The 72089-nt window shown below is 41.8% G+C and overlaps 2 protein-coding genes across 3 annotated transcripts in view; one reads left to right on the forward strand and one right to left on the reverse strand.

The window, feature by feature from the left end:
* The window catches only part of c19h1orf109 (c19h1orf109 homolog (H. sapiens)), a 13086-nt gene extending 11050 nt beyond the window's left edge, over positions 1–2036 (reverse strand). The window contains exon 1 of one of the 2 annotated variants that reach the window (XM_052036603.1): positions 1973–2036. The gene's annotated coding sequence lies outside the window, so the exon portion shown is untranslated. Of the gene's footprint in view, positions 1–1884; positions 1906–1972 lie in introns of those variants that run through there. The other variant, XM_052036604.1, reaches the window with a different exon arrangement.
* A 3088-nt stretch (positions 2037–5124) lies between these two features.
* cdca8 (cell division cycle associated 8) lies at positions 5125–32381 on the forward strand. The gene is made up of 11 exons (XM_052036467.1): positions 5125–5200; positions 13764–13869; positions 15645–15773; positions 18609–18649; positions 20857–20944; positions 23919–24001; positions 27920–27993; positions 29999–30085; positions 30314–30431; positions 30587–30673; positions 31456–32381. The coding sequence occupies exons 2-11, from the start codon at positions 13770–13772 to the stop codon at positions 31489–31491; spliced, it is 843 nt and encodes a 280-aa protein (XP_051892427.1). The 5' UTR covers positions 5125–5200; positions 13764–13769; the 3' UTR covers positions 31492–32381.
* Positions 32382–72089: the final 39708 nt, after the last annotated feature.

Consider the following 72089-nt stretch of genomic DNA (forward strand, 5'->3'; position numbering starts at 1 on the left):
ATTTATATAATTAAAAAGGGAGATAAAGATATCCAAGGGACTATAGACTACTTTGCTTAATGTCAGTGAGGATATTTAATGGAAACCTTAATATGCAATAGGAAAACAATTAAATATCTGAAAATGTAACAGTAAGCTTGGATCTCAAATATGAAGATTCTGCTTCATTAAACTTGCTGAATGCTTCCAAGTAATGGAATGAGCAACCAAGAACAAAATGACAGAAATACTGATTAATCAAATTGGCTCAGTATCTACCACAGACTAATAAAGTGGATGTGAATTAGAAGAGATTAAAAAGATACAAACTGTAGTTAAGGTACAAAATTGATGAAAATAACACAAAGTTAGACAGTAAAGCTCCTGCACCAAGTAGAATTTATTTGCATGTAGTAAAATGACTACTGGACAGATTATTACATACATCAAAAAAGTAGTGCTGGGAAATGGAGTACAAGCTTATTAGCTCTAATTTATTGGAAATTTTCATAAAAAATTGCAACAATTTGCTGGTTAGTAAATTTGTGACTAAAGTCAAGTGTGTTTATGAACAGTGCATTAGGATAGCTCGTTAAATGCAGCACAGAAAACAGTAATGGTTAAGTGCAGTTACAGTGACTATCAAGAGGAAAGTTATGTTCAACAAGGAATGATCTGGGATTACTGTCCTTCACAATAATAAAAAATTTCGATCGGAAATTGGAGTGACAACTTCAAATAGTAAATAATGAGGTAGTCCAAAAACAAATGTAAAAGGTACATTTAATTGGTATGTGAATTTCAGTAGAGTTAAATGCAAGATCACATTTGATAGAAATATTAAGGGCAACATAATTCTGCATAAAAAGTTAAAGAGCCAAGGGATCTTGGAGTCCAGATACAGAAATCACCAAGTATTGCAAGAGAATAATAAAGCTACTAAAAGGGCTTCATTGTTACAGCATAGAACTGAAAAGCAGAGACATTATTAAATCTTTGATAGACCATTGGTGTTGCATGGCTCTGGTCTCAAGATTATAGAAAATAAATATGAAAGGGAGGGGAGGTGGGGAGGGGAGAGGGGGGGGGAGGGGGAGAGGGGGGGAGGGGGGGAGAGGGGGGGAGGGGGGGAGAGGGGGAGAGAGGGGGAGAGGGGGGGGAGAGGGGGGAGAGGGGGGGAGAGGGGGGGAGAGGGGGAGAGGGGGGGAGAGGGGGGAGAGGGGGAGAGGGGGGGAGAGGGGGAGAGGGGGAGAGGGGAGAGAGGGGAGAGGGGGGAGGGGGGGAGGGGGGGAGGGGGGGTGAGGGGAGAGAGAGGGGGGGAGAGGGGGGGAGGGGGAGCAGGGGGAGGGGAGAGGGGGGGAGGGGGAGAGGGGGGAGAGGGGGGGAGAGAGGGGGAGGGGGGGGGAGAGGGGGGAGGGGGGGGGGGAGAGGGGGGAGGGGGGGAGAGGGGGGAGAGGGGGATGGGAGGGGGAGAGGGGAGGGGGAGGGGGGAGGGAGGGGAGGAGAGGGGGGAGGAGAGGGGGAGGAGAGGGGGGAGGGAGAGGGGGGGAGGAGAGGGGGGGAGGAGAGGGGGGGAGGAGAGGGGGGGGAGGGAGGGGGGGGAGGGAGGGGGGGAGGGGAGGAGAGGGGGAGAGAGGGGGAGGAGAGGGGGAGGAGGGGGGAGGGGGAGGGGGGGAGGAGGGGGAGGGGGGGAGGAGGGGGAGGGGGAGGGGGGGAGAGGGGGAGGGGGAGGGAGGAGAGGGGGAGGAGGAGAGGGAGGAGAGGGAGAGGGAGAAGAACAGCCAGGATCGGGATTGTCTCCGGCGCCCTGAGGCAGCTGCTCCACCTTCTCCCGGCCTAACAACGTGCTGCACGCCCGCCGCCGACACCCTGCCCGCCCTCGCCGTACCGACAGCGGGCCCTCACCAATAGTCAAGACCTGACTTATGCAGCCAGTAATACAGTGCTGCCGGGACTAAACAACAGCAGACCACTCGGCCCACACCACACGTACCTGCTCCGCATCCCGCTAGCGTCATAGAGACCCAGCTAAACGGCGCCTGCGCAGTACCCACAGCGTGGACTACAACTCCCATCGTGCCTTGCCAGATTAAAAAAGAACTAATTCATTTCCCTCAATTTAAAATTGTAATTCAAACTGAGAATATATATAGCAGTTATATATTCAATCAAATTCATTGTGTTTTAATAAGAACGCTTCAAAATATTTCAGTGTTTGAAAACTTTCATTGGCTCCCGTGGGGTGAAAATGCCGCACTGCGATTGGAGAAAAGGCCGAGAGGTTTGCAGCAGTAACTGTTCTGTGATTGGCTCTTTGACCGCGTAACTGCGCTTGGATTGGCTGTGGTTGGAGAAGACCGTGATCTGATTGGTGCTCCATCCCCTTTAGGTTCTGATTGGCTGATGTGCTGTTTGAACCGTGATGGCGCGGAACCTCAGTCTGGTCTGGTGGCGGCTCCGGGCCGCCCTTTCCCCCCACTGATCGACGTGAGATTCGGTTCCAGATGTAAAGGTCTCGCAAGGACCCGGGTGACAGATTTTTATATAAATCAGAAAACGCTGGGAACGCTCAGCAGGTCGGGCAGCATTTGTGGGGATGAAGCAGTCACTGTAATGTGCGGAGACCCATCAGCAGAATTGGGGAATAGATAAAAGAGGGGCAGTGTTAAGTGGTAGTAAAGGTTTTGGGAGGACAAAGAATGGCCAGGGTGAGGCAAGGTGACACGGTGAGGCTGGTGTTGCCCTGAGGATGAGTTGTGAAGGTTCTCTGGTCAAATGGGTTGTGGGGGTGGGCGATGAGTGATGAAAATGCCGACAAAGGAGTGTTGCTAATAGCAGGGCTGTAAGACAAACCCAGCAGATCAAGCTCTGCTAATGGAGAGGGAAAAGCTGAGGCAATTCCTGAGATGGTTGCCTTTACAACAGAAATGGCTGTTTCTGGGTGCAAACGAGAAAGCAAGTTATCTAAAGTTGGAGAATTCAATACTGAGCCCAGAAGGCCATGAAATACACAGGTATTGTCCTTCAATATCAAAGTTATATGAACTGGGGACATCACTTGCTGGGGCATGTTCCCTCCCCAGTGAGGTAGAAGAGTGGGATTGTGCACAGAAAAGGGGTGTATGCTCACCCTGGGATGAGGCTTGTCCACTTATAATCAAGTCATTGTGTGATACCTTTCATGAATTATCAGAGAGCTCAGGAAAATCCAGAGAGATGCCAGGTATGAAGATTTTTAAATCATGTTGCAAAATGGCATTATAAAATTTAGTGCAGAAAAGTGTGAAGTAGTAGAAAGGACAGTGAGAAACCAGAAGGAATTAAAGGTACTGTTCTGTAGGGTGTCCAGGACCAAAGGGACCTTGATGTACTGTATGTGTGCATTAAGCCTTGAAAGCAATGGGTCAAGTTGAGAGGAGACATAAGAGACTGCAGATGTTGGAATCTTTTCTCTCTCTCTCTTTGTCTGCCTCCATCTATCATTCACTTGCCACTGTCTCCCTACTCCACCCCTGCTCCTCTCCCCTACCTGGCACAACCTGCCTGTCATCTTACACTTTTCCAGTCCATCAATCACCTCAGACTCCTTTCTCACCGCTCCCCTTCTCTTTATACTTGCCATCTCACCTCTCAGCTGATGCAGGGTTTCGACCCGAAACATTGACAATTCCTTTCCTCCCACAGATACTGCCCGACCTGCTGAGTTCCTCCAGCAGATTGTTTGTTGAGAAATCACATGGGATCCTGACATTCCTAAGTAGAAACAAAAGATCACAAAAATAGAAGGTTTATGTTAATCCAGTATAAAACATTGGACAACAGCTACACCATAGTATCCAATTTCTGGTCATCTAACTTCAAGAAGGAGCTAAAGTTCGTATTCAGTGGGGAGAGGAAGGTGGAGAGGACTTTTGTAGGGCTGCAAAAAAAATAAAGCTTTTCTGGAACAGTTCCAGCAACCAGGAATGAGGAATTTCAGCTAGGGTTAGATTGAAGAACTTGGGATTGTTCTCCTTAGAGTAAAGCAGTTTCAGAGGAAATTTGATAAATAATGAAGATTAATTAGAGTAGATAGAAGAGGGTTTTCATTCACGGTGATTCAAGGATGAGTTGTCACAGATTTAAAATTTTGGACAAAGGACACAAGGTGGGTGTGAAGGAAAGATTTCCTCATGCAGAAATTGGTTATGGGAACATTGTTTACAGAAACATAATCAGTATCTACAAAAGTAAATTGAACAGGCATTAAAGAGAGGATAATTTGCAAGGTTATTAGAGTGGGGAAATGGGATTTCCCAACTGGGAGTCAGCATAGGCTCAATGAACTGAATGGCTTCCTTCTGTGCTGCTGTGATTACAATTCTTTTTCAAAAATAAACTTTATCCTAATAAAATATATTTACAAAAAGAAAGAAAAATAGTGCAAAAATTCTGCATTTTTGGTGTCATTTGTCATATTCATTAGTGTTAACACTTTTTTGAAACCATAGCACCATTGCCACTCATGTGACCACTGGGGTGATACACCCTTTCGTTGTTTCAAGGCTTCTGCGCCTGACTCAGCCCCCCCCCCATGTCCAGTAGCGGAGGACACTAGACTGTGGTCCTTCCCGATGGAGTCTTTGCATTGGCTTCACCAAGCTCCAGTGCATCATGCACGCCTGCAGCCAGGAATGTGCCAGTCAGCAGCGTTCCCTTATGGACAGCTCGCTGTGCTGGAAGACCAACAAGTTTCGGGCAGACCAAAGCGCGTTTTTCACCGAGTCGACCATCTTCCAGCAGCATCTGACATCTGTCTGTCTGTGTGTCCCCGGCAACAATCTGTGGATCAGACAGCCATGATTCCAATTTATTTTTTGCACGTTGCCTTCTTGTTTGGCAATCACTTTAGCTGAACAACTTTCCCCTTGTTTGCCTGCCCAGCCAAGCCTGTCATCATTGACTTAGAAGAGTTGCGATTGGCTGTCATCGAGCCAGCCGAACTGTGATTGGACCTCCCTGACAGACAGTTGACATCACTGATTGGCCACTGCTGTGTCAGCCCAGCCCTGATTGGACGTTGTTGAGGCAGCCAATGCTGTGATTGGTCAGCACTCGGGCCGCCTGCAGCTGCGATTGGTTGGAGGGGAGGTGAGTCGTTTGCCGAGCTCTGGTTTGTCCGTTGCGTTTGAAATTCAAACTGCGGCGCGGGCGGCGGCTGCGGAGAGAAGCGGAGTCGGAGGTAATCGGGGGGTTGGCGCCGGGGGGTAATGTTGACGGAGTGCGGCCCGCCTGGGGCTCCCGCCACACGGCGTCCTGCAGGGACCCTCCCCTCGGCCTCACCAACGAGCGGGGGCGGCTTGTAAACCGGACTGAGATCATCTGTCTCCAGCCTCCCCGCCAAGTCGGTGCCCGCTCCCCGCCTCCTGCCGCGGAGACTATCCAAACAGTCGCTCTGCAGCCCTTTCTCTCTCGCTGCAACCTGCCTGGAAAGTGTTCTCCTGCATCGAAGTAGGCGAGGCACAGGTCCTAATGGGAGCAGTGTGCGTGGGTGGGAAAGGTTGGTAGGGACGTGATGGGCTGAAGGGCCGTTTCTGTGCTGTGCCACTCTCGAAGTATTTGCTCTGCAGTCCCTTATGTCTCATTGTATGTACCTCTGCAGCCTGCCTTGAAGTGTTCTACATCAGCCATATCTCGGGGTAGAAACTTTGGCCCACAGCGTTGTGCCGACATAGCTATTCCCTCCTATCTACAGAATGCCCATATCCCTCTCATTCGTGTGCCCATCCAAGCCCCTCTTAAAAGCCCACCAAGAATTTCCCTCCCCCACTCTATCAGGCATCCACCACTCTCTCAGTAAAAAAAAAGTACCCCTCACGTCTGTTCTGAACCTACCCCCTCTCACCTTAAGTGCATGCCCTCTGGTATTGGATAGGGAAGGCATAGAAGGACGTGATCCAACTGCAGGCAAATGGGATTAATGTACATAAGCAAAAAAGTTGGTATGGACATGGTGGGCCATAGGGCCTGTTTCTATTACTCTGATTGTTTTGGGTACAAGGATGCTAGAAATGCTGAGCAGGTCAGCCAGTGTTAGTGGAAGGAGGAAAAGTTAAAGCCCTATGGATATGGGGATCTTTAGTCTGAGCAGAAGATCTTTAATAAAACTGAGTACATTTTGTTTTTGGAGGATGACTTGGTTTTGATAACTAGCAGAATAACTAAAGGGGAAACTAGTGGATGGTATGTATTTGGTCTTTTAGGATGTTGGTTGAGATGTTATCTGATTAAATCTAAAGCAAATTATAGCCCATGAGATTGAGGATAAAACATATTGGCATGGATTGAGGAAAAAATTGGAATAAGTGGTACTCTCTTGGTTTGAGCAGCTGACTAATGGGGTGCCCACGAGTCAGTGGACTCCCCATTGTTGAAGATCTTATTGATTTAATTTGGGTGAGGGGACATTTGCTGATGTTACAAAGCTTGGTGGCAGTGTGGGTTGTGAGGAAGATGCAAGGAAACTTCGGGAAGATGTAGACAGGCTATGTGAGTAGTTCCCAATGGAATATAATGTTGAAAAATCTGAAGTCATCCACTTTGGTTTAAAAAACAGCATTTTAAAAAAAATACAAATTGGACATAGGAGTAAACCACTTCTCCCCTCAAGCTTGTTTCACCGTTTAGTATGATTATGCCTTATCTGATGGTTACCTCAACAGTTCTGACTACCTGTGGTAATCGTTTACCTCCTTGCTGATCAAGAATCTATCTCTCTGCCTTGAAAGTATTTGCACTGTTTCTACTGCCCTTTGAGGAAGACTGTTCCTAAGACGCAACCATCTAAGAAAGAATTTTGTCTTTGTCCTAGTTTTATGTTTTCAGACCAGAGAAAATGTACTCTCCGTGTTAACCCTATCATGACTCTTCCTGAGGGAACTTTTATGATTTTGTCAAATTACCCCTCTTTTTTTTAAATTTAAAGGGATACAAGCCTAGTCTGTCCAACCTTTTGTCATAAGACTAATGTCCATTTTAGGTATTGGTTCCAAAAACCTCTGACCCACATCCTTTAATAAGGAGACCCATATTCTGTACAGTACTGGAAATGTCTTAGCAGTGCCCTGTACAACTGAAGACTGATGAGAGATTGAAAGTTGTTGATACACTCCACTCTGCTTTGGAGCACCTAGACAACCACAAGACATGCATCAGGCTACTGTTTATCGATTACAGCTCGGCATTCAACACCATCATCCGTAGTGGGATGGTCCCTCAGTCCCTCCATTAGAGGGGATTGTCTACGGAGTCTCTGTGGGTGGAGGTTAGGAACAGGAAGGGGTCGATAACGGTGCTGGGTGTTTTTTATAGGCCGTCCGATAGTGACAGGGTTATTGAGAAGCAGATAGGGAAGCAGATCCTAGAAAGGAGTGAGAATAACAGAGTTGTTGTGATGGGGGATTTTAATTTCCCAAACATCGATTGGCATCTCCAGACAGTGAGGGGTTTAGATGGGGTGGAGTTTGTTAGGTGTGTTCAGGAAGGGTTCTTGACACAGTATGTAGATAGACCTGCAAGAGGAGAGGCTGTGCTTGATTTGATATTGGGTAATGAACCTGGTCAGGTGTTAGATCTCTCAGTGGGTGAACATTTTGGTGATAGTGATCATAATTCTATCTCCTTTACATTAACACTGGAGAGGGATAGGAACAGACAGGTTAGAAAGGTGTTCACTTGGAGTAAAGGGAATTATGAGGCTCTCAAGCAGGAAATTGGAAGATTAAATTGGGAACAGATGTTCTCTGGGAAAAGTACGGAAGATATGTGGCAAATATTCAAGGGCTATTTGTGTGGAGCTCTGCATAGACATGCTCCGATAAGACAGGGGAGTCATGATAGGATACAGGAACCGTGGTGTATGAAGGCTATAATAAATCTAGTCAAAAGAAAAGCATACAAAAGGTACAGAGAGCTAGGTAATGTTAGAGGTCTAGAGGAGTACAAGGCTAAAAGGAAGGAATTTAAAAAAGAGATTAGGAGAGCCAGAAGGGGACATGAGAAGGCCTTGGTGGGCAGGATTAAGGAAAACCCCAAGGCATTCTACAAGTATGTGTAGAGTAAGAGGATGAAATGCGAAAGGATAGGGCCTATCAAGTGCAGCAGTGGGAAAGTGTGTATGGATCCGGAAGAAATAGCTGAGGTACTTAATGAATACTTTACGTCAGTATTTACCACGGAAAAAAGATCTGGGGGATTGTAGTGGGGACTTGCAGCGGCCTGAAAAGCTTGAGCATGTAGATATTAGAAAAGATCTGGTGCTGAAACCTTTGGAAAGCATCAAGTTAGATAAGTCGCCGGGACCGGATGAGATGTACCCCAGGTTGCTGTGGGAGGCGAGGGAGGAGATTGCGGAGCCTCTGACGATGATCTTTGTGCCGTCCATGGAGATGGGAGAGGTTCCGGAAAATTGGAGGGTTGCGGATGTTGTTCCCTTATTCAAGAAGGGGAGTAGGGATAGCCCAGGAAATTATAGACCGATGAGTCTTACCTCAGTGGTTGGTAAGCTGATGGAGAAGATCCTGAGAGGCAGGATTGATGAACATTTGGAGAGGTATAATATGATTAGGAATAGTCAGCATGGCTTTGTTAAGGGCAGGTCCTGCCTTATGAGCCTGATTGAATTTTTTGAGGATGTGACTAAGCACATCGATGAAGGGAGAGTAGTAGATGTAGCGTATATGGATTTCTGCAAGGCGTTTGATAAAGTACCCCTTGCAAGGCTTATGGAGAAGGTGAGGAGACATGGGATCCAAGGGGACATTGCAGTGTGGATCCAGAACTGGCTGGCCCACAGAAGGCAAAGAGTGGTTATTGAAGGGTCGTACTCTGAGTGGAGGTCAGTGACCAGTGGTGTCCCTCAGGGATCTGTACTGGGACCCTATTTGTGACTTCGATAAACTACCTGGATGAGGAAGTGGAGGGGTGGGTTGGTAAGTTTGTGGATGACACGAAGGTTGGGGGTGTTGTGGATAATTTGGAGGGCTGTCAGAGGTTACAGAGGGACATAGATAGGAGGCAGTGTTGGGCTGAGAAGTGGCAGATGCAGTTCAACCCAGATAAGTGTGAAGTGGTTCATTTTGGTAGGTCAAATATGTTGGCGGAATATAGTATTAATGGTAGGACTCCTGGCAGTGTGGAGGATCAGAGGGATCTTGGGGTCTGAGTCCATAGGGTGCTCAAAGTGGCTGTGCAGGTTGACTCTGTGGTTAAGAAGGCATATGGTGTATTGTCCTTCATCAATCGGGGAATTGAATTTAGGAGCCGTGAGGTATTGTTGCAGCTATATAGGTCCCTGGTCAGACCCCACTTGGAGTATTGTGCTCAGTTCTGGTAGCCTCACTACAGGAAAGATGTGGAAGCCATAGAGAGGGTGCAGAGGAGATTTACAAGGATGCTGCCTGGAATGCGGAGCATGCCTTATGAAAGCAGGTTGAGGGAACTCGGCCTTTTCTCCTTGGAGAGACGGAGGATGAGGGGGGACCTGATTGAGGTGTATAAGATGATGAGAGGTATTGATAGGGTAGATAGTCAGAGGCTTTTTCCCCAGGGCTGAATTGGTGGCCACAAGAGGACATAGGTTTAAGGTGCTGGGGAGTAGATATAGAGGAGACATCAGGGGTAAGTTTTTTTACTCAGAGTGGTGAGTGCGTGGAATGGGCTGCCAGAAACGGTGGTGGCGGCTGATACGATAGGGTCCTTCAAGAGACTTAGGTACGTGGAGCTGAGTAAAATAGAGGGCTATGGGTAAGCCTAGTAATTTCTAGGGTAGGGACATGTTCGGCACAGCTTTGTGGGCCGAAGGGCCTGAATTGTGCTGTAATTGTTCTATGATTCCATCAGTACTAATAACCAAGCTACAAAACCTGGGCCTCTGTACCTTCCTCTATTTGTAGGGAGACCACAGTTAGTGCGGATCAGTAATAACATCTCCTCACTGAGTATCAATACAGGCGCACCTCAAGTATGTGTGCTCAGCCCACCGCTCTACTCTCTCTACGCTCATGACTGTGTGGCCAAGCATGGCTCAAACACCATCATCTATAAATTTGCCAATGACACCACTGTTGTTGGTAGAATCTCAGATGGTGATGAGGTGTACAGGAGTGAGATAGATCGGCTGGTTGAGTGGTGTTGCAACAACAACCTCACACTCAATGTCATCAAGAAAAAGGAACTGATTGTGAACTTCAGGAAGAGGAATTCGGGAGAACACACACCGGTCCTCATTGAGGGGTCAGCGGTGGAAAGGGTGAGCAGCTTCAAGTTCCTGGGTGTCAATATCTCAATCCTGCACCCAGCACGTTGATGCAATCACAAAGAAGGCATGCCGGCGGCTCTACTTCGTTAGGAGTTTGAGGAGGTTCGGTATGTCACCAAAGACTCTTACAAATTTCTATAGATGTACGGTGGAGAGCATTCTGACTGGTTGCATCACAGCCTGGTGTGGAGCCTCTAATGCACAGAATCGCAAGAGACTGCAGAGGGTTGTAGACTCAGCCAACCCCATCACAGGCACAAACCTCCCCACCATTGAGGTCATCTTCAAGAGGCGCTGCCTCAAGAAGGCGGCATCAATCATTAAGGGCACTCTCCATCTGGGACATGTCTTCATCTTGTTACTGCCATCAGGGAGGAGATACAGGAGCCTGAAGACCCAAACTCAACTATTCAGGGACAGCTTCTTCCCCACCGCCATCAGATTTCTGAATGATCCATGAACACTACCTCATTATTCCCTTTGTTTTGCACTATTTATTTATTTTTGTAATTTATAGACTTTTGCACTGTACTGCTGCTGCAGAACAACAAATTTTACGTCATATGTCAGTGATAATAAATCTGATTCTGATCATATTTAGGGGATTGTTCAACCTCTTGTGCCTACTCCATTATTCAATAAGATCAAGGCTGATATTTACCTCTATCAATTTCCTGCAGTAAAAAGCCTTTCTTCATTGTACTGTTGTAATAATGGTCCACTTTCCAGTTTGCCTTCCTAACTTCTTGCAGTACCTGCTCATTAATTTTCTGGATTCTTGTTCTTGAGAACCTCTTGATGCCTATATTTTTCAATCTCCCTGCTTCTTTAGTTTTTTTGTACCAAAGCCGTTGACCACATTTTTGCACATTATATTCATTTGCCACGTCCTTGTCTATTCACTTGGTGTCTGTGTGTCCAGTTTTGTTTCACTTCAATGACCCTTCATCAAAATTGGAAGCATGAACAAACATTGAGAGGGGGAAGGATGGAGAGTGGTGCTGCGACTCCTTCCTACATCCCAAAGATGTGCTGGTTGGTAGGTTAACTGACTACTGTAAATTACCCCTGAGGCAGCTGGGTAGAAGGAGAATCTGGGGAAGCTAATAGGCATGTGAGGAGAATCCGTGTAATATGTAGGGAAGTAGATCGATGGGATTCCTCTGAGGACCAGCTTTGACTTCACTGCATCTTGGCATATTTGACTTCTGTTGTCCTAGTTCTGATGAAAGTCATCAACTTGAACCTTTAACTTTGTCTCAAATGTTGCTTGATCTGCTGTGTAGTTTCATCATTTTCTGCTGATTTTTCAGATTATTAATCAATCCTTGTTCATTGCTCAATATTAGATTTGAAATACAGTAAAACTCCAATAATCCACTATCCAACTATCTGAGGTGGCCAGTTGCTGCGCTCCCTTTAGGTAGCACTGAAGCTCTCGTTGCCGTGCTCCTTTTAAATGTACCAGGTTCACTGGAAAACTTATTTTTCTACTACGTAATATCATTTTAAAAATGTGAATTATAAGTATATGTTAGAATATTACTAGGGATAACATCCAAAAGCCTGGAATATCTCCTAGTCTGGTGCCACTATAATCAAGAACATGCTGAAATATCAAAATGTTACTGTAGCCTGTTTCTTGTTCATTCATGAATTCAGGTTCCATACTACTACAGCTAACTGGGTTTGCCCTATCTGTATATAAAGGCCCTCATGATTATTGTCTTAAACTTGTTACATTGTCACCATCTTCCTTATTTGTACTATTCTTTAGGTTACCACTATTATTTGTGTGTATATAGACAACTCCCACTGATTTTGGACTTGGACCCTTCGTTTCTTACATTCACGCAAACTGATTTTTCTCCATGATTTCTCTGAGTGAAGATCTTTTCTCACTGCTGCCTTTGTCCCATCCTTCATTCCCCTCCTCTTTTTCCATACTGCCTGTCTCTAAGAAATATCCTTGAATATTTAATTTGTATTCTTGTTGGGTTTACAACCATGCTTCTAGTTCATACCAATATTTCTATTTGTGCTATTGATTTATCTGTATTTTTATGAATACTGCGTGCATTTGATAAAGAGCCCTCAGTTTTGTTTTTTTTTTTAACAAGTTTTCCCTACTCTGACTATTTAGCGGTTATAATCTTTAATTTCTATTCCCCTGTCCCTTCCTAACAGGTGCATCTGTAGCACTCAGCAGGCAGAAAAGCCTTTGAGGATCAGTACTTGCAGCTGCAGAGAATAGTATTATGCCCCTAACTATACTTCCCCCTTTCACCGCCACGTACCTTTTTAATCGGCCAACTAGAGTGGCATCCTGCATCAGTGGTGTGGTCAATTTACTCTGGTGAGTTTGTTCTAATTTCCTGCAGTCTCTGCCCTCATTGTCACAGGCTGCAAAAGAAAACCAGATCTATTGGACAAGTGCAAGGGCTGAGGTTTCTCTAACATTACAATCTGGATCTCCATACCTGTTTCACTTGTGGCCACACTTTCTTGTATCTCTTGATTGCCATAAAGATTTCATGCTATCTGCCATTTGGTTTGTTTTTTTTAAGTGAGTTTAGTGCACTGACCTGAGACAATTGCAATCTTGAACTTGGAAGATGTAAACTGGGGGTTACTGGTTGATCTGAATGTATGTTGGTGGAGAATGTATGTTGGGACTTGTGCTGTGGTATCATGCAGGATCCTCAATGGATTCAGGTTCTGCCTTTGCTGCATTGATGTGAAGTGTAAATGAGCCATTAAGGATAAACATGCAACTAGAATTAGCTTGTAGGGACAAGAGTTGGCCATTTAGCCCTTGAAGTTGTTCTGTCATTCAGAACCATGGCTGATATGTAAACTAATGTCCATTAGGCTATTAGATTATTTTCTGTAGCTGTCTAAGGATGGTTTAATTATTCATGTACATGGACTTCCTGGTTCTAGATTTTCACTTATTTGGAAAGAACTCTGATCTATGCTTTGTCCACTTTACTTCTGAAATGTGATATTTGTGTATATTGAAATCAATTCACTTAATTTATTTAAAAAAAATAATTGCCTGTTATTTTATTTTCTTAATCACGTCAGCATCACATTTACTGACCTCAAAATCTTCATGTTAATGTGTCTCTGGTGGGGTAGAAATAGAGAAGCTTGTATAACTCAGAAGTGTTACTGCCTTAAGTTTGTAACAGTGTGACAAGAAATGTTTCAGAAACTTCTGGTGAAATTAAATTGCATTTAGTGAACTGTAGCAGATATTGACTTTGTCAAGCAAGCACACTGGTGTTAATCTTTCAAAATGTGGGATTAACGTTGACAAGTACTGACTCAAAGCTCGAACATCTGAATTTTAAAGCTGGTAAAAGTAAATCAGAATTTTTATTCTTGTTCTTAGGAAGCTCCATTTTTCAATAATCCTTGAATAAAAGTCAGGACATCAGTTACCATGACTACTGTATCAGGTTATTTTCAATTACTCTTTCAGGAAAGAATGCCTTCGAAACGAAAAGCAGCTGGTCGCAAAAATAATTCACTGGACTTAAAGAAGCATGAAAAGCTTCAGGCTTTTCTGAAAGATTTTGACATTGAAGGTATTATAGTCATATCTGTAAAGTCTGTACGGAGAGTGCCTTTCAATTCACTCTGATTGTCTGTTCTTATGTTTAAACTAGTTAATCCTGTGGCCTCTTCCTGCAATAGTCTTTGTTCATCTGTCACTCATAGCTTTTGTTTCCATGTTTGTTTGACTTTATAGTCACTGTTTCTTTTGGTTTTTTAAAGGGAATGATGACTTTCAGCAAACCAGTGCCAGTTCTGATGCAGGATCATCGACCTGAAATATTAACTCTTTGTTTTTCCACAGATGGCCCTGATCTGTTTGCTTTCAGGGTTTTCTGTTTTATTGCTTCATGAATTTTAACTAGTGCACAATAACTTGGCTTTGTATGTGCTCTTTCAATTAGTGTTATGCACACAGTTTTCAAGTTATTTTGTATATTTTCAGGTCAGACTTCCAGCGTTTTTTTTAACCTCTGTTGACCAGTCTTATCTGATCTTCAACATTCCACCTCTCCCCTTCTGGAGGAAAATTATTGGGACAGGTTCTCCCCAGGTTACGATAGGGTTAGGTTCCTGAGAACTGTTAGTACCCGAACAGTCTGCAAGGCAGAAATGTGGCCACCTGGCAATGTATTTAAGTAAAAACATCAGCCAACCAAGTGCAATTTGAAATTAAACCATTCAGATTTCTTTGCAAGGTGCAATGATATTGCTGCAAGCAGAGTTCCCAAATGGCAAAAGGTGCCTGCAGTTCTGCAGCAGCTGACAATTCTATCCCTCCAAACTCCCGATGTATGTACAGACAGTATGTAAGTCAGGCAAACTGCAACCTGGGGAGATCCTGTATAGTTGCAGTTCTGGCTTTGCAAGTATTGGGGCAAAGGTACATTGCACTTGGCATTTTTCAGTGCTCAGCTTCAACAGTTGCAGTATAACTTTTTTTTAAAAATCTTGCATTAGGACAGGAAATTAATGTCATAGATTAAGGCCTAAGATCAATTTGGATATGGCTATTATTTCCTGGGAGGTAACTCAAACCTTTTTTAAAGAAAATGGTGAATACTGAACAAATTTACAATGTGGTTGATTGAGTTGAATGCCTTTAATTTGCTCTTTGAAATATACCCCCTGTCTTTCTGTTGCTACACAATTCGTTTGAGCCTTGCACTGCAGGTCAATCCTTGGGGCATCCTTGGATAAAGTATCAATTTGCGATTTACTCTGGGTTTCACAAGTCCTTTTTAACATCATCAGAAATTGTATAATCTGAGGCTTGGTATTGTTTTATTGATCATAGCCCAGGATTGTTGATCCATTATTACTTTCATCGATTGAGAAGTGTAACATTTTACCAGACCCTGGTGTAAACCTAGGGATTTCTTGTTGGTAATCCTAACTTTTATGAGGGAAAGAGCAGCTTCAAATTTTCTGACATCCATCTTGAAGTGGTGCCATGGTTGAGTCAAGGACTTGATGTTCTATTTAAGAAGAGCTTAAGGACTTAGTAGGTGGTTAAGTGCAAGTTGATTGGTGGTTAAGTGCAAGTTGATTGGTCTGTAACTTTGGCTGTTCTAAAGAGACTACCCTGGCTTCAAATAAATTTTGTCTGATGACATTGCAGGAATGTTTCTATTTTATAGCATTCCAGTAAACACATTGCAGTGACTGGAGAAAACTGCTCATTTTCTCAAACAGTAATACCATCATCTTCAGCACTAACCTCTGATGCCAAACAGTTGTTAATTTATTAAGCACAATTACTGACTAATATCCACTTGTCTGAGCTGGGACTTTATATCTTTTGCAGTTGATCGGCGGAAGAGAGAGATGGAGAAAGCATTGAACAATCTTCTCATTACAGTAGATGCATATTACAGTCGTGCAATTATGAAACTTCCACTGGCTGTTAGACAAATGAATTACTTGGATTACCTTGGTAAGATATTATATCCCAGGTACTGCTATGCACTGTTAATGAACTTGAAATATCTCCACAAATATCAGTGATTCATTTCCTGAACTGTCCAATTAAGAACGTGAACCTTCACTACTTTAAGCTTATAGCATCTAAAGACAAAAAAATCTTAAATTCAACCTTCTGGAGTTTGGAAATGGCTCCATACCAGGTTGTGTTGCAACTAGTCAGAATGCTCTCCACTGTATATCTATAGAAATTTGTGAGAGTCTTTGGTGACATACTAAATCTCCTCAAACTCCTAACAAAGTAGAGCCACTGGCATGTCACCTTCGTGATTGCATCATGTGTTGGGCCCAGGATAGATCCTCTGAGATGTTGACGTCCAGGAACTTGAAGCTGCTCACGCTTTTCACCGCTGCCCCCTCAATTAGGACTGGTGTGTGTTCTCCCGATATTTTTTTTTTCCCTTCCTGAAGTCCACAATCGGTTCCTTGGTCTTGCTGACGTTGACTGCGAGGTCGTTGTTGCAACACCACTCAACCAGCGGATCTGTCTCACTGATGCAAGCCTCCTCATCGCCATCTGAGATTCTACCAACAACAGTGGTGTCATTGGCAAATTTATAGATGGTGTTTAAGCTGTGCTTAGCCATACAGTAATGAGTGTAGGGAGAGTAGAGCAGTGGCCTAAGCGTACATCCTTGAGAGAGGCCTGTGTTAATGGTCAGCGAGGAGGAGATGTTGTTGCTGATCTACACTGACTATGGTCTCCCGATAAGGAAGTCGAGGATCCAGTTGCAGAGGGAGGTACAGAGGCCCAGGTTTTGAAGCTTGGTTATTAGTACTGGGGGAGTGATGGTGTTGAATGCCGAGCTGTAATCGATAAACAGTAGCCTGACGTTTGTCTTGCAGTTGTCTAGGTGCTCCAAAGCAGAGTGGATAGCCAGTGAGATTGTGTCTGCTGTAGACCTGTCGTGGTGGCAGGTGAATTGCAGTGGGTCCAGGTCCTTGCTCAGGCAGGAGTTAATTCTAGCCATAATTAAGGTTTTTGAGCACCAATAATATTGTGTTTGACATGCAACTGGTGAACGTAGCTTGCCCAAATATTAGTTTTGCAGCTTTTTGGTGTCTGTTCTGACATAATACTTCCCATACCACTCACTGTTCCCTCATATGATTTCATTGAGATGTGGATAGTCTTGTTACCATAACGTCCTTTCTGATGAGGGATCCAGCAGCTTACCAACTGCATTCTGTCAGGAGTCCAGTTGGCTGCTTGTACATTCTCACCTGTTGTTTTCAAGATGTTAAAAGGAGTACTAAAAGTGCACACAATCAAGATTTGTTTGCATTTTGATTTATAAATCAATTTCAGGTTTGGAAGTTAGCATGTTTCTTTGCTTTCAGTATTTTCCTGAAACAGTTCTAAAGTCAATAAGACCATGTGAGAATTCCTACCATTCATAATCAATGAATTGTTCGACTGCCACATTCTCATACAGTTGCTACAGCCTAATCGAAGGATATTGAAGTAATACAAGCAATTGGGTAGCACAGTGTTGTGTTCATATTAAGTTGTATTCAGCCAGACAGATGGAATGAAATGTGAGTTTCTACTCAGTTCACTATCTTCAAACAGCCTCTCTCCCCACTACTACCACCCATCCTGTTCACTCTTGTAAAATACAGTCTTGTCAGTGTAATTGATGAGCTGAGATCCAGCCTTACTTTAAAGCGTAGATGTCCTGGGTTCAACCAAGATTTGGGTGCACAAACTGAGGGCTTTCTGTCAGATTGGATGTTTGCCTTATTTTACATCCTTTAGTGCCTCTTGAAGAATAGCCAACATTTGCTATCAATTAAGGATACTTTGAGATCCTGACTTGTTCAGATTGGTTGCCATGTATTATGTGAGATGGCCTGGAAAAGAGAGAGATGGTTATATAGATGCAATAAAAACAGAAGATGCTTAGCGGGTCAGGCAGCATCTGATAAAGTGTTTGACCTGTTTCCTTTTCCAAAGATGCAGCTTGACCTGCTCTGTGTTTCCAGTATGTTCTGTTCTGTTTTGATTTCAGATATTTAGCATTGGCAATTTTTGATTATTTTTTATATATGTAATATAATTTCATTTAGCAAATTGTTCAGACTGAGCAAAGTTAATGAAGAGACCCACCAATGCTGCATCTTAAATTTGAATTTATCTTTGATTTTTGTCTGGCAGACAAATACCTTAAAGTTTCCTTGACTAAATGTAGGTAATGAAATCTGTAAATTAGAACAACTAAAGGACTGGCTTTCGATGTTATTTTCAAAATAGTCATAATGTACAGGATCTGGGAGAAGCTATGTATTCTTGGATTGGTTCCATCTCTTGCAGCATTCTTTTTTTTTCAATCTTCAGTTAGAATCATGGTTGCCTTTTGAACACTACCAGAGACTATAATTTCAGGGCATCTCTTCTTTGGCTTTCTGATTTCATTATCGACTTGGGAGTCTTTATTGAGCAGTGGCCACCATGTTCTTGTGTTTCCTCCATGTCATGACATGTTTTCTTCAAATTGAGGCATGCAGCCTTTCAAATCCAGCTACATAATTGCTACAAACAAAGGTTTAAAACAAAAATCTCCATTTCGAACAACCCTCTTCCTCCTTAGTTATGTGTTCGACGTCTTAGGTTGCAACCAGGCTTTGTTCATCATTTTCTGTACATTGGTAAACGAAAATTTCTGTGCTTTCATGGGCAGTTTATGATTTTGATTTTTGGGTATGTCGGTAATGCCTTTTGTTTTGAAGTTCTCTATTTGTACATGTATTACTGAGTTCCTATTTTCATTTTTTTTTCTCCTTAAAGCCATGGGTGGAAGTGCAGAGGCAGTGGCTGAAGTTGAACAAGTAAGATTTTTCCTGATCTTGTTGCATGAGACTTGTGTGCCTAGTGCAAAACATATAGCATTAAGATTTTAATGTCTCTCCAGAAAGGTAAGATCTCAGAGGCTTCTTGATGGTTTATTAAGAAAATAAGACTTTATTGTTTGATGCTAACTTGTATAATTTCGCATTGTTGCAGATTTATAGCATGCATTAGGACGTGAACTATCTAGGCAACAATAAAATTGAAATCGGTTGTGAAAATGTAATCAAGAACATAAAAACTTAACAATTAAGATATTATCTAATAGCCTTTTTAAAAACACTTTTGAGTATCCAGTCATAGCAGTGATTTAGTAGTGACTCTGCTATACAGATTTCCCTATGAGGGCATCCAGTGCAGTAACAAATTGTGTTCACTTGCACCCGTCAGATAGCTGGGTAAAGAATTCCATTGCTTATTAATTCAGTTAATTCCTCATCTCCTTTTTGGCTTTAAATGGTAACTTAAGATGCATGTGAAATCAAAGGGAGAATGTAATGCTGTTTGTTAGATCCCATCAGGATAACATGGTTAAATATCAGTTTTGAAGTAGGTACACCAAGTCTAAGCAGGTTGAATTATGACAACAGGCTGAATAAACTTTTTAAGTGTATATAAATACAAGTGATTTGAACTTGGTTGCAGCCTCAAAGTTCAAGAAATTTGTCATTGATGCCAAAATTAGCAATGTGGTTAATAGTGAGGAAGCAAGTTCTAGCCTATAGGAAGATATTAGTGCACTCAATCAGTGGTACAGCAGTGGCAAATGTACTCCATCCAGAGAAGTTTAAGGTGATGCAGTTGGGAACTGCAGACAAGGTAAAAGAAAGCAGGATGAATGGTAGGGTACTATGAAGTATAGACAAACAGGAGTCTTGGACTGCATATCCACAATTCCTTGAAGGCAGCAGGACAGATAGATAACATGATTAATAAGGTTAATGGAATACTTGTTTTTTTTATTGGCCAAGGCACAGAATACAGCTGGAGTATTGTGTACATTTCTGGTTGCTGTGCCAGAGAAAGGACTTAATTAGCACCTAGAAAGATGTTGCTGAAGTTTTATAACAATGCCAAAAGTCTCTTTAGGTCAGGATTATTTTGTTTGTATTAAAGGACAGTGAGGGCAATTTAATTAAGGAGTGTAAAATTGAGAGACCAAGGTATGGTTTTTTAAAAAAAAGACCTATTTCCCAAGCAGAGACGTCAGTAATTGGGAGGACATAGATTTGAATTTATTTGTAGGATAACTAAAGGGCATTAGGAAAAAAAAATTCCTTCATGCAATAAATATTAGGTGTCTAGAGTGCACGGGCTGAAAGGGTGGTGGTGGCAAAAGTGCTTATTGCATTTAAAGAGTACCTAGATGAGCACCTGTGCTATGACTTGTAGGGCTTTAAACCAAGAGCTGGAAGTGGGATTGGGTTAAATTCCATTTTGACTGGTTACGTACACAATTCGCTGAGTGATCTCCTGTATTGTGATTTTCTATGGTGAAACTTTTTATTTTTTTCTGTTTAGCTAAATTAATGGGTTATTAATTGAAGTATTTAAAATACTGAGATGGATGGAGGAAGCTTTTCCCAAGGACGAATTCAGAACGAGAGGCACAGTTGTAAATCTAGAGTGTGGCAATACTGCCGTAAAATTTGGAAGTACTTTTTTATCAAAATGCAGCAGCAACATGGAATTCTCTTCCTCGGTTGGCTGCAGACCCTGGAATAATTGAAATGTTCAAGATGGATTTTTATTGAACTATGATAAGATCATGAGTAAATGGACTCAGTGCAGATTAACCATGATTGAACTGAGCGCTGAGCTGACTTGGGCCTGAAGAGGCTACTACGGTTCATCTGTTGCGTATTGACAAGGAAATGAGTCATGGGTGGACTAGTAATATGTCTTTGCTACTTTAATTTTCACCTTCCTTTCGTAGACAAAGAATTGGTGTGTTTTTTATACCTAGAAAACACAGACTTGCAATTTTAAGACTTAATTAAGAAAACAAATAGAAAGATTTTTATTCAAAATCTACTTGGCTGTTGTCCTATTTGAAAATATAAATACAATACTTCATTGTTTAATGATTTTACCTGCTTGGGAATCTTGTATGAATCACTAATTTTCTAGGCAAAAAGGACTACACAGTTGGAAAAATATACTTCTGTTGTACCTTTGTTTATTACAGAAACGTATTAATGCGGCCTGTTTGGAAGTTGAAGCCATAGAATCTGAGATCTTGAAAGATGCTGCACAGCTGAAAACTACAAGAAAACGTAAGCTATTACCAATAATTTCAAAAATGTACCATAGTAGTGTGACTAAGCAGCTTATGGATGACATCCTGAGTCAATCTTCTTTAGAAGAAAGCCAAAAAATAAATTAAATGTTTAAATGAAATAAACTGCAAATACAGTCATGTTCTTTCACAGCTATTTAGTTTTCTGCTTAAGTGAAAAGCTGACTGCCTACAAATTACTCTTGTAGTCCAAATTAGGAACCTGTTTTCCTTAGGCAGTGCTGGTTTACTTGTGTAAAAGTCATTACAGAACTGTCGAAAATTACGGGACAGAAGGTTACTTGACCAGCAGTAGAGTACTATTGAATTTAATTATAGTTTCCAGCTCTTGGTCAGAAGCTTGCAGGTTATAGTACATAGTCCTTGTGCAAGTACTGTTTAAGTGTACTGAAGTTTTCTGCTTCAATTGCATTTTTGCTGCTGTGTTTCAGTACTTCAGTGTCCTCTTGGTGAAAAGATTTTTTTGTTTTAGCCTCCCATTCCCCTCTAATTTTTCCACCAGCTACTTCGAATCTCTGTCTCCTGGTTACTGAGTTCTCTCCTAAGAGAAATGGATGGTTCCTATCCATGAATTTGGAATTTTAGACACCTTAATTAAGTCTGTCATTTTTCTCTGCTTCAAAGGAACTTTCCCCAGGTTAGCTAAGCTTTGCTAATAATTAAATATCTCCCGCCCTGGCAACGTTCTATTAACTCTCTATGTTCTCTAGTGCTATCATATCCTTCCTGCAATGTGGTGACCAGGACTCTAATCAGTAACTGTTTCCCAAGTCCTATTTTATATGTTTAAGCATGTTGTCCTGGCTCTTATTCGATGTCTTGGTCAATAAAGGAAAATATCCTATATGCTGCCTTGGACACTGTATCTAGACATCCTTGTAGTTTGAGGGCTTCTGTGGACGTGCACTCCAAGAGGCCTCTGTCCATCAGTACTGTTTGTTTAAAATACTGCTTGCCTTGCTTTCTTTCCCCTAATGTATTACCTCGCACATCTCTGGATTGAATGCCATTTTATCTCTTTTCTCACCTGTTAACTATCTTCCTGCAGCTGGCATCATTTTTTTTTCCTCTCACTATCAGATGCATAGCCAATTTTTGAATATCAACAAAGCCCTGTGACTCCTCGCTTCATGCAGCCTTCCAATCCCTGAAACACGTGTCAAAATTAACCTTTGCTGGCAGCTGCCGCCTTACCTTAAGCTCCTACGAGCTTTTACTTTCCTGATCAGTCCGTAATGCAGGACCTTGTTAAAATCTTAGTTAAGGACTGTGTAGGCTACAAAAGTCATGCTAGTACATTGGCGCGCCTTGTTACCACTTTTTTTTAAAGAAAGTATATTCAGGTTAGACAGACTGGCCATTCCTTAACAAAGATAAAAAGCTGGTTAGGTAATAGCAAACAGTGAAATGTAGTTTTTTTTTTCAGAGCAGTGACACTGATTTTCATAGAATATATTAATCATTGGGACTTGGATGTATGATGCAGAACTAAGATGACACAAAACATGGAGGCAAAGTGAATAATGAGGAGGATAGTAATACACTTCAAGAGAGAGCCATGCTGATGGAATGGGCAGATAGATAGCTGACAATTTAATACTGAGGAAAGTGTTGCATATTGATAGGAAGACTGAGAAGAGATGATATAAACTCGATGGCACAATTCTAAAAGAAGTACAAGAAAGAGGTATGGGACTATATCTGAGGATACGTGCATAGTTCATTGAAAAAGTGGTTTTAAGGAAAACATTTGGAATCCTGGGCTTTATAAATGAACTCGGAGAATACAAGATCAAGGAAGTTATGATGAACCTTTATAAAGCACTGGTTCAGAGGTCGTAGTGAAGGGAGATTCAAGTGTAGTATTTGAAAGGAGGCTGGACAGTTATCTGAAAGGAAGGACTTTTTTGCAGGGCTACGAGGAAGAGTTCATAGAGCCAGTATGGACTTGCAAGCTGAATGGCCTCCTCCCATACAGCTTCCATTCTATGATTCTATTTCAGTTACTATTAGGCTGGTTGACATCCCCACTATGACTGTTCCATTGCTTCCATATTTGCACTTCTGTTTCCCATTGACAAGGGATTTGCAGTACACTCCCAGAAGCATGTGTTTCCCCCTCCTTTTTGTTTTTTTTAAGTTTGACCTGTAGTAGCTAATCTGTTAATCTTGGCATATCATTATTTCTACTGTAAGATTTTAAAGCAATATTCCTACTTTTCCTCTTCTATCTCATCCGAACACCCTGTAACGAGTAATATGGCAGTTCCTGCACTTTTAGCCATATTTTAGTAATATCTGTGGCATCACTTCGTTATCCCTTCCTGTTCTGCAGTTTGACCCATTTATTTTGAGTCAGTTGAGGATCAAATTGGAATAGTGTAGAAAGGAATTAGTGCATTGGCAGCAAAATAAAACTCTGTCCTTTCACGGGAGGGAAGTGGGTAAATGCAAACCCAGTATATCACTGAACCTATGGTGTCCAATCTCCTTGCTGTCATTGCCTAAGCAGGTAAATATTGTGGAAACTTTGACAACCCCTTCCTATTTCATCTAGGTGCTTTGTATTCTTAATGAGTATTTATCTACCAAAGGCAAACTATCCTGTCAACATCTCTAGGTTCATATTATCCAAAACAGGGAAAAATATCAGGTAAGTAAAGAAAATAAAAACTAAAATGATATTCAAATTGGTTTGGCACATGGATTTTACAGTCTGATGTACCAGGGCTTTAAGTTGGATTACCCAGAAGAGTACCAAGACTTACTGCAGTATGTTATTTCTGTCCATCTGCCCAAAAGTCAGCATTTTTAGAATTAGGACAGGTAATTCCCAGTGCTACGCTGGTTACTGAATGGATATGTATTGATTAGGTCTGGCCATTTTTCCTACTTTGTGATTATAACAAATATTTGTAAATGTTTTAACTTGAATAATATATTCCCTCCAGGTAAACAGAAAACAAAGCATGCCAATGACACGGTTGTAAATGAGGGTGAAAACCTTCCTCCATCAACCAAAATGTTCCGAAAGGTGAGTATCTTTATAATGGTACTGTCATAATACACAAGAATTGTAACCAGAAGACACTAAGTGTTGCAACAAAGGTTATTGTGGAAAATAAAAGCTTGTGATGTAAGAGGTTTTGTATTGACATGGGTGGAAGATTGGCTGGCTAGAAAATAGAGCTAACGTAAATTGGTCTTTTTTTCTGGTTCACAAATGTAACAAGTGGTGTGGTACAGATTGGTGGTGAGACTTCAACTTTTACAATTTATTTAACTGGTTGGATGAAGGCACCAATGTTATGGTTGCTAAATTTACTGATGACACAAAGATAGGCAGGAGAGCTGTAAGGAGAACAAGGGGAAATATGGAAACTGTCAACTTCGGCAGGAGAAATAAAAAATCATGTTAATGGTGAGGGATTACAGATCTCTGAGGTGTGAAGGAATCTGGATGTCCTACTACATGATTCACGATAGGCCAGGTATCAGGTACAGTAAGTAATTAGGGAAGCTAAATAAATGTTATTGTTTATTGCAAGGGGAATTGAACACGAGTAGGGAGATTGTGTTTCAATTATATAGGGCAATGGGGAGACCACACCTGGAATACTGCATACAGTATTTAAAGACACTCTTCCAGAGTGTCTCCCAGAATTTAGAAGAGTGAGAGCACATTTGATTGAAATGTACAAGATCCTGAGTGGTCTTGACAGAAATGGATATGGAGAGGAAGTTTCCTCTTAATGGAGAACCTTGAACTAGGGGTCACTGTTTAAGTACAAGGAGTTGCCCATATAAGACAGATAAGGCTCTTTTTTTTCCTGACAGAGTTGAGAATTTTTGGAACGCTGTTCCTTAATATGAAATTGGAAGACTGTAGGAGGGTCATCTTGCTCTCGACTCAAGCAATACCAGTATAGATTAATAGATTGGGTGGATGTGCAGTCTAACAAATTAAAATCTTCTTGGGCAACAGTGATCTTCACTTTGGTTCATACGTGTTCGTGGGTTTGCTCTGTGTCAGGTCTCTTCATTTCTATGCTTGCGTGCTTGGGGTTGGTTGTAGTCTTCCATTGCACAGAATGAAGCTAACCAATGCATCTTTCTAATATGTGCTCATGTTCACATAAATAATTGACTAACATTTAGAAGAAATGTTCCAGTATTTCAGGAATGTTCTATTTAAGAAGGGGAGGGAAAGTAGAATATAAGAGTAATCTAGTCAGAAACAGTAAAACAGATTATAAAAGCTTCTATGGATATGTTTTTTAAAAAAAAAACTTAATGTGGTTTCATTGCAGACTGAGATGGGAGAAATTATTTTTTAATAGTCTATTCAGTGCTTGCCATGCTAGTGAAAGATGATAACGAGTCTCTTGTGTATATAGGTACAGACTATAAAACAAACTCTAAAACAGGTTTATTTGAACCAGACTAGAGGCCACTATTTCTTGAAAGCATGTTTTAATCTGTTAAAAATCTAATTATAAATAAGGAAATGGCAGAGAAATTAAATATTTTTACATATGACTTCATGGAAGAATGCAGAAAGCCCCCTGAAAATAGTGGTGAACCACAGGTACTGAGTGAGTGAGAAGCTGAAAGCACTCATCCTTAGTAAAAAGATGCTACTGGAGAAATTAATGGGACTGAAAACTATACATTCCCAGCACCCGATCTGCTCTATCCCAAGTTTTTGAAAGATGGAGATAATGGATGCATTGGTTGTCACTTGCTAAAGTTTCATAGATTTTAGAACAGTTCCCATGGATTATAAGTTGGCAACTGTCACTCCACTATTTTAGAAAGGCAGGAGAGAGAAAACAGGAAAGTATAGATGTTAGCTTTTTATCAGTTGCTGGAAAATTCTAGAATCTGTTGTTAACAAATTGGTAGATTAGCATAAAGAAATCTCTGGCCTGGGGAGAGTTGTTAGACTCCCCAGCACCGGCCACACTCCCTGCCTTGGCCAGGACCCCACATCTCATTGATTGCCTGTGGCCCTTCTACACCAGTCCTCGCGTGCAGTCTCCCCACGTCAAGTGGGTGCTTCAGTGTTGCCGGAGCACCAGCAGAATGCCAGAGTTTGCACCAGGTTGCTGGTACAGCAGTGCTCAGCCTGAGCTGATGTCTTTTGCTTAAAGCACTGGGGCTGTGTACCTATAAGCAGTTGGACTGGAGCATAACGAATCAACAGTCTGCAGGGCAGCACTAAATAGAGTACCAGTGTACCATCAAAGTTTGTAAGTCCTAGTTGTCCCAACAGGTGGTGGAGTGCTATCTTGAACCTCTCATTCACTGCACATGTGTTGATTCAGGGTGCCTCTGTGGCGCAGCTAGTAGAGCCACTGCATCACAGCTACAGAGACCCGGATTCAATCCTGACCTCTAGAGACAGAGACTAGAACTGAGGCAAAAGAATAGTGAGGTCATGGACCATATCTGGATTACAGAAGAGGAGGTGCTGCCTGTCTTGAAGTGAATTAAGATGGATAAATCCCCAGGGTCTGACAAGGTGTCCCCTCGGACATTGTGGGAGGCTAGTGCAGAAATTGCAGAGGTCCTGGCAGAAATATTAAAAAAAAAACTTAGCCACGGGTGAGGTGCCGGAGGACTGGAGGATAGCTAATGCTGGAAGAATGTCAATAAGCTTGAAAAAGTGCAGAGAAAATTTACACGTTGCTGGGACTTGAGGGCCTGAGTTATAGGGAAAGGTTTAATAGGTTAGGACTTTATTCCTTGGAGCGCTGGAGAATGAGGGGAGAACGTTTTTTAAAAAAAAACATTAAAACTTTATACAGCACGGTAACAGGCCCAACGAGCCCACACCGCCTAATTACACCCATATTAACCTACTAACCCACAAGTCTTCGGAATGTGGGAGGAAACCCATGCAGTCACGGGGAGAACATACAAACTCCTTACAGCAGCGTGAATTGAACCCCAATCGCTGGCACTGTAATAGCATTATGCTAACTGCTACGCTACTGTTGTGAGGAGTATAGATATGGTGAATGCATGCAGGCTTTTTCCCCTAAGGTTGGGTGAGACTATAACTAGAGAACATGGGTTTAGGGTGAAAGGTGAAATATTTAAGGGGAATCTGAGGGGGAACTTCTTCACTCAGAGGCTGGTGCGAGTGTGGAACGAGCTGCTAATGGAAGTGGTGGATGCGGGTTCAATTATATCATTTTAAGAGAAGCTTGGATAGGTACATGGATGGAAGGGGTTTGGAGGGATATGATCCAGGTGCAGGTAGATGGGACTAGGCAGATCAGGTTGGCATGGACTAGATGGGCCAAAGGGCCTGTTTCTGTGCTGTCTCTCTCTGACAGCACAGAAACAGGCCCTTTGTGTTATTATTTCAGAAATCATTTGTTTGTCAAAGTCCAAACAAATGATTTCTGAAATAATAACACAAAATGCTGGAAACACTTAGCAGAATAGTGAAAAGCGAGACAGAGTTAACGTTTATAGTCAAAGCCCCTTCAACAGAACAGTCAGAAATGATTTTTGTTGTTTTCTTCCTGGTGGTAGAAGTTACCTTGAAAATAACTCTGCCAGTGATAGATATTTCAATCTGTGGTAGGAATCCAGGCAAGATGCCTTGTTGTGAATAGAATTGGTTTCTTGAGTGTTTGAGATTACACTGCCCTAATGAGTTTTCCAACAGAGTATTGACTCGAGCCTTTTAGATGGTTGGTAGTGTGGTCTTTAAAGGATCAGGAAATGATATCCAGTTTTGTTGTATCCAGCTTCTGTTGTGTTCCTGCAGTCAAAGGCATTGATCGAACTGAGTCAGTGGTGGTCCCCAGGGTTGGGGTTCCGTTGAAGTTTAAGAAGTTTGACCTCATTGGAGAAGGCCATATTTGGACCATATAACTTGTTCTCCCAATTCTGTAATATCAATTTGAACTGTTATTTTAAAATTATTCCTCTATAGGCTAAGCATGGTGTTACCTTCTCAGCTAAAAGTAGACGTCCATCAGCATGTACCACAAATGGCCGGACTAGAAGGTAAATATTCATCACTCCCACCCTCCTCCCCTCCACTTCTGATACAGAAGATGAATCTGAGTTTGCTCTTTTGATAATTACGGTTGATGAGTTTACTGGTTTGAGATTGCAGATTGACAAATACTTTAATTTTTGACACTTAAAACCTAGCAGTAGCTTTGCTGAACTTTGTAATCATTTTAGTCACTTTAAGCAACTATTTTAAGTAACTTCTGAATGTGGGTCTTCAGTTGAGTTCAGCCTATGTAGCTCCTGGCTTCTGTGAGCATGTTCTGCATCTGATGCATCCTTCACCTTCCCCAGTATATGACTTAAAATGAGAATAACCCAATTAATCCCTGGAGTCCGTCCACCAGTCAATGAGATCATGACTGCTTTGTGACCCAACTCCAGTACCTGTTTGCCTCGTATCCCTTATTACTCTTTTTTTTAAACAATAATGTACCATTCTGATAGTTAATTGACCTAACAATTGAACACAAACCACTTCCACACTTCTAACATCTTATGTGTATAGAAATGTTTGCTTTTTTTTTAAGACTATCCCCTATTCCTACGCTCCACATGGATTCCCTGTCCACTATCTGCTGCCCTTTAATATTTCAACAAAAAAGATTAAATTACCCCTTATCCTACTGGGTTTCAACCTTAATTTGTGTAATCTTTTGTTGTAATTGGGCTTGAAGCCCAAGTAAAATTCTTCTAATTCTACCCTGCATTTCTCCCAAATCTGCATTGCATTCCTTGAGTGTATTGTCCAGGATTGAATGGTCTTTCAGGCCAAATCAAAAAGCTTTTTATAGCCATAACTCCCTCTCTTGCATTTAATTGAACAGTACCTTCCAAAAAGGCTTGATTGTGGAGCACAGTTGAACGTTCTACCACATACTTGCTTAGTGTTTCCTTATTGGATCCAACAGGGAGCTCTCAAATACTGACTAATTGTTTAATTGATTTAGAGATGTTAGTGAAACTGCTCATCTAGTTGAGTATTTCATCTATCAGAACCCCTTCAGTTTTGATGTATACTTCATTTCTCTCAGTGCCAGTCAATAACTTATTTAAAATAGTGATGTTCTATTTACACCGAGTTATAAAACCCTTCTGATCATTAATCATAATTGCATCTGGTAATTGTTTTGCAAGAATTTTAGTAAAGGTCCTTGAAGCAATGGACTCAATCGTGATCAGTCGCCAGTTATCAATATTTTTAAGCATGTCCGGATCATCTGATTTTTGGGATAAGAACTGTGTGGATGTTTTTAAAAACCTTGAGGAATCCTCTTGCATTTACAATCAAATACATCTTAGCTGAAATCTCAATCACTTTCCTTTTAAGAGAGACATCATTGCAATCTGCTGCTGTATCCTTTTTCAAACTATTGATCACTTTCATGACCTGATCAACGGTAACTTCAACAAATAGTCCTTCATTATTTGCGTGATACATAGGGGGACTAAATTTTACTATACCTGCTTTGTCATTGATACTAAAACGGTCATCATTAGTGGTCTTCCAATTTACCAGTGCAACACTGAAAGTTTCCCAAGAATATGTCTAACAACCAAAACTTTTTGACGGTGTAGGGTGCTAAATTGATCAGATTCATGAATTTGAACATGCTATCGTGACACATTAACCAGGTTTGGACATTGCTTGGTGTGGTTACCTGTACAGCATTTCCTTGTAAACTTAATCCCATGTTCTCATGTACAAGGATAAGCAGCCATAAGATTGACAGCTGAATTATTAAGAATATTTTTTTATATTAACTGCTCTACTCTGCTGATTTTCTTTCAAACAAAAGATGTAACTGAAAGCTTGTATTCTGAAGTCTGGTTTAGAATATGAAAGTAGTAAAATTCCTTTGTTGCTTGTAGGTTGTAAGTACTAAAATTGATTTGGCATTCTGAGGTATAAAACTAGCTGGGGAATGTTTTGTCGTCTTTACAGTAACTGTTTATATAGTTCATTTCATTTCTAATAGTCTTTTCAATTTTACAGGGCAAGTCGGACCAAAGAACTCAGTTCTGCAAATATTGCTGATATTTGGGGACCCACACCACTGATAACACCCAAGTTTGATTCACGGTCAGTTTATTAAATATTGAGTGAAACAACTAAACTGGAAGTATTGTTCTATATTCCATCAGATTATGTAGTTAGTATCAAAATGAAACAGGTGCTGCTAAATCCTTGCAGGAATTTTGAACAATATTTCTGATTATATGAAAGAAACTTGGTTGAGAGACTATAAGAATTTCAAATGATATTGTACCTAGTGGCTCATGTCGTCTGTTATGCATACGGTTCACCTAGGTTGCCAAAGACAGGACCTCGCTTGCGAAAAATGGGGGAGCGCGTGTATAGTTTCACAGGAAGCCCACTCGCTGATGCCACAGAAATGACCATCAATGTCCCAACTGGGGATGGACAGGTGAGCTGAACTGACAGACTTTAATATAATTTCTGTAACAGTTCTCCATTGTTTTGTCTTTTAACTATGTTCCCACCAGGTTCAACTTGTTCTATGACCAAGTAGCAAGTTGATTTGCTCTTAACAAGAGTTTCATTTTATATGCTGTACTGCAGAACATCCAATTTCTGGCCAGCAAGATAACCAATACAGATTTAAGTCAACTGGATGACCAGACATTTAAAAGTTTTGAACAGCTATCTGTAAGTATTTCATTCTTAAATGTATTGAGTGATTGCATTTTCAAATATGTCTTGATCACACTATAATGATGTAGTTACAACTAATTACTAATGTGATCCTCTATCAGGCCAGCTGCTCAAGTTCTTGAGCCTTCATGCACGTCTAATGTAATTTTCCATATTCATTAGTGACATTGAAAATGTCTTTGGTTCTCTTACCATTCAAATAATTAGCTTGGTTATCAATTTTTAGATTATGGTATAAAAAAACAAACTGCTGGAGGAACTCAGCAGTTGAGAAGCATCTGTGGGGTGGGGAAGAAAAGATAATGGGAATCTTGCTTAAGCATTAATTGTCCAAAAATTGCAGGTTTCATGGTTGTTTCTTGAGGAAAGCTGGAAATAAAATATGTTAATTTTCTAGCACTAGAAACATTTGATCCCTTCTGGGCTTGGAAAAGCTGCTGTGAATTTGGGCTACTCCGGTTGCTTAGCTGTACTTAAAGTGGGATAATGCTCTCGGTATGCGATGGGCCACTTTTAAGGTGGAAATTTAGATGATCAGAAATAACAGTGATATTTCCCTTTAATTTCCTTTTTACCCATTCTCTCTGCTAGTCTAGGGTAAACTGTACTATCTACATGAATGTAAAATAAAAAAGAAAATGCCCCAATTTAGGCTGTAGTTCCAGTAGCCCATGGATGAATCTAATAAATGTATTATTGGGTTGACAGGTCAGGGAAGAATTGTGCAATAAATGTTACGAAGTACAACATTCTAATTTGTTTTTTCTTCTTTGTAGCGTCAGCTCAATGAAATGTTGAAGACAAGAAGATGAAAGCAAAGATGACAAAATATAATTTGTGTGACTTGTTTAAAGCTTGATGTCATAATATGGTTTGATAGTGAATAAACTGTTTTGTTAATAAACATTATGGATTTTACAATTGTAGGGGATAACCCATTGCTGGTTCAAGTTAACAACTGCACTTGCAAGCTGTCCTTGCCTCCTGAATTTCATGCAGTGCTTTCTCCTGGCAAGACTCTGCACTGAATTTTCCTGTTTTTCTTTTAAAATCCTTCCCTACCTTCAGAATAAAGTTGTTTTAGTCACAGTGCTTATCCGTGGTTGTCCTTCAGATAGAAGGCTACCTTTGATCCCTGCAATCCATACAGTAGAGGTATAACTCGGTAGCTTTCTAGCTGCTGCCTTCTGTGCAATTTGGAATATGGGACTGGAAGCAAGGAGGGTGCACTGGGCAATGGTGGCAGTTTTCCTGCCTTATGAGAGACACCCAATTTTGGATTAATCTTTATTTCTCTATCCTTACAATGAAGACTTCTCCATTTTCTAATCTGTCCCAGTCACTTTAACCAGCTTTTATTTTTAACTAAGTTTTAGTTTTCTAACTTTTCATTGTGGGATCTGAACTCTGAAAGGAATGATGAAAAGTCCCTTTTTATAATGCCAACAAAAATTGATGGAAAAACAGTGTTCAATATTCAATGTCGATTTTTGATTAAACTGAAAACAGCACATAATTCATCTTGCTTCAGCTGAGCATTTCTCATGCCAAAGGAGTAGCAGTGTCGGAATAGTTTTTTTAAAAACTTTGTTTAGATCTTACATAATTTATAGACCATCACACATCCAAAGAATGCATTGCTGATGGCAGATCTGATGTACAGCTTAAGTTATGAAATAGATCAGTTCAATTTTAAAAAATCTCCCTTGGAATGAATGGAGCTGCATCAATTTACAGATAAAATGTTGCCTTATTTCACCACTGGATGGCAATATAATTCAGCAAACTGAATGAAAGTTTTGAGTACACAATTTTTAAGAGTCAAAACAAAATAAAATGAGGTATGAAGAAATTTTCATTTACTTACAAGATATTTATAGCAGAGGATTTCAATTTTGAATTAATCTTTTTTCCCCCTCTATCTTTACAGTGACAACCTTCCCATTCTAATCTGTCCCATGCCAAGTTAACCTGAAATTTTCCTGTGTTCACTCAGATACATTTTGTCCACTGTTCTGTTATACTCAACTTTCCTTTTACTTTGTTCTTTGCTACACCATCATGGATTTTCTCATCTCTCTTGTGCATCATTTTTACCTCCATTCACCTAATTAACAATCCCTCCTTGCTTTTCTTTGAATTATCCAAAGGACCAACCAAGGCACTTATTACAGTCTCCTTGCATGTGAACAACAAGTGTCCCTCCTGGCCTAGAACACACAGTCCAGCTAATCCTTTCCACTCATTCTGTCAGTTGTCATCTTCTGAACATGGCTTTTGGTATTGGTTTATTATTGCCACTTGCACTAAGGTACAGTGAAAAACTTAGTCTTGCAAGCCATTCAAACAGATCACTTCAAAAATGTAAGAACTTTGAGGTAGTATAAGGGAAAAGCAGTAACAGAATGCAGAATATAGTGTTACAGTTACAGAGAAAGTCCAGTGCAACGATACAATATGGTGCAAGTGCCACAAGAGATTGTAAGGTTAAGAGTTCGTATTCAACATACAATAGGTTCGGTTAAGAGTCTCATGACAGCAGGATAGAAGCTGTCCTTGAGTCTGGTGGTGGTGTTTTCAAGCTTTTGTATCTTCTGCCTGATGGGATGGGAGAGAATGTCTAGGGGTCTTTGATTATGCTGGCTGCTTTTCCAAGGCAGCGAGGAGGGCCGAGTCCATGGAGAGGAGGCCGGTTTTTGCGATGGACTAAGCTCTCTGCAATTTCTTGCGGCCTTGGGCAGAGAAGTTGGTATACCAATATTAATAGTTATGATGTTAATGATAATTAAGCAAATGGCACCTTAACAGAAACTAGGGTCCCAAATGGAGATACCTTTCTTCATCTTCCCAATTATTGGTGCAGCCACTCCCGTCACTCCCAAACTACTACGGGGCTGGTGGGGCAACCCAATCAACACTTGATGTAGACTATCCCCCTTTTGACTACTTTTGGCTTTATTTGAACACCCCACCTTGCAGCAGCCCAAACACTGAAATTCCTTATTCTATACAATCCACATGAAAACTTTCATCTAGACAACTATCCTCATTTTTCCTCTTGCAGCCATTCTATGAGGCGAATCTTCATCCTCAGTGTTTTAAGCCAACCTTAGCCTCTTCCTGAGTTGGGTGCCTTACTTAACTGCCCCATATAAATTATTCTGTGTGGATTCATGATTTGATCTAGAGGTCATCATCAGCAGGGAGCCCCGGGCTGGGTCCGGGGGTCCCATCACCCCCTCCGACAGATCATTTGGTAAGTTGGTTTATTATTGTCACATTTACCGAGGTACAGTGAAAAACTTTTGTTTTGCATGCCATCCAGACAGATCATTTAATAGATTAGTTTTTTATTATTATTATTATAGGGAGAGGTTGGATAGGCTGGGACTTTATTCCTTGGAGTGCAGGAGACTTGAGGGGTGATCTTATTGAGGTGTATATAATCATGAGGGGCATAGATGAGGTGACTGCAGTCTTTTTCCCAGTGTTGGGGAATCAAGTAGAGGACATGGGTTTAAGGTGAGAAGGGTGAGATTTAATAGGAACTTGAAGGGCAATGTTTTTACTCAAAAGGTGGTGTGTATGTGGAATGAGCTGCCAGAGGAAGTGGTTGAGATAGGTACATTAACAACTTTTAAAAGATGGCTAGTCAGGTACATGGATAGGAAAGGTTTAGAGGGATATGGGCCAAACATGGGCAAATGGGACTGGCTTGGATGGGGCATCTTGGTCAGCATGGACCTGTTGGGCTGAAGGGCCTGTTTCCATGCTGTGTGACTCTGAACTTGCTTCTCTTGTCTCACAGCTGGCTCTGAGGACTTGCATCTCTTGTTACTTACACTTCCAGCCTTTCACATTCTCATCTTAGAACAAAGGATCATAGGTTGGCCATTTAATCTTTCAAGATGGTGCCACTGTTCAGTCGTGTTTATTGATGGGAGCTGATTGGGAAGAACAATCAATAGGACAGAATAAATGTGTGTGCTGCAATACAAATGGTGAAGTTAATCTTAGAAAAGAACTTGCAATTCTACAGTGGCTTTCATAGCCTTACAATGTCCCAGAGCACTTTACAGCCAATGAAATGCTGTCATTGTGATGTACAAAAATGTAACCACAATCTACAGGGAAACTAGCCAAGCGTGCTAACTCCTGCAGTTTTGACCTGAAATACCGATAATTCCTTTATCTCCCACAGATGCTGCTCAACCCACTGAGTTCTTCCAGCAGATTAGAGACATAAGAGACTGCAGATGCTGGAATCTGGGGAAACACACAAGGTGCTGGAGGAATTCAGCAGGTCAGGCAGCATCAGTGGAAGGAAATACAGTCGACATTTCGGATGGAGAACCTTCATCTGGACTTGTCCAGATGTAGGATCTCAACCTGAAACATGGACTATCCATTTCCCTCTGTAGATGCTGTCTGGCCCGCTAAATTCCTGCAGCACCTTTTGTTTCTTCTAACAGATTGGTTATTGTGCCAACATTCACAAAGTCGATTGGCTGTACTGTATTGTTCATGGCTTGCATAGCCAGAGTACCCAAAATTTACTATCACAGCTTGTAAAGAGGAACCAAGGGTTCTGTTAGTATGTAAACTGTGAGAAGAGGCACAGGAGAGAGTTGATGTTTATTTGCTAAGATCAACACAGTTCTTCTCTAGAACCTCCCCTATTCACTCCCCATAGTTTTTGATTTTGGGTAAAGCTATATGAAATTCACAGCCAGGGCTCAAAAAGTCTTGATTCATCCCCAAATTATTTGTAAATGTTAATCAGGTGGCTGTTGGAACTTACAAAAACATTGATAAAAGTTCTGCAAAAAGCAAACAGACACAGCCACTCCAATTGAAACTCTGTCGTGCCTCGAGGACAGGTTGGTTATAGAATGGCATTATGTTGGTAACAATAGTGCCATTAAACCAAGCTATTACAAATTGAAAGGGAGGTGGGAAGTCTTGGAATTTACATTTTCCCATCTGAAATATGACTCCACTGTCACTTACATTTTCTTATGGTACTCCCTTTTGGAGGTGAGGCGTAAAATCAAGATTCCCTCTGCCAAGTATAATCCCACTGTGACCATGTAAACTCTTAAAACTGTATCAAAGGACTGGCCACCTACCTGACAGACAAAGTGAGAGAGGGACAACAACACACACAAAATGCTGGAGGAACTCGGCAGGTCAGGCAGCATCTATGGAGGGAAATGAACAGTTGACGTTTTGGGCCGAGACCCTTCATCAGGACTGGAAAGGAAGAGGGGCAAAAGCCAGAAATAAGAAGGGAGGGGGAGGAGGAATTCAGGCATTACCAAAACTATTATGAAATTCATTCTTTAAGAAATAATTATTGTCTGCCATTTAGAAGTGGCAATATGCAACCTGTGCAGTTGTTTGCGGAGATCACAGCTGCAAGGTCATTCTGACATTGCCTGGCGGGAAGCAGATCAGCCCTGTTAAAGTCCACTCTGCACAGGAACTTGACAGGCTGCCTTGGCACTGAGGGAAGGTGGAGGGGTTTATTGGTGGGAGAGCAGCCAATGACACCCTAACCTCACGGAAACCCCACCGATACTATGGAGCAGTGTGATGGCCCTCTTGTGCTGCTCGTTACCCAAGGCCAGAACTGGAATCGTCAGTGCCAAGGATAGGATCATCTGGCACTGAGCTCAGCAGTGTACTGACACTACCTCTGGTGAAAAGGTTAAAGCAAAATTAATGCTGCAGAGTTGATGCCTATAAAAGCTATGACCCACTGTGGAACCTTTAATTCGAGACTGCTTCCTGACCTGCTGCGTGGTTTTCTTCCTTGATGAGTGAAAAATTAAAGTTGCAGGCTGTGACCTTTTGATCCAATTTCAACCAGAAAGAAAGTAACCAGCATCCTGTACATTGATAATGTCATCACAAAACAGTGGAGGAGTGACTGCCAAAGCAATGTGGATTATGGAGGCACAAGAGACTGCAGATGCTGGAGTTTGCAGCAACAAACAATCTGCTGGAGGAACTCAGCGGGTCGAGCAGCGTCTGTGGGAGGAAAGGGACTGTCACCGTTTCAGGTTGAAACCCTGCATCAGGACAGAATTCAGACAGCATTCATAATGTGAATTATGCTTGGAAGCGCAAGCTCCAATCTTCTGATGAGTTGGACTTCAACAAGAAATAGATAAGAGCCAGGCACGGTAATGTAGCGGTTAGCACAACACTTTACAGCACCAGTGACCTGCGCTCAATTCCGGCCACTGTCTGTAAAGAGTTTGTACGTTCTCCCCGTGACTGCATGGGTTTCCTCCAGGTGCTCCGGTTTCCTCACTGGAAGTGTAGTGACACTTGTGGGTTGCCCCTAGTCTATTCCATACAAAAAAGATGCATTTCACTGTGTGTTTCGATGTACATGTGACTAATAATGAAATCTTAAATCTTAAAACATGTGCAAAATGATATTTACACCCCAAAATCTCAAAAGGATCCAATGTCAGGGTTACAGAGTCAATCACACAATTTATTTCATCCTGCTTGATCACTGGAAGCAAAATGAAGAAGGCCAGTATCCCGAGGACTGCCACAGACAACAAGAAGCATTGAAACAATGTGCAAGTGTGATTAAAACAAAAAAATGCACAGAAATAAAGGTAGAGGCATAGAAGGAGAAGAAAAATCTAGACATTAGGCAGCCAACATCATTGTCAATGGTAGGCTGAGGGGAGTGGGGTTAAAGCTGAAGAATTGCTAGGTTGTCAACACTTATTCCCTAAACATTAGGCTGAATTAAAATGTCCCAGAAAGACATAGTTCACAGAAAAGTGTCAAATAAAGTGGCACTGAGTTCCTCCAGCATTTTGTGTGTGCTACTCCAAATAAAAACCCATAGAGACGCTCCCGAAAGCTTTCAATGATCAGGGTTGGGAAGTGGATCAGTTGTCAGACCAGGCAGTCAAAAGCCCTCAGACCACACTGTTTCTTCCGAGGTAGTCCTGGGACATAATCTTCCTCTGGGTGCCTACATGATGCAGGGCAGGGCATGTCCTCCCTCAACACCAGCAGCCAGCTATGCTCACAGAATGCCTTTGACAGCCAGTGTAGCCCCATCCCAGGCTGACAAGACTATCAATGAAATTAAATGTTTGTGAATGTCTTTGATACCTCCAATAGAAAAGAGAAAAAAATAGCTAAAGCAGAACATTTTGAATTGCAGTCCATTTGATTTTTAATGCTCTGGAAGCCATCAGTCAGATCTGTAAAAGAACAATACAAGTAGAGTCGAAGAGTAATACAGCACAGAAACAGACCCTTCAGCCCACCTTCTCCATGCCAACCAAAATGTCCAGCTTAGCTAGTCCCATTTCCTAGTGTTTGGCCCATATCCCTCTAAACCTTCTCTATCTATGTACTTGTCCAAATGTCTTTTAAATGTTGTTATTGTACTTGCCTCAACTACTTTCTCTGGCACTTTGTTCCACATAAGCACCACCCTCTGCCTGAAGAAGTTGCCCCTCAGGTCCCTTTTAAATCTTTCTCCTCTCACCTTAAACCAATGCCCTCTAGTTTTAGGTTCCCATTCACTGGGAAAAAAGACTGAGTGCATTCACCCTATCTATGCCCCTCGGGCTTTTATACACCTTTATAAGGTCACCCCTCAGTCTCCTATGTTCCAATGAATAAAGTCCTAGCCAGCTCAACTTCTCCCGATAACTCAGGACCTCGAGTTCTTTGCACTCTTTCCAGCTTGATGATGCCTTTCCTATAACAGGGTGACTGAAACTCTACACAATACTCCCAAGTGCAGCCTCACCAACATCTTGTACACTACAACATTAGAAAAAACACTAAGAGTTTTGCAAGTTTTGTGTGGTGTAAGGAAAATTAATCCAGGTGAAATTTGTGAAGCAGGGAACAGTTCATTATGTCTAGACATCACATTCATTTACATATAATTAAACCTAGAGAAAAAGAGAGCTGATACATTGTCAGAAAGGTTGAGAGCAGAAACACACCTGGTTGCTACAGGACCCAAGACTTGGGATGTATCCCATTGTAGCTGGTGATCATTACCATCAATATGTACCACTTTTGAGCCTTTAATGTAAGAATTGTCACAAGATCAAAATGAAAGCATTCAAAAGGAAATGGATACTAAATGTTTGGTCTAAAGTGCAGACTTAAAGGATAAACTCATTTTCATTTTGTAGAAACTTCTTTGTAGAAGTTGGCTACTGTGATTTGTCTCCATGATTACTTCTCCAAAATAGATAATTCGCTCCGATACAGTGGACAATGGATAAGCTGGGATATAAATCCAAGTTATTTTTGCTACCAAAACAAAATATTGCAGATTCTTGAAATCAGAAATCAAAACAACAGATGCAGGAAACACTCAGGAGGTCAAGCAACATTTGTAGAGAGAGAAGGGTTAGTATTTCAGATCAATGGCTTTTCACTGGAACTCTATTTATCCTTATTTCTCTACAGATTGTGTGTGACCCACTAAACCTTTCCAGCATTTTGTGTATTTATTCTTTATTCTTCTGAAATTCTTCTGCTGTAAGACACATTTGTTTCATACAAAGTTCTTTTGCTGATTAAACCCAATGAATTTTGCATTCCAAATGTGGTCCAATTTCAAGGTTACAGAGCCGATCACACAATTTATCTCATCTAAGTACTGGAAGCAAAATGAATAAGAACAGGCACCTGAAATCTGCCTGAAAAAAACAATGAGTATTCAACCAAATTGTTTAATTTTAAACTCAATCAAAAATGGATTAAAATCAGAATTTCACATGAATCCCATTAAAAAATCAAATTAAAAAACAATAGACAGATCTTTTGGCTTGCCCCCAGTTCTGTTCTTCCTGTGTATTCCTGGGATGCAACCGTCCCCTGGGTGCCAGTACACTAGTGTGATGCAGTGTGATACATGACAGCAGCCGGCTATACTCACAGAAAAACTCTGGTGAAGCCCCACTTCCAGATTGTCAAATCTGTCAATGAAATTGAATTCCTTCAACATATTAAAGAATTAAAATTGTTAAAGTAATTTCTTTAAAAAGTTAAAAGACTAAAAACACAAGATTTATTAAAAACAGTTAATATAACTTAAATATATTGACAATGTTCAGCTTTCAGAATGGGAGCACTGTACATGTGCCAGATTTAACTTGGGGTGGGTTTCAGTGGGTAGGTTTTCCAGCCTAAGCACTGAGAAATCTGTGGATCTTGGAGTTGTCCTAACACACTCCACGAGGAATCCACCGGAGCGGCACAAGTGCTCTGTTGAAAGGAAAGCATCACCGCAGGTGGATCGTGGAAGATGTCCTGTTAGTTTCTTGAAAGCCAGTAGATGGGGCCGAGTACTTAATTTTTCCTTCAGGTCCAAAACAGGCAATAGTCAGTGAAGTTTGCAAATTGGATTAATCGCAAATTCATTATTTGGGACTAGAGAAATATTTAAAACAAAACTTTTAACATTTGCAGTCCATTTGATTTTAATATATTGGAAGTATCAGTCCAACTTATAATGAAACAACTTCAATGAAAAAAAATTGTGTGGTTTGAGGATAATTAATCCAGGCATGATTTGGAAGAAGGAATTCATAATATCAAAACATTATATTTACACATAACAAATCTAGAAAAATAAAGGCTGACTGAGCCTTGGACAAGTTGACAACAAAAAGACAGCCCTTTGAGATAAATGCTAGCCATAATTTAAAAAGAAGCTTAGCTCAACATCTCATCACTTTCCAGATGAAATGATAAACCAAGATCCTGCCATCCCTCTTTGATGAACAGAGAAGATCCAACAGGACTATTTGAAAAGAGCAGGTCAGTTCTCCCCTGTGCTCTGGTCAGGATTTATCTCCCTACCACAAGGGCAAAGAGAGGGAATTTGGGTTTCCCAGCCTTCTATGCCCGTGTCCTTAAAGTTACAGGTTGACTGTGTCCCTGCGCACCACATCATCTGCATTTCTTTGATGATATTTGGGAGACATTCGTTTCTGTGTCCATACCTCTTTGCAACCAAAGTCACTAAAACTGGAATTTTATAGGACTACTTAATGTGAAGTAACACTGGAAAATACAACTTCATCTACACTGTGAACTGATAAACCTGTGACTGGCTTGTCAGACTTAAGATATCGGCATTGTAAATATGTTTGTAGACGACAAAGTCATTCTAAAATGGTGTGTTTATCATCTTGCTCCGGATAATGAACAGTGCCAATCATTCTGCATGTCCTTTTAACTGTTCTCTGAAATGGATTTGAAAGCCATTTAGGTTTGTCAAGACCAATACCAATGGTAAAAGAAGCAAGGTTGGTGATACTTCTCAGCTGACGCAATGATGCCATCATTACAGTGATGCCCACAATCTTATAATGAATAGGTTTAAAAAACAGACATAAATATTGGAGGTATCGAGCAATTAAAAAAAAATCGTAGGATTAAAATACTTAATCACAAATTAATCAGTTTTAATCACACTATCAAACAATAATAGAAAATAATTCATTTACATTTTGTTTAATTAATGGAGCTCAGTTCAATGTTCTTGTATTTTATTTTCTAATTTTTAACATTTTTAATATTCTCATTAATTTTCATGTTTTTTTTAAACATTTATGAATGACAGAGACTTTCAGAAACATTTGCCATCTCTGGACAGCCAGATTATAAACTAAATTTCTCTGCAGCTTTGTGGGTGGATCTCATTCTGTCCCCATTGCCACTCTCAACCAGCACTTGAGTCCGGCAGGATTACGAACATGTTCTGCAAGGATGTTCTTGCTGGGGGATCTACACAAGGTATGTAGGAGCAGGACAACAGAGATAGCTCAAACTCACTGTAAAATCCAGACCACTTTTTTCTTCTTTTGTTAATATGATGGTTAATACATCAACACCTTAACATGTGCATGTTAATCATCTATGAATAATTGGCAGGTCTACTTAAAATAGGCTGCATCTGTTTTACCTGTGGGCCATTTCCCATTCTTGAAGTCTGTTACACAGGATAATATTGCATTATTGCTTTGATTATTCATTAGCTTCACAGTTTCAATCACTCCTTTAAGGAATATTATTTTGATCCAAGAATCTTGTTGTCAACAGGAGTTTGCACATGATGACTGTGATTCAGATATGTATCTCTCAATCTATCTACTTTCAAGAAAGACATCAATAGAACTAACTGCACTAATGAAAAGTTTTGAGATTCACAGTCCGAGAACATCAACTTGCTGCATTTGTGGAAATGAAAGTAAAAAAGCTGCAGATGCTGGAAATCTGAACTAAAAACAGAAAATGCTAGAAAGATTCAGCAGGTCAGGCAGCAGCTGTGGAAGGAAAAACAGAATTAATGATTAAGGTTAAAAAAAACTAGGCATGTGAAGCAATGACACAGTAGCTTTAAAAGGTAGACAAAGGTTTTTTTTTGCCGTCATCCAAGGGAGCTATTGGAGACACAGCCACTTTAAGATGGTCTCCTTAAAAACTAGCTAAGGCCTTTGGGATAGATTCTCACCGGCAAGTAAAGGTTTGTGTCTTTGAAAAAGAAAGCAGCAAAAGGAAATGGGTAAAACTTAGAGCACAGAGACCTTCGGCAAGAAGAGAAATGGATAGATACATACTTACGGGTTTCTTTGTCTTAATGATTTCTTATAAGTTGGTGTGAACTCAGGAGTGGGCAATTCCACTTTAGTTATACATTTAGGATTCAGCAGTGGATCGGTTAATCTCTTTCACCTTTGTAAGGGTTACAGAGAATTACTCTTGTTCCGTGTTGCCTGTATATTAATCACTCAGTGAGCTGGTGCTAATTGGACCTAAAGGCATTTCTAGAGAAAAAAATCCAAGGAACCTGATAGAGTTTTGTTATTAAGGGCTCTGAATCCAAGGGAAATACATGAAGTTAAGATAAATATCGGCCATAATGTAACTGAATAGTGGAACTACCTAGAGAGGGTCAATGGCCTACTTCTATACCTAAAGATTTAGTAATTCCTCAGATTGCCTCAAGCAGCATCATTACAAAGACACAACAAAATACATGTAACTACATAGAAAATACCGCAGGGAAAAAAAAAGGCACGTTAGTCCTGCCGGTGCTACTTATCTTACATGAGTGGCCAATTCTAGGTGTTGTGCTGTTTCCACCTTTATTCCCTGTATCCATGTCCGCAGGATTCAGATCTCTCAGTTACTGAGGACCACAGTTTCTATCTACTCTGCCTCTTCTTTGCATAATTCCTCCTCCTCAAGCAATTCCCTCTGATGAGCTCTTCCTTATATTACCATTTCATGGTATCAACTACCTTCTAAACGATTCTGTGCAATATTTTCCTTATTACCTCAACATACCTCATTGTTTGGAGACCATATCTTCACAACACATGCTAATTGCGACACTACTAAGGCTTTGCATAGACCCATCATTACACTTCCACTGTTTTATTCGGTGTAAGTGTAGTAAAGTCCAGAATTTCATTAGGTTTCCTGGCCATGTTCTTCTGGGCTTTTTAATGCTTTCTCAACCTATATCCCCACAGCCCTCAGTTCTTGCCCTCCCGAAATTATAACTATCCATCTAGCAATATTTTCCATTCCATCAATCCAAACAGTCTCCCCTGGATCTGCAGATGTCAACATCATTTACTCCAGTACTAAATATACTTGGAAATAAGAATGGTTCTACAACAGAACCCACAGATACGCTCTACTCACAATCAGTGATTGCCACTCTGTGTCTTCCTTTTACAATCCAGTATGTTCCCCCTTATTTTTAAATCTCAACACCCCTTAAGTTCTCCGATAGTCTCCCGTGTGACATCCTGTTGAAAGCTTTCTGAAAATCCAGGTACATGGCATCATTTTCCCCCATTCAGCAAAGCTGGTGACTTCCCAAAGAATTCTGCGGTGAGAATAAGAAAGAGGCATCAGATAAGAGCATCCAAACCTCTTCTGCCATTTGGGAAGTTCACGACGGAACCTCGTCCACCTTCTCATCCAAACCCTGAAACTCTTTGAATTCCAAAGATCTATGGATGTAAACCATGAACATACTGAACCGAGCAACCAATGCCCTTTGGGGAAAGACTTTCAAGAATAGCCTTTCGAGTGTTCCTCCTCATCACCGCCTGAAATTATTGACCCCTTATCTTAAAACTATAGCCCCTAATTGACTATTTTAAATTATTTTCACTTCAAATTGGTAGTAATATCATATTTTATTGAAGATTGAAAATATTTCCTTATTCTTTTCATTGTTTTAAGTATACTTGACAACTCTCACTGAAAGGGTCAAAGCAATATTTTGTAATTCCCAAAATTCCTCCGTATCTACAGGAGGTGCTGCTCAAGAGGACGGCATCTATCATCGAAGATTCCCACCATCCAGGAGTCATCCTCTTCTCACAGCTACCATCGGGCAGGAAGTACAGCAGCCTGAAGTCCCACACCACCAGCTTCAGGAACAGCTACATTCCTACAACCATCAGGTTCTTGAACCAACCTGCACAACCCTAACCCTACCTCAACAAGGGAACACTACGGACCACCTCTTGCACTACCAGGGACTTGTCTCTGATTGTGTCTTTGTATATTTTTGCACACAGTCTTTTGTTTTACTGTATGGTATAATATTCAGTGTGTTGTCTGTACCTGTGTGCTAGTGATGCTGCACCATGCTTGTCCACATGTCAATAAACTCAATTTGACTTGGTCTGGGGCTACATTTCCTGTCCAGAAATTTTTTGTCTGTTGTCAGAGTCATTTTGGCGTGAATCAACATGTCACTGAATCAACATTTGCAATTCCGACCATTTGCATTCATTGTCATCTGTTTCAATGAACAATATTGACACTAAATGGGTTCAAAGAGCAAGTTTCTAAAGCTTTTTGGTAAATTTAGTTCCTATTTGGAACATTACAGAAATTATTTTCATCAACAAGTAATGGCAACTTAATAGCATATTTAAATTAGCAAATCAACTGATCATATTTCACATAGTTATTGTACAGAATATGGCATTTTACTGAAACAATTAGCTTGATACCAGCCTAATTTTGCACTTTTGGTCAAATAACTGATCAACAAGATATCAAAAATCAAAAAAAAACAGCAAGTGCTGGAAATCTGAAACAAAAACAGAAAATGCTAGAAATACTCAGCAGGTCAGGCAGCATCTGTGGAGAGAAACAGAGTTAACGTTTCAGGTTGAAAACCCTTTATCAGAGCAGAACTAAAAGGCATTCTTGTGACAAGGTCATTCGCTGACAGAAAGCAAAAATCCATAGATGCCAGAACTAGGAAATAAAACAGAAAATGCTGCAGTTATTCAGCAGGTCAGGCAGCATCTGTGAAGACAGAGATAGAGTTAACATTTTTGATCGATGACCTTTCAAATTCATCGCCTGACACTCTGAGTATCTCCAGCATTTTCTGTTTTGATTTCAGATTTCCAGTGGGGTTTTGATTTTGCATTCACTGATGCATTGTATTAGGCAACAAAGCCAAAGCAGATTCTGTGCAACACCTTTGGCACTAACTTGTTGGGAATTTGTACTGCTGAGTATACAGAGCTGCAAATCACAGAAAGACAATGAGTCTAGATACTAATTCACTGCTTACCATCCTGTTGACATTGATTTAAATACCATGACAGAGAGATGAAAAGATTCAGGAATTTGCTTAAAGACAGCTTGAAGAATGTAACCTCCCCACTTACTCTTGAGAAGTGGTCCACGTTCACTTAAGGTGGAGAAGGACTTGGAACAGTATTGAAAACCTCGATTCCGTGTATTATGATCATAAAGGCAGAAGGAGCACACCAGCTCACCAGTCACCAGCCCATCAGCCACCTCCTGCCCCAACTATGGAAGAGTCTGGTTCCGACATTGACCTCATCCGCCACGTCAGATTCCGCAAAACCAGAGTGGAAGCAAAATGGAAGCAGAGTGAAGGGAAGTCATCCTTGATCCCAAGAGACTGTGTTAAAAGAAAGCAGTGGCAATGTAAGAGAACTAATGGTAGTAGTTGACCTGGCACAACCGATACATATCAGACATTGGTCAGTAGTAGCCCTCTTGCTGCTGAGTCAGACAATTGGGTTTGTGAGTCCCACTCCAGAGCTTGGAGCACCATATGCACACTGACATTTCAGTGCAGTACAGTGGGGGTGTTGCGCTGTAATACTATATATCTGTTGATGTATCGAACTGAGGCTCTGTACCATCACTTGGACATAAAAGACCTATGATCCTAATTGAAGAACGAGTGAAGAATAAGAATTTATCCCTAAGGCAACACAATTTGGATAGATCATGTGGTTCTTATCACATGTACGTGACACTGTGGTGTGCAAAAATTTGCTGCTGTATGACTTGCATGGCAACGGTGATGTCAGTTCAAAGAAAAAACATCTGATTGTCTACAAAGCAAAGCCAAAGTCAAAGTCGAGTTTATTGTCAGTTGCCCAAGTCCATGAATGCACAGGTGCAATGAAAATATTGTTTGCAGCAGCATCACAGGCACATTGCATCAGATACACAACATTCACAAGAAAAACATAAATTAACAAGATAAATTATACAAACTTGTGACATCCTGCGGCCATGAAAGATGCTACAGAGATGCAAGTTCTTCCTTTTTGCTTTAAAATTTCATGGTCCCTGCGGCAGCAGGTTCAAACTACAGACTTACAATTAATGTTGGATTATTATTTACAAGCATCTGTCACTGTATGCCTGAAATGTGTCTGGTAGGATAGCTTAGTGGAGGTAACTATCCAGGAATCATTTACGAAACAGATGGATAATGGACTGATTTTCTTTGGTGGGTGAATTGCAGTGTCCTCAGACGTCTATAACCAACTTGTCAGCAGAAACTGAGAACCATTGTTACTTTGTGAGAGCATCTTTCATTTTGCGATTTTATTTAGTTAACTATTTCTGCAGGGTTCCAAGCTACCGATCTTTAATCATATTTTGCACTTGTACTACATCAACATGCTCTAAGCCAGTCATACCTTCAGTCCTCCCCTTCTACACTCTTGGTCCTGATGCAGGTTCTTGTCCCGAAACGTCAACTCTCCCTTTCTTTCCATAGATGCTATCTGACCCTCTGAGTTCACCCAGCAGTTTGTTATTTGCTCCAGATACAAACCTGGCCTGTTCAACTTTCCTCATAAGGAAACCCACCCATTCTGGATATTAGTCTGGTAAACCTTCTCTGAATTGCACCCAAAACTTTAGCATCCTTCTCTAAATAAGAATCCTAATGCTGTACACAGAATTCTACATGTGGTCTCACTGATGCTTTATATAATCAGAAAAATAACCTCCCTATTTTTGTGTTCAATTTCCTTAGCAATAAATAATAACAATCCATTAGTTTTCCCAGTTGTATCAATAGCTGCATACCAACTTTCTGTGAATCATGCACTAAGACATCTCGATCCCTCTGCATCTCAGAGCTCTGCAAACTCCCACCATTTCTCTTGTGACTTTGACTGAGCCATATGGACTCTGGAGCTGAAGATGTAAACGGTCTTTATTCAGCATGACAAGTCAGTGTTCTGGAAGAATCTCTCTAGGAGAATCTCTGGGCAATCTCACTAAACTCAAAGTACATTGAGCTTGTATACTTTTTAAACAGCAGGTGATTAAATATAGTTTCAACTTCAACATATTGGGTGTGGGTAAATGGCTCTTATAGAATTACATATGTACATTGAGAGCACATCTCAACTGACAAGAACACCTCTGCATATTCAGACACTTTTTTTTTGGGAATCAAGATATCCAGAAACCCCTAACCACCTTCTTTTACCATTGCACTGAGGATGACTCTCTCTGCAGACAACGATATGTATTCATGTAGCTGTCCTTGCCCTAGTCTGAAGACTGGTTCTTGCTTGTATTAATAGCTGCCATCCATATTAATCCCGATTAAAATTAATTTTCAACTCCCAACAATCTTGATAATATCTTTCCTTGCTATTTTTCATGCTGAAATGGACAATTTCCCCTTTTTCCCTCATTGTACTCCATTAGTGGCACCATTGCCCATTCAGTTAACCTATCTGTATCCCTTTGTGGCTTCCTTACACCTTCTTCACCATCTGCTTCCTACTTATTTTTGTGTCATCAGCAAAGTTGGCAACTGTACTTTTGGTACCTTTATCTGTGTTACTCATATAAATAGTAACATGCTGAGGCCCCAGCACCTACCTCTGTGGCACATCAATGACTACATCTTGCCAACTAAGACCTATCTATGCCTACCCTCCATTTCCTACTAGCGACACTTTCTATCCACACCATTATGTTACCTCCAATGTCATGAGCCTTTATTTTCCACAATAACCTATTATGCACCACCTAATCTAATACCTTCTCAAGATCGGCACATAACATATCCACCAGTTCCCCCTTAACCAGAGCACGTTACTTCTTCAAAGAAGCCCGAACATGATTTCTCTTTCATAAAACCTGATTGCCTACGTGACTGTCTACAACGTCTTTCATAACAGTCTCTAACATTCTCCCTATGACAGAATTCAATGTTCAGGGACACTATCTTGTCCTCCCCACCCCCGGTCCAATCCCTTCCCACCTATGTCCGTGACACATCACATGCTCTCCAACTCTTCCATAGCTTTAAGTTCTCCAGCACGCACAACCTCTCAGCATTAACGTTGAATTCTCCCACTTCAAGTAATCCCCACACCCTCCCCCCACCATGCTTCTTTTCTTCCCTTTCCTAGCCTCACTTTTTTCTACCCCTTCTTTTTCCTTTCCCTCCTTACCTTTGACCCATCCCCTGGTGGATCTGCTCTCCCCTCCTCCCCCTCACCTGCCTATCGCTATCTCTTACCTGCATCTACAGTACGTATCACCACCTTGTGCCCACCCCGCCTCCCCTCTTTTGTCCACCTATCACTGCTCTGCTTTTCCCTCCTATATATTGGGCTTCCCCTTTTTCTACCTTCAGTCCTGAAGAAGGGTCCTGACCCAAAACATTGACCGCCTGCTTTTCTCCACGGATGCTGCCTGGCCTGCTGAGTTCCTCCAGCATCATAATGTTTTTCATCTGGATTCCAGCATCTGCAGAACTTTGTTTCTCTGTGTATAGAAGGATCTTGGGGTGCAAGTCCATAGTTCCCTGAAAGTGGCAACATAAGTGGCTAGGGTGGTAAAGAAGACGTATAGCATGCTTACCTTTATCAGTGAGGGAATTGAGTTTAATAGTCAGGAAGCCATGTTGCAGCTGTATAAAACTACACTTAGGCCACATTTGGAGCTTTGTGTGATGTTCTGTTCGCTACACTATAGGAAGGATGTGGAGGCTTTGGAGAGGGTGCAGAAGAGATCCATCAAGCTATTGTATGGATTGGAGAGTATTAGCTATAAGGAAAGATAGGTTACACCTGGATTGTTTTCTCTGGAGCATGGGAGACTGAGGGGCGACCTGATACAAGTTTGTAAAATTATGAGAGGTGTAGATAGGGAAGATAGTCAAAGTCTCTTGTTCCAGGGTGGAAATGGGAAATAATAGATGGCATAGATTTAAGTTGAGAGGAGGAAAGTTTAAAGATTTGCGACCAAGTCTTTTTTTTTTACACAGAAAGTGGTAGGTGCTTAGAAATCACTGCCAGTAGAGGTGGTAGAAGTAGATACGAAAGCAATGTTTAAGAAATATGAACGGGATGGGAATAGAGGGATACAGACCATGTACAGGCAGATGGGATTAGTTATATTGGCATCATGGTCGGCACAGGCATGGATAGCCAAAGGGTCTGTTCCTGCGCTGTACTATGTTCTTTGTTCTATTGCTTTGGAACCAGACTGATGGAGATAACAAAATGAATTGGTCGGTGGACAGTTCAACAGTGTTTGGTACTGTCACGACACAGGTGATGCAAACATCCTCATGGTCCCTTGCTTAGGCAATAATACAACCTAACAGGTACTGGTGTTTGGATTGGGGATATAGCCCTGAGGTCTTGTATTTGTCTCTCAGGGTGCTGGTTCTGACAAGACTCCAGTGGAGTTAGCTTTCCTTACAACCCTCTTCTCAATCATACCTACCTGGAGCTTGTCCAAGGCTACTGGTCATATTTTTCTCAGGGTTAGAGTCAAAGACCTTATTGGCTTCATCCACAGCTTCCAGGGTTGATGACCACAGGTGGCTCCACATTAGAGGGAATGGAGGGCTCATGAGATGTTCACGCTTCATGAGATGAACAGCAGTGAATAATTCAAATGGTAGTCAATTTACCAGGGTAAGGGGCTGAAAGTATCCTGGTCCAAGTAGGGTTGTTCCTTCAACTACATGCACTCCTTTTGTGAAGCGGGTATTTGGCTTGAACGGTGCAGTATAACCCTGGTCAGAAATAACAAAAAAAGCAAAGACAAGTAAATAAAAGTCTAAGCCAAACAAAAATGGCAGCTGCCGATGAAACACTGGGGATGAAAATTCCCACAATAGCCTAAACACCTCACACTAACCCCAACCTTAACTCTAAAGCTAATCATCAACATCAACCCAATTCTTCCCCCTCGATCTAACTCAAACCCTTCCACTATCTGTCACCCTAAATCCTGTCCTCAACTAAACCTCAACCTAAAACCAACCATTGCTAATTTGCTCCTGCCCTAATCCTCATCCTAATTCTATTCCTAATCTTATTACCCAGTCACCCCATCCCTCACCCTAAATCCAAAGCTAAATCAATTCTTAAACCTTAGTCCAAGACAAATTGTTACCCTAACCCTCCCCACCCTGGAGTAACACTCTACCTAACTCTAATGCTCACTGTAATGTTAATCCTCATCAAAACATTAACCTTCACATCCTCAACCCTCACAAGAATTTAACTCTGACCCTAACCTTAACCCTAAATCTTACCCAAGACATGTTACTAATCATTAACCCGTAGCCTAACTCAACCAAGGAGCAAAAAATTGCAGGTGTTGTAAATGTGAAATAATGGCAGATTATCCGGGAAATACTCCACAGGTCGGGCAGCATCTGTGAAGAGGGAAACAAACTTAATGTTTCAAATCGGTGACATTTTCTTAACTATATCCATTATTTCCATCCCTCACCCAAACCATGACCTTAAACTTCAGCAGTTATCAAACTTCTTAGTAAATGGGAAGTATTTCTTTGTGGCAGTTTTTCATTAAAGGAATGAATAAGGTAAGTCAAAGAAAAAAATGAACAAATCCTTTTTGATACATTTTATTTGCAACAATAATGCTTCGTGCCTGCCATTATGGAAGCTGTTACGATAGAAGTAATTTAAAAACTATCAAGACATATATTTATTGTTATGTCATGTCCCCATTGAATCCAATATCTCACCAAAAAGTCAACTACTTCACAAAGGGAACAGGAGAAGAGAACAATAAGTAACTAAAGAGGACAGTCCAGGTTACTTGTTAATGGGTACTAGCCTCTGCTTCATTTTGTTTCTTGCACAAAATGCCACTCTTGGCCACCAGATCCAATAAGAAATGAAAGCAGAAAGACAGCACAAAGTGTATTTTGATACCAGTTCATCGATGTTTACATCTCCGGCCTGACAATGGTGTCACGGCTGATTGGAAAGCCACTCAGCCTGCTGATGTAGTGTGAAATGAAACCACTACCTTTCTGCCTCTGTGACTTTTTCTTTATTGTGGAGAAACATCAGGCTTGTACATGAGATGAAATAAAGACCATGGTTGGCAGATTATTCGTGAAGTCTTTTTATCGCTTTTCCATGAAAAAGATTTGAAAAAATTAAGTTCACACTGCAGTGGTTTTCAATGGCTAAGTAAAGTGCCTTGGTAGGACAGTGAATTCCATCTCTCAGTGTAACTGAGAGATGATTCGTTGATTATGAATTCTATTAAATGCCAACACGGAGTGGAAATAGGAGATTGCAGCTGGATGACAATAGAGCCTCCAGATTAATTAGTTCTGTTCAGAGGGAACTCTGTTGAGTAATAGATGATTCCGTAAGCCTCAGAGTTGAATATCTCTTACAGCTTGTGATACAGCATGCTTCCCATTCCAGAGTAGTCATGTGCTGACAAGCCGATTTGTTTTGATCAGCCAACCAAAAATAAAGTGAAATGTCACTACCTCGTCAGTTTAGACGCTACCTGCTTAACATTCTATTCTTTTCCCCACACCTTAGCTATGCAAAGTACAAATGATCGATGCAATTAAAAGTTACCAAACAAAGACTTTCATAATCTCAAGGCCTCAAAATCAGGAGAAAATAAAAGTGAAAAGGCTGAAACACAGCCTAATTTAATCTTTCTTAATTCATACATCTCATAATGAACAGTTTGCTGCTCCTTGCCTATACTATCTTGTTGCTTTATGGAAAGCAATTGACAGTGCAAAATGGACTGCCTATAGACATCTGGTTATATCTGAGAGAATGCTCGGTTACATCGAGCGGACGGATTTTGTTGCTGAGATCAGTACTGGACAGAATGGAGGGAAGGAGATGGAAGAACAGGAGACACAAGAGATTCTGCAGAAGTTGGAATCTGAAGCAACACACATGGATGGAGCAAAGATGGAACAAAATATAGTTCTACTACAATCTAATTAAATACCAGAACAGACTTGAAGGGCTGAACGGCCTACTTCGATTTGTATATCAGATGTGACCATGAAACTGAAGCCCAGTAGTTAATGTGTTGGTAACTGCTGTTAAAGGAATAAAAGGGGCACATTGCACAATAGATGTAATCTCTCTATTTGCAAAGGCAGAGATCCATTTGTATTAAAATACTCTTAAGCATTTCCTTTCAGTTTTTTCATAAAAATATATTTTATAAGGAGCTTAGAAAAAGCAAGTGGCAATTTGTAAGTGAATGAATTTCACCGCTGCACAGCTGGCAAGAGACAGAAGCTCCAATCCCAGTTCTCTCATACTCCTCACGTACAAGCCTCAGTCAAAGTAAACTGAACACTTTTTCACTGTGAACATTCCATGGGAATTGCCAAATGAAAAAAGTTAAGGTTACTCTAATTCACTTCTACCTTCCTGGCAGTCCAGTACATGAAGCAACGGCCATTGATTTGTTGAATAATGGTGGCTCTTGGTCCCAACAACAAACATAGGGCCAGAAATCTCTTTGGAAAAAAATTGCTCTGAGATTGAAAATCACCTTATGATGCTGGAGGAACTCTCGCTCCACTACAAAGTCTCTTCAAGGATGCCGACTTTGAAGAAGTTTTCCTCTCATCGACGGGAGCTTTGTGAGTCCCTCTCTCACTGCTCCCCCTCTGTGATCTCATCTGCCCTCCAACTCCTCGACCATGTGCCTGCTGAGTTCCCCCAGCATCATCGTGTTTTTCATCTAGATTCTATAATCTGCAGTCCTTTGTTTCTCTTGAAAATCACCTTAACCTGGAACAGATCATCAATACGCACATTTCTTAGTATTTTGACGCCAGCTGGGAAATTTAATCCCAGACTACTTGGCGGGATTTTCACTTGCACAAGTACTTTTTTCTCTGGTATAGAACTCCCCTTTGCAATGTCAACACAAGCGCAATGGTCAAGGCTCATTTCCAGTGTGATTTCAACCTCATGGGGATGCAAACAACAGTTCTCATTCAGTCACAGCACAGCTTGTGTCCTGTAGAACCATGAAGGGCCAAACTGCACTCTTTGTCCTCACTTTTATCTCTGATTTCTTGCGACCTAAATTACAGGATCTCATTACCTTTCAGTGGAGGTCCTAACCTCAGGACCAATTGCACACTAGTCACTGAGGTCTTCCACAGCACAAGGTTCGCTGTTCACTGCAGCATTGAGAGCTTCATTCAAGAGGACTCCCATCTACCATTCCTTCAGCCCACAGGAGCAGATAAACCAGGCAAAGTGAGTGGTTAGCATTGTCAGACTCCCCCAAAGTGGAGACATTTATAGGCTGCACTCATGTTGTATTATTCCTATAGACCTCCCTAGCAACCTACTCCACGAGCATCCAGCTGTAACCCTGGAAGGTCTCTGTGGACCCCCTCACCCAAAAGGACATGCCTCCTGAAGGTACTGTTCTTCACCAGCCTCTGACCTACCAGGAGCACTCTCTCCTCCACTTCCCCCTCCCATCATTACAACCTCTATTCTTTATGCAACGTTACTGCTCAGTGCACATACAAAACACTGGAGGAACTCAACGGATCAGGCAGCATTTATAGAGGGAAATGGACAGTCAATGTCTCAGGTTGAGACCCTTCATCCGGATTGAAAAATAGAGGGGAGATAGCCAGTATAAAAAGGAGGGAAGAGGTGGAGCAAGAGCTGGGAGGTGATAGGTGGACCCAGGTGGGGGGGGGGGGGGGGGTGGTGGTGATAGGTAGATGGGAGAGGGATGGAGTTAATACAGGCAAGTCACTGCCCAGTGGCTGGAAGAGGGCTGCTTGGATTGTGGTTTTTCCTTTTCCAAGCTGGTGGCTGAGGTCACACCTGCAAGATCTAAGTGCATGCTGAAGCTGGCACAGGGCAATGTCGTACAGGGAAACCAGACAGGGCTGTCCTGAGAACCTCACATCTGAATATCACATTTATGGGATTTATTAAAACTGCAGAAGGTGACAAACATTAAGCACAAGTAAGTTAAAAACATGTAACTTATTCTTTCTTTCAACCTGACAACCACAAAATCTCCAATCAAATGCACTAATGGAGATCCTCTGCTGGGGATAGATTCCCCATAGTAACACTGGGGAACTTTTGTACTGTACTGTATTCCATGTGGCACAGAGCACAGCTGGGAAAACATGCAAGGGCAGTGAGCGGTAGCAGGGCAATTGGCATATTAGTCTTTATAACAAAGTAGTTCGAACACAGCAGGAAGCTTTACTGTAATTGTATAGTCTTACTGCTACTGCATCTGAAGTATTGTGTACAGTTGGTCACCTTATCTAAGAAAAGATACACTTGCCAGAGAGGAAATGCAGTTTAAGGAAACTATTACGGAAAATATAGAAATTATTCACTCGAAAAACAAAGGATTGCAGATGCTGGAATCTAGATGAAAAACACGATGATGCTGTAGGAACTCAGCAGGCCAGGCAGCATCCGTGGAGAAAAGCAGGTGGTCAACATTTCGGGTGAGGACTCTTCTTCAGGACTGAAGATAGAAAAAGGGGAAGCCCAACATATAGGAGGGAAAAGCGGAGCAGTGATAGGGGGACAAAAGAGGGGAGACGGGGTGGGCACAGGGTGGCGATAGGTTGATGCAGGTAAGAGATAGTGATAGGCAGGTGAGGGGGAGGAGGGGAGAGCAGATCCACCGGGGGATGGGGCAAAGGTAAGGAGGAAAAAAGGGGTAGAAAAAAAAGAGGTAGGCTGGGAAAGGGAAGAAAAGAGGGATGGTTGGGGGGGGGGGTGTTGGGGGAATGGGTGTGGGGATTAATTAAAAGTGGGAGAATTCAATTTTCATGCCGTTAGGATGCAAGGTTCCAAGGCAGAAAATGAGGTGCTGTTCCTCCAGTTTGCACTTGGGAACTGGAAGCTTGGAAGCTATTCACTAGACTAGTTCTAGGGTTGGTGGGTTTACCATATAAAGAGTGGCTGGGTAGAGTAGGCCTGCATTCTTATAGAGTCATACAGTTGTGCAGCATAGAAACAGGTCCTTCACCCCACCAGGTCTGTGCTGATCTTCATGCCCATCTCTACTAATCCCACTTGCCTGCATTAATTCCATATCCCTCTGAGCCCGGCTCATTCAAGTACCTGTCCAGATGCCTCTTAAATGTTATTCCTGTTCCTGCCTCCACCTCCTCCTCTGGCAGCTCATTCCAGACATCAACTAATCATTGTGTGAAAAGTTCACCCCTCAGATCCCCTTTAAACCTCCTCCCTCTCATATTAAATTGATGCCCTCTAGCTTTAGACACCCCTACCATGGGAAACAGACAGTGGCCACCTCTCCTGTCTATGCCTCTCACAATGTTATATATCTCTGTTACTTCACCTCTCAGCCTCCTTCACTCCAGAGATGACAGACCCAGCCTATCCAATCTCTCCTTATAACACAAGCCCTCCAATCCAAGGCAACATCCTTGTGAATCTTTCCAGCACTCTCTCTAGCTTAATCACATCCTTCCTTTAGCAATAGAGACCAGAACTCCACACAGTACTCCAAGTGTGGCCTAACCAATGTCTTCTACGGCTGTAACATGACATCCCACTCTTGTACTCAATGCTTCGGCCAATGAAGACAAACACGCCATACACCTTCTTCACCACCCTCTACCTGTGTTGCCACTTTCAGGGAATGATCTACTTGTACCCTAAGGTCTTTCAACTCTCCCCAGGGCTCTGCCATTCACTGTGTATGTCCTGCCCTGGTTCAACTTCCCAAAATGCGTCACTTTGTACTTATCTGAGTTAAATTCCATTTGCCAGTAACAAAGGATCCAGCAGCAGTCCCTGCGGCACACCACTGATCAAAGGCCTCCAATCTGAAAATTAACCCTGCACTACCACCCTCTGCCTCTACTATCACTCCAATTTTGTAGTCAATTTGCTGTCTCACCCTGGATCCCATGTGTTCTAACCTTCCGGACCAGCCTCCCATGTGGGACCTTGTCAAGGGTCTTGCTAAAGTCCATGTAGACAAAGTCTATCGCCCTCCTCTCGTTAATCTTTCTGATCAAAGTCAATTAAATGTGAGAGACGCGATTTCCCACACACAAAGCCATGGCATCTCTAATCAGTCCTTGCTTTCCAAATGCAGATAAACCCTGTCCCTCAGAATCCCTTCTAATAACTCTACCACCACTAATGTAAGGCCCACTGACCTAGCGTTCTCTGGCTTGTTTCTGCTGCCCTTCTTAAATAAAGGCACAACATTAACTATCCTCCAGTCTTCTGATACCTCACTTGTGGCTAATGAAAATACAAACATTTCTGCCAAGGCCCCACCAATCTCTTCCCTTTTTTCCCCATGGTATCCTAGGACACACCTGGTCAAGCCCTGGGTATTTATCCACCTTTATGTGTTTCAAGGCCTCCAACACCTCCTCCTTCATAATGTTGATATGCTCTAGGATATCACTCTCATCTTTCCTGAACTCCATGTCCTTCTCTGCGGTAAATACATACAAGAAATATTTAAGACCTCACCCATTCCCTATGGTTCCACAGATGGATTACCACACTAATTCTTAATGGGACATACTCTCTACCTTATTACCCTTTTGCCTTTAATATACTGTACATTAAGGAGAATCCTGAAAGATTCTACCTTATCTCCCAGAAATATCCCCTTACCCTCTTTTTTCCCTCCTAATTCCCTCTCAAATGTACTCCTACATCCGTTATAGTCCTCAAGGGTCTCGCTTGATCCCAGTTGCCTATACCTGACATTTGTCTCTTTCTCTTTCCTGACCCGACCCTCAATATTTCTTGTCAGCCAGGGTTCTCCAATCCTACCAGCCTTGCCCTTCATTCTAATGGAAACTGAACTGAACTCTTTCTATCGCACTTTTAAAAGGCTCCCACTTGGGAGACATACCTTTACCTGCAAACAGACTCTCTCAATCACTTTTGAGAATTCCTGTCTGACACCATCGAAATTAGTCTTCCTCAAGTTTAACTCGAGGATCGGCCCCATCTTCTTCCACAACAATCTTGAGTTTGTTCAGAATAGAAACTGATAGATTTCTGGACATTATGGCTCTGAAAAGCTACAGAGATACCACTGTAAAATATCACTGAGCAAATAGCAGGGCAGGCTGAGGACTGAATGGCCTACCTCTGCTTCTATTTCTTATGTAAAAAAAAGTCAAATTATGGCCTGCAAGTTTGAGACTTTATTTGTGCAGCAATCATGCTGAAAAATAGCAGGCAAAGCCCATCAAAATCCAAACCAATATATTTAAAAGTCCATCAGCAATTTAGATAATAGATCACAGTGGGTTATAACTGTATGTTATCCATTGGAGATGCATCAAAAGTGTTTGAATATTATGGAAAGACTTCATCAGTAACATTTTATGAATATGCTCCGACATTAAAATCAACATTACTCCCCATCACTCATGGTAATGATGGCGGCTTGTCTAGATGTTTATTAGTTGTGGATCTGTGAATCAGTGTAATGTTGGCAAACACTTTTGGCATCTAAAATTACCAAAATTGCAGCTTCTCAGTCTGCATAGCAATTTTTGCAGTGAAAACAGTCACATCCTGATAACTAATTCCTCTTCATTAGAAAGGCAGTGAAAATTATGTTTGTGATATATTATCTCACAACAAACACTCATTTATCCCTCAAGAGCTCTGAACTCTATCAGTTTCAAACCCTTCTTGTTGTTCTGCACTCGTACTGCATAAGATTCAAGAAGAAAGCCTTACAATTGATCAACCAGTCATCTTCCCTGTCATAGCACTTCAAGTCTTCATTTTGTCAAGTGATGCAGTAAGACTCCAATAATCTGACACACTCAGGAACAGCTTCTTCCCCTCCACCATCAGATTTCTGAACAGTCCATGAACTCATGAACCCTACCTCGTTATTCTTCTTTTGCACTATTTTATTTATTTTTTGGTAACTTATAGTAATTTTTACATCTTGCACTGTACTGCTGCCGCAGGACAGCAAATTTCACGACATACGTCAGTGATAATAAACCTGATTCTGATTCTCACTCAGTACTTTGGTGGTGCCAGACTAGTAGATTTTCTGGGCTATTGGATGTTATTCCCATGTCCCTTCCACATTTTTCAATTCACTTTTTTGAAAATATTATAGTATTATAACACATTTCCCTGTGAACCAAGTAGGTTTGGAGGAACTATGGGAACCAGGACCCTGATCAGTTTAGGGAGAGCACAGGAACCAAGACCATGGTGAGTCAGAAGGGAATGGGGAATCTGGGGTCCCAGTGAGATGGAAGGGAGCTTGGCAAACATTACCTAGCGAGTCAGATACCGAACCATCAGGAATTCCAAATGTTTGGATAGTGGATTATCATAGTTTCATTGTAAGTACATCGTATACACAACAGTAAAGAATCCACAAACAAGAAATTTGACTCATCTGGTCTCTGCAAGAGTTTATAGGCCACACCTTACAACTCACACTTTATAAGATATCTTTATTAGTCACATGTACATCAAAACACACAGTGAAATGCATCTTTTTGCGTAGTGTTCTGGGGGCAACCTGCAAGTGTTGCCACGTTTCCGGCACCAAAATAGCATGCCCACAACTTCCTAACCCATACGTCTTTTGGAATGTGGGAGGAAACCAGAGCACCCGGAGGAAACCCACGCAGACACGGGGAGAACATACAAACTCCTTATAGACAGCAGCGGGGATCTATATCTAACCCTATCAGCACTCCCTTCTATTCCTTCCCTGTCTACTCATGGATGGCAAGAGTGGTATAATTGTTAGGTCTCTGGAGCTGAGGCAGAGGCACAAAGTTTGATTTTAAATTTGGTTGCTGTGTTTTGGAGTCCTCCTTGTGGGCTTCTCCTGGGTGTTCCACAGCCCAAAGTAGGTTAATTGGTCACTGTACATTACTATTTAGTGGAGGCAATTGACAAAATAGTCAATGGGGATGAGATGGGCATCAGAGAGAGAATAAGTTTCAGGAGTGCAGGAAAAGGCCATAAGACACAAGAACAGAATTAGGTCATTTGGCCCATCAAGTCTGCTCCACCATTCGATCATGGATGATTTATTTTTCCCTCTCGACCCCATTCTCCAGCCTTCTCCCCTTAACCTTTGGCACCCTCACTAATCAAGAACCTATCAACTTTAAATATACCCAATGACTTGGCCTCCAGAGGCAGCTGTGGCAATGAATCCCACAGATTCACCACCCTCTGGCTAAAGAAATTCCTCCTCATTGTTGTTCTAAGGGGACATTCTCCTATTCAGAGTCTGTATGCTCTGGTCCTAGACTCTCCCATTACTGGGAACATCCTCTCCACATCCACTCTATCCAGGCCTACCAAGATAGGACTCTATCCACTCGATCCAAAGAAAGGAGAGAGGAAATTGGACTGATGTGATTGCTCTACCTGCATAGACACATCCTATTCTATAGAAGGTACTTTAATTACTTTCCCTTAAGTGCAACAACACCATTCAGCTAAAGTACTTCATATTGAGCAGCAAGCTCCAAATTTTTACTACTCGAGTAAAGAAGTTTCTTCTGAATTCCCTGTTGAGATTATGACATATGTGATACCCACTTTAAGCCACCTCCATGTGAAGCGCCCTCTTCACAATTTTAAAAACCCCGAACAAGTTATTTTTCAGAATTTCCCTTTGAGGGAAAAATACCTCAGTAGTTAGTTTACTCTAAGAAAGCTCCTGTAGAACTTACTCCGTTTCAGCTTTTCTGTTCCAGTAGGGGCGATTGTTTGTATTTTTCAACAGCGTTGTTACCGATTTGGGTTCTCAGTAATCAGTTCTCTTTGTTTACTACTACTGTCTCAAGAGCAAGTGCCTACCTCTGTGCACACATACAGAATCACAGAATGGTCATAGCAAGGAGGGAGTCCATTTGACCCACTGTCCATACCAACTCAATACAGGAGCAATCCTCTAGTCCCACAGCCCTGTCCTCACCCCACAGCCTTTATTACCTTTCAGATACTTATCCAGTATCCCTTCCAATGCTCCAGCTGAATCTGGCTCCACAGTGCCCCTGGCAGTATATTCCAGACCCTGACTGCTTGCTGTGAAAATATAACTTCCTCATGGCAAGTCAATGAAGTCGAGGTTATTGTCATGTGCACAAATACAGTGAGGCACAGGTGCAAAGATAATCTTGCTTGCAGCAACATCACAGACACATAGGTTCAGACAACACACAGAATATAAATTACACGTAAATTGTACACAAATTATACAAGACAGTGGAAAAAAACTGTGCAAAACAAGACATTAGTGCAAATAAAAACATAAGAGACAAGTCCCTGGCAGTGCAAGAGGTGGTCCGTAGTGTTCCGTTGCTGAGGTAGGGTTAGGGTTGTGCAGGTCGGTTCAGGAACCTGAGGGCTGTAGGAATATAGCTGTTCCTGAACCAGGTGATGTGGGACTTCAGGCTTCTGTACCTCATGCCTAACAGTAGCAGCGACAAGAAGGCATGACCCAGATGGTGTGCATCCTTGATGACAGATGCTGCCTTCTTGAGGCAGTGCCTCATGTAGATGCTGTCAATGATGAGGAGAGCTGTGCCTGTGATAGACCAGGCTATGTCCAACAGTCTTTTCACTTTTGTCACTTTTAGTTCTGTACTGAAATTAATTTGCATTTAACTGATAATTACTGTATCTCAGAGGATTGCCTTATTATAGCATGCAAATATTTCATGCAATATATACTGTACCTCATCCACCCTGTAACCAGGTTAAGGTTAATTTCCCAAACCCACTCCCTTAATATTTTCTGCTCAAGTCTCTGGTGGGATTTCAATCTAAAACCTTCAGAGAGAATCATGCTCCCATTGAGTTGTGGCTGATTTGACAACTCTAGGGTTTTGGCCCAGGTCCACAATCAAAAAGCCAAATACTGAAAAAATATAATTTTCAAATTTTACACAAAGAAATTCTTTTATGTTAAAGATGTACATCCAAAGTGGCCTGAATTATATTTAAAAGATTCAACAGTTTTAGTCCCTTGACACAAGGTAAAAGATTTACAAATTCCTCCAATCTACAAAGTTCCCCCATCTATGCCAATTAGCCTTCAATTGACTGCAGACTGTTTCTGAGACTACAATTGGATATTCTGCTTTAAAATAATGGGTCAGTGTTAAACACAGCTGCTCTTTAGCATCAGAATAGCTTGTTGTGGGCTACAAGGTACTACACTTCTCTTAAAGTAACTCCTTCCCAGGCTCACTTTACATAATCCCACAGGGGAAGAATTTTGCAGAGCAAACTCAATAAACTCTCATTGCCTCATTCCTGATTTGTGATGTGTAAATTTATCAATGAAAGAATATGGAAAAGACATAGAAACACTAAGAAGCAAGCTTCAAAACAAAAATGGCAACATTTATAAACTGGTGGTCGTGGGATTAATGCTTAAATTTAGACATGTTATAAAGGCCGTGTGAACAGGGTGGCAATTAACATCATCTGGTATTTCCAAACACTGTTTACTGTTAAAGGTATTGTTGAATGAACATTGAATTCTCCAACTTTAGGTAATCCCCATCCCCTTTACTTACAACCACATCCCCCCCCCCCCAACCCACCCCACCACACCCTGCTTCTTCTCTTTTTCCCTATCCTAGATTCTTTTTTTTCTACTGTTTTCTCCTCTCTCTCCTTACCTTTGATCCATCCCCCGGTGGATCTGCTCTCCCCACACCTGCCTATCACTATCTCTTACCTGCATCTACATATCATCACCCTGTGCCCACCTCGCCTCCCCTCTTTTGTCCACCTATCACTGCTCTGCTTTTCCCTCCTTATATATTGGGCTTCCCCTTTTCCCACCTTCAGTCTTGAAGAAGGGTCCTGACCCAAAACATTGACTGCCTGCTTTTCTCCACGGATGCTGAGTTCCTCCAGCATCATCGTGTTTTTCATAAAGGTATTGTTGGTCTGCGTACAACTGAAAATAAAGACTGGCTTGAGATAGCACACCCCACTACCCAATAGTTAGCCCCATCATCGAATATCAGCTCCTCCACTTCTATTGATCATAGTGGAAGTAGTTCACAATTGCTGCACTTCTGGGAATTGATGGCGAAGTGCATGCTAAGAAAAGCCCTGGATTTATTCAGTGCTTTGCATGACCTCAGAACACCCCAAAGTTGTGTGGGTCGGTTGAAAGTATAGGAGGGATCCAAGAATACTCAGGATACTTTACATCACATAAACCACCTTGACAATTACTAAATGCGGTGCCTGCGATCAAGTTTAACTAAACAATTTAAAATCTACAGAAAATGTTGAAATCACTTGTCAGGTTAGGCAGCATCTTCAACCAAAAACATTAACTCTGTTTCTCTTTCCACAGGTGCTGCCTGGCCTCCTGCTTGTTTCCAGCATTTTCTGTTTGAATTTCAGATTTACAGTGTCTGCAGTGGTTTTTTTTGATTTTCAATTTAGAATCGACATTTTGACTTTCTTTTTAATTTTCAATCTTCTCCCCCTTCCCACCACCCCTATTTTAAACAAAAGAAGGACTTGCAATTCCTTAGCACCTTTCAAAACCATTGGATGTCTTGAGGCCCTACAACCAAACAAGTAAAGTGTAATCACTATTGCAATGTAGGAAACACTACAGCCAAAGAACACACAGCAAGATCCCAGAAACAGCAATTAGACAGACAGATCATCTAACATTGAGTAAGGGGTGAAGATTGGTCTGACCTCCAGAGAGATCTCCTCTGCTATTCTTTAAAAACAGTCAAGGATTTTCTTTTTGTCTCCATCAGGCAGGCACGGTAGTGTAGCAGTTAGCGTAACACTGTTACAGCGCCAGCAACCCGGATTCAATTCTGGCTGCTGTCTATAAGGAGTTTGTACGTTCTCCCCGTGTCTGCGTGGGTTTCCTCTGGGTGCTCCGTTTTCCTCCCACATTCCAAAGACGTATAGGTTAGAAAGTTGTGGGCATGCTATGTTGGTGCTGGAAGACTGGCAACACTTGTGGGCTGTCGCCCAGAACATTCTACGCAAAAGATGTATTTCATTGTGTGTTTCGATATACACGTGACTAATAAAGATATCTTTTCTTATCCAGGTTGGCAGAGGTGGTCTTTGCTGAGTGGCACATCTGATAAATGGCATCTCCAGCTCAGTACTGCACTGAAAGATCAGCCTGGATTTTGTGCTGAAGTGGGACTTTAGCTGATAAGCTCTTGACTTCAAGCAGAGCACGTTATTACTGAGGAGCAGCAGACAATGAGGTTATGCAGCCTGAGGAGGTCTAATGGCAAACACTGGTCTGTTCTCACTACCCAAATGCATTTTTTCAGCAACTTCATTGAGCAACAACGTTTAATGAGCAGGAGTGTGAACTTGAACCCATTTACTCTTCAGCCCAGTCCAGGGATAAACTGTGACATTGAAACCATGTAAATTGATCTCCTTCTGGTTTTTGAGTCATAGAGTCGTACAGAGAAACAGCATAAAATTAAGTCCTTTGGCCAACTGAGTCTATTGCCAACCATCAAGCATCCATTTTGTTTTAAACTAATCCTACCTTAACCTTTTTCTGTAGCTCTGACACTTTACTCTATACTGTTATTGTTTTTACTTGTACTACCTCAATGCACTCTGTACTAACTCAATGTAACTGCACTGTGTAATGAATTGACCTGTAAGATCGGTAAGCAAGACAAGTTTTTCACTGTACCTCGGTCAAGTGACAATAATAAACCAATACTTATTTATTCTTCCCACATTCCCATCAATTCTCTACCACTCACCCACACACTAGCGGCAATTTACAGCAGCCAATTTTGCAGAAATCACATAGGATAAAAGCAGAACATGTTGGAAATATCGACGTGTCGGGCTGTATGCACGGAGAAAGAAGCCAAATTCACGGATCAGGTGGACAACCTTTAATGGAACTGTAAGATATTAAAGATGAACAGCTTAAAGGGGCAGAGGCAGGGAATTGAAGAATAACAAGTGAGGACAGTGATGGGGTGAAGAGGAGGAGTGATTTCATGCTGAAGTGGTGATAGTACAAGGGAGAGGGAAGTGTAAGCAAGAGATCTTGGTCAGCTTGGCATAGAGTGAGAGATGTGGGCTGGTCAGAGGCTGACAACCAAGGGGTAAGGTACCACAGAGAGTTTTGCTTCTGCGATTAGTATTCATCAGCTTGAGAGGAGAATGGAGCACATTAATTAAAATTAGTTTAAAATCCAAAACCTCCTTCATCTCCTCTCTCACCCTGGTGAAAGGAATGACTTACACAGAAGAGTACAGCACAGGAACAGGCCCATCAGCCAACCATATCTGCTCCAACGATGATACCAATCTAACTCACCCCATCTGCCTGCACAAGATCAGTATCCCACCATTCCCTGCCTGTTTGGGTATGTTTAAATGCCTCTTAAACGTTGCATCATATCTGCTCCTACCACCTCCCCTGGCAGCACGTTCCTATGAATCAGTCATACACTTTTCCATGAGCTTATTGCTTTGACCATCTGACAGCTTACACAAAAGGTCTTGCTTCCTCTGAACCCTTTAGCAGATGGTTTATCCACCAGGGCTGTGAGCACGTTGACTATGGCCTTCCTCCAACTAATAAACATAATTAATGAGCACATTACAAAGATTGATTTTGGAAGCAAAACTCCAGGTACAGTTGGGAATCTGCACTGTTGTTTATCTGACAGTGGATGACTGACTGATGCAAAGTTCACATAATGTTGTTCTATTATACCTTCTTCGTGATGGTTTCTGGCATAGGTCTGTTACTACCAGATACCAGAGGGCATGGATTTAAGGTGAGGGAAGGTAGGTTCGGAAGATACGCAAGGGGTAAGTTTTTTTTTTACTCAGAGTGGTGGATGCCTGGAATGCGTTGCCTGATAGGGTGGTGGAGGCAAATTCATTGGGGGCTTTTTAAGAGCAGCTTGGATGGGCACATGAATGAGAGGAAAATGCAGGGATATAGGCATTCTGTAAGTAGGAGGGATTAGCTATGTCAGCACAACATTGTGAAGGACCTGTTCTGTGCTGTACTATTCTATGTTCTACTATTTCCCTGTGCTAAACATTACTGGTGGTAGTAAATGATTTGTAGAAGGACAAAATCCTCAGTGTGGAACTGATCTTTATTAACTAAACTCTGGTCACCAGCTACCTGGAGGGGTGTGGCATCTGAGAAACTGTGGTCCACTCAATACTTGACCCTTGGAGATGCAAGGGAAACACCTCCAATACCTAGTCCTCGATATGCTCACTTTTTGTGTCTGTGGTATCGTCTGGGGCGTGGACAAGGATTGCAGGTGAGAGAAGGCAGAGCTGAGAAGGAGGGTTATAGATTGAAAGAAGGTGTTGAGGCAAGGATCAGACACTGGCATTCGGCGAGGTGGGGACCTGTAAACCAGTCAGAAGTGGGGGGGGGGGGGGGGGGGGGGTGGAATATAAAAAAAAAATCAGAGCTCTGCCGGATGGTGGGGATCAGTGCTGCGATTGAGCATGGAGACTCACCAGTGGGTGGATTGCTCAGATGCAGGTTGTGATGTTGGGCTAGGTGGCTGGGGATTTCAGAAGGTGGTAAGTAAGTAAATCACTTAAAGGAAGCTTAGCTGAATTGGGCTCACAGCATTGGTCTGGGACATGCTGGGGGAAGCACCCTTTGAATTGCACAGTATAAAGTAAGCAGCATCATCATAACCTGGTTGGTTGTGTGTGCACAACAACAGCTTTTGAGCAACATGGTCCAATTTCTCCTGGTATTGTACCAGAGGGCAGTACAGCGACAACTAGTAGAGCTGGCTGCCTCATAGCCCAGGGACCCAGGGTCGATCCTCTGGTGTTTACTGCAGAGAGTCTGTATATTCTCCCTGTGACTTCACGGGTTTACTCTGGGTGCTCTGGTTGCTACAAGCTGATAGGTTAAGTGGCCACTGTGAATTGATCTTAGTGTGCAGGTGAGTGGCAGGAATGGGGCGATGGGAGTTGATGGGAATGTGAGGAGAAGGAGAAAATGGAATTAGTGTCAAAGGGTACCTGATGGTCAGCCTGTTTTGTATTGTATGATTCTGATGGATGCACGTGTTATGGTATCATTTCCCGTGCAATCGTTCAATACAGAAAATGACTGATCCATGCCAAAGCGATTCAAGACGAGAAATACCGGTCAAATTCCAGAATGCCGTGACATAATCTGAGAGCTGGTGTAATCACACTCCAGGAAACAATCAGAATCCAGGAAGAATTCAGCGGTTCAGGCAGCATCTGTGGAGGCGAGAGGCGTAGGTCGATATTTCGGGACCTTGCATTGAGCACTGAGGGGGAACAGGAATGATTGCCAGTATATGGGGGGGGGGAATAGAGGCTGGGGGAGATGATCGATGAAGCCAGATGGGGAGGGGAAGATGGGCACGTGGAACTAGGTAGAGGGGGTGGGGTGGGGAATGGGACAGAGGCTGGTAGGTGAGGAGAGGGGGGTGGTGATCAGAGCAGACGTGTGAGAAATGGAGGAACTAGTCTGCTCTGACCCAGTGTCTGGGATGTGCTGAAGGAAGGTCCCTTTTCATTGTGCAGCTATAGAAGAGATAAATATTTGGCGGAATACCTGGGCTCTGTCCGTAACAGCCACCAAGCTTCCAGTTGCAAGTCACTTTCACACTCCTTCCCACTCCCACACCGACCTGTGTACCCTCCGCCTTCTTCAATGCTGCAGAAAGGCCAAACACAAACAGACCACAAGATCACAAGACAAAGGAACAGAAGTAGGCCATTCAGCCCATCGAGTCTGCTCCATGAGCTACACTAAAACTATTCCTATCTAGCCCCAATTTCCGGCCTTGTCCCCATATCCCCTGATACCTTGACTAATTAGATACCTATCCATCTCCTCCTTAAACGCCCCCAATGATCGGGCCTCCACAGCTGTATGTGGCAAAGAATTCCATAATTTCACTACCCTCTGGCTAAAGAAATTTCTCCTCATTTCTGTTTTAAACCGGTACCCTCTAATTCTAAGATTGTGCCCTCTAGTCCTGGACTCACCCACCAAGAACAACACGTCATATTCCATTTGGATAGCTTACAACCCTATGGTATGAACACTGAATTTTCCAGTTTCTGGTAACCCAGACCCATAGAGTCACAGAGTCAACTAGCAGGGAAACAGACCCTTCAGCCCAACTGGTCTATGCAGACCAAGATTCCCACCTAAGCTTGTCCCATTTGCCTGTGTTTGGCCCATATCCCTCTAAGCCTTTCCTATCTATGTACCTGTCCGAGTGCCTTCTAAGGGTTAATGTACCCGCCTCAACCACTTCCTCTGGCAGCTCATTCCATACACTGACCACCCTCTGGGTGAAAAAGTTGCCCCCTCAGGTTCCTATTAAATCACTCCCCTCTCACCTTAAATGTATGCCCTCTAGTTCTTGATTCCCCAACCCTGGGAAAAAGACTGTGTGTGTTCCCCCTATCCATGACCCTCAATTTAATACCCCTTCTGCTCTCCTCCCACGAACACTCACCCGTCCACCTAGTTTTCTCCCTTTGTCTGGGCCTCCCACCCCCTTCCCCACCTGGTTCCACCTGCCATTCAGCCCCTCCCCATCTGGTTCTATCACCTACCCTAGCCTTTATCCCACCTGCCCGTGTACTACTGATATATATTGGCACTCTTTCCTGTTCCCTCTCAATCCTGATGCAGGATCTCGACCCAAAACGTCGACTCACACCTTCTGCCTCCACAGATGCTGCTCGATCTGCTGGGGTCTTCCAGTGTTCTGTTTTTGTTCTAGATTCCAGGAAATTGCACTTTTTTGTCTTCCACTGCAGGAGTGGTTTTCATTTGCTTATTGCTGGAAAACTGCAACTGAATTCCGAGGCAAACCTGCTTCATTAATGGAAAAGATATCTGCCTTACTTACCCACCCCGACCTATACGTAACTTCATACTCGCAGCAACGCTTTTGCCTTTTAACCGCTCTTTAAAAGGCTTAGGAAACCATTCAATTCAAGGAGAAAGTTGGCATGGACAGTAAGTGTCAGCCTTGGCAGATATCATCACAACGCATGAATGAACTAACGAAATATGTTTTACCCTTGCTAACATAGCAACCAGTTACTAAAAATCAAAAGACAGTAACTGAGGGTGAAGCATTTTGAGCTATAGTTGTTTTGACAGCCAAGAAAGAGCTGTCATAATTCATCACCAGAAAGATGTATGCATAATATTCACGTACAGCAATGGTAGCTGAAACAAAAATGAACACTATTTCCTCTGTCTGACATCTTAATAAAACTACATATATGATACAGATTCTAATTCCACAAAAGAATTACTGAACAATTTTTCTAATGTACCCAACCACAGGGCAATGCCACTTGACCACAGAGATTTAAGGTCTTCAATCAGGACTGTATGCCTTACCTTCAACCAGAATTGGGATAGCTCCAATGTTCTTGAGGAAGGACAAGTGTGAGAAAGAATGTTTAAAAAAAAAGAAAAAACAAAGGAAAAGAAGAACGAGGGAAGAAATATGAACAAGCAAAATAGAAGCAAGAGCAGATCACACCAGCCCGTGTGCCTGCTCTACCATCCCATTAAGTCTTGGTCGATTGTCCATGACATCTCCTGGCTTATTCCAATCGGTTTCAAATATACTCAATGACGAAAGCTTCCGTGATACAGACCTCCCAAGACTTACAGCCCTCTGAAACAAAACGAAATGTGTTTACGCTACATTCTCACTACAAATTGAAAGTCACAGTCATACAGCACAGAAAGAGGTCCTTTGACTCAAGTCTGAAGTGAACATCAAGTACCCATTTATACTAATGCTGGACTAATCTCATTTTATTGTCCCCTCGATCCCATCAACTCCCCCTAAAGCTACCCTAATAAACGTCTGAATGTAAAGTGTGCTCATCTTACTCTATCCACTCATAACACTTGCTCTGTATTTTTATGAAGTTAAAAGGTTTATAATACCTAAGAGCCATTTTTAAGAGTTGTTAATTTCTGGGTTTCACTGGTTTTAATTAGTTGCTCAAAAAGTCAGTGATCCTCTGTGCTATGCATAAAGGTGATAGAGCGGAAGTGTGAAAGGAGGAAAGGAAGAACAAACACCAGACTGAAAGGGATGGAAGAGCGGGCAATGGAAAGGATAAAAGGATGAATGAAAAGCAGACTTATAATGGGAGAGGGGGAGGGGGGGAAAGCATTAACGAAAGAAAAGATTGAACATATGTAAAGAAAGAAAATACATTTGAAAAGTAAATGCAAAGCTAAGGAAGGTCATATAAACTCAGGGCTACATTTCGCCCTCCAGAGGATCACCCAGGGCACGTTTCCACTGCAGTTATCCAAGATAAAATAAGATATCTTTTAGTCATATGTACTTCGAAACACACAGCAAAATACATCTTTTGTGTAGAGTGTTCTGGGGGCAGCCCGCAAGTGTCGCCACGCTTCCGGCGCCAACATAGCACGCCCGCAACTTCCTAACCCGTACGTCTTTTGGAATGTGGGAAGAAACCGGAGCACCCGGAGGAAACCCATGCAGACGAGGGGAGAACGCACAAACGCCTTACAGACAGCGGCCAGAATTGAAGCTGGGTCACTGGGGCTGAAATAGCGTCATGCTAACCACTACACTACTGTGTCTGCAGATAAATACAGCAGTCATTGCTGCAACTGACATTGTAGTTACTTACCTAGCAGGGGAGAGCCCATCAACAGGCTCATTTAATGTAATTTTCTTTCTCAGGTCTGAAGAAAGGTCTCTCATCTGAGACCTTAACTGTTTCTCTTTCCACAGATGCTGCCTCACCTGTTTAGATCTTCCAGCATTTTCTGTTTACATTTCACATTTCCAGCATCTGTGATTTTTAAAAAAATGTTCATCTATCAACAGGGCAGTGAGCAGTGAGAGCCAGTTGAGGGCATGGGGGTCATAGAGTTATACAGATTGGACACAGCCCTTCAGCCCAACTTGTCCATGACAACCAAGATGTCTATCTGAGCTAGTCCCATTTGCCTGTGTTTGGCCCACATCCCTCGAGGTCTTTTCTATGCAAGTACCTGTCCCACTGTCTTTTAAACATTGTGATTATACCTGCCTCTACAGCTTTCCCTAGCAGCTTGTTCCATATATCCAATGCCCTCTGTGTGAAAAAGTTGGTGCTCAGGTTCCTCTTAAATCTTTCTTTTCACCTTAAATCTATACTGTAGTATAGGGCACCAAACAGCAGAATGGTGCAAAAATTGTACTGCAAATCTGAAGTCATGCAAAAAGAAACGTTAAAGTGACAACAACAGAATAATCAAGAGAGGTATAAGAAAATGGCTTGGATTATTGGACACCTTATTAAGAACTTGGAAGTGGAGAAACAAATTGAGGGTAACTTTATCTTTGGTGATGGTGTAAAGTGGGCAATACTTACAATAACTGCACTACTTTTCAACTAGCAGAACAATTCCACAACTGAAAAAAAATCACGTAATCATCTGAACTACTTCAAGATGACCTCCGATGCTGTCTGCGTGGAGTTTGCATGCTTTCCCTGGATTATGCCAACACCCTGGTTTCCTCCCACATCCCAAATATGGTGGGCTAGTAGGTTAAGAGGCTTCTGTAAATTTCTCCTAGTGTGTCAGTGGGTGGTAGGATCTAGGAAGAGTTGATGGGAATGTAGGAGAAAATAAAAAATGGGATCAGGGTAGGATTAGCGTAAATAGGCCCTTGAGAGTGTGGAATCAATGGGCCGAAGTGCTTGTTTCCATGCTGTCTCTCTCGATGACTTTAAGATACCCCATGACCAAGGCATACATTTCAGAGCATACAGGTACTCCATGAGTGACAGATCTATTACAGAACCACACGATCTCCCTGAGCATGCCTTGGTGTTGATGTGGCAGCTGTTCTGGAGAATGATTTTCATGCTGAATTTGTGCTGATTTCAGGTTCAAGTACAACACAAAGTACAGTTCAATAGAATTATTCTGAGGCCTTTCTGCACCTTGTGCAGATAAATGATCTCTCTTGTCAAGTCTGTGATAAAAATTCAAGAAACATTTAGAGGAAGATCACCACCAATGTCACCTTTAACGATCTTACACAGGTTTCTACACTATAAAAATGCAGTGAGAAAACACCCTTCCTCATTGTCCCTGGTAACTAAAGGGTTAGCAATATTTACCAGGTAACCGGTGTTTTCACCAAATTATTCCAGTCAGTTTCCAGTGAAAAGGAGTCAATGGATATAACACAGCATTTGTTGTCAAAAAGCAGTCAGTATATAATACCTAGTCCCATAATTATTCAAATGGGATTCTATCTGTATCTGTATATAATGCTCCAGGCATATCCTGAAATGACAGTCCTAGCAGCTCATCTTTTTTCAATGCGCTGATTTTCTTCAGACATCATTCTGATGTCTGCATCGTGAAATGTGGATCCAGAAATAAAAATAAGCAGTTTGATGTTACAGCCATCTGTGGTCACAGGAGCTTGAATGACTTTAGTAATAGCACTAAAAAGAATTTTAAATTCTACAGGAAATATTAATGATCTTCAGAAAAGTCAGAACTTTAACAATCTTTACTCAGTGTTAATACTCCCATGTGGTTGTTTATAATGGGACGAGAGATTTATTGGTTTCAAAGACACCGGAAGTACTGATTTTGGACCTTGCACCTTCTTGTCTACCTGCACTGCACTATCTCTGTAGCTGTGACACTCTATTCT

The sequence above is a fragment of the Pristis pectinata genome, chromosome 22 (genome assembly GCF_009764475.1).
Source record: "Pristis pectinata isolate sPriPec2 chromosome 22, sPriPec2.1.pri, whole genome shotgun sequence".
NCBI classification, from domain to species: Eukaryota; Metazoa; Chordata; class Chondrichthyes; order Rhinopristiformes; family Pristidae; genus Pristis; species Pristis pectinata.

Bases quoted from the DNA above. Each gene is read 5' to 3' on its own strand.
- cdca8 (XM_052036467.1), top strand. From the start codon at position 13,770: ATGCCTTCGAAACGAAAAGCAGCTGGTCGCAAAAATAATTCACTGGAC. The intron at 13,870-15,644 runs GTATTATAGTCA...TATCTTTTGCAG, and splicing joins GAAAGATTTTGACATTGAAG to TTGATCGGCGGAAGAGAGAG. The intron at 24,002-27,919 runs GTGAGTATCTTT...ATTCCTCTATAG, and splicing joins CAACCAAAATGTTCCGAAAG to GCTAAGCATGGTGTTACCTT.